General features: G+C 35.4%; 2 protein-coding genes, 1 long non-coding RNA gene and 1 pseudogene across 5 annotated transcripts; all 4 read left to right on the forward strand.

The window, feature by feature from the left end:
* The first annotated feature begins 474 nt into the window (after positions 1-474).
* Positions 475-1,110, forward strand: LOC118042750 (uncharacterized). The gene has a single exon (XM_035050471.1). It carries the CDS (start codon positions 475-477, stop codon positions 1,108-1,110), a length of 636 nt encoding a protein of 211 aa, XP_034906362.1.
* Positions 1,111-4,559: 3,449 nt separating this feature from the next.
* Positions 4,560-12,603, forward strand: LOC118042759 (TMV resistance protein N-like). Of its 2 annotated transcripts, XM_073405827.1 has the most exons (7): positions 4,560-4,918; positions 5,051-5,640; positions 8,963-10,055; positions 10,168-10,443; positions 10,545-11,582; positions 11,668-12,036; positions 12,114-12,289. In XM_073405827.1, the coding sequence occupies exons 2-7, from the start codon at positions 5,153-5,155 to the stop codon at positions 12,138-12,140; spliced, it is 3,291 nt and encodes a 1,096-aa protein (XP_073261928.1). In that variant the 5' UTR covers positions 4,560-4,918; positions 5,051-5,152; the 3' UTR covers positions 12,141-12,289. The 2 variants fall into 2 exon arrangements, with proteins under 2 accessions (XP_073261928.1, XP_034906368.1); XM_035050477.2 differs by having other exon boundaries at positions 11,668-12,603.
* A 1,246-nt stretch (positions 12,604-13,849) lies between these two features.
* Positions 13,850-26,381, forward strand: LOC118042760 (uncharacterized; annotated as a pseudogene).
* Positions 26,382-37,318: 10,937 nt separating this feature from the next.
* LOC118042761 (uncharacterized) lies at positions 37,319-43,841 on the forward strand. Of its 2 annotated transcripts, XR_004686503.2 has the most exons (6): positions 37,319-39,438; positions 41,243-41,308; positions 41,586-42,112; positions 42,229-42,352; positions 42,668-43,139; positions 43,230-43,841. It is a non-coding gene; the product is annotated as an uncharacterized lncRNA (long non-coding RNA). The 2 variants fall into 2 exon arrangements; XR_012168499.1 differs by having other exon boundaries at positions 42,229-43,139.
* The last annotated feature ends 28,248 nt before the right edge of the window (positions 43,842-72,089 follow it).

The following is a 72,089-nucleotide window of genomic DNA, read 5'->3' on the forward strand; positions in this document are numbered from 1 at the left end:
ATCAGAAATCTTAAAACCCCTTATATCAGAAGGAATCGTGTAGAACTGGATAGTTTTAGTTAATTAGACTCGACAAGTTTAGGGTTTTGGGAGGTTAAATTCTAAATTAAAGGGGTAGATTTAGAAAATAAAAAAGAGAAAAAATCAATCTAATTACACTTTCACTGATTGGGGTGACATTTGAGATTCAAATTAATTATTTTTTATTTCTTTTCTTGTTTAAATAAGAAACCCGGCAAGATAATATATACATGTAGGAAAACTAGACCCTAGAAAACGGTTAAAACGGTTGCTAATATACCAACGGCTATTTAGGACAGCTTGCTTCTGCAAGTCCGAATCCAAAACAGACACGGATTTCCATAAACCGCCTTCAATTAATCCTGTCTATATAAATACAACCTTAACCTAAAAGTCTCTCTCACTACCTCCTCTACTAAACAACAACTCGAGCAACATCACAAGCATAAAACCATGAAGCTCTTAGCAGCACCTTGTGTCGATCCATTCGAATTCGATGCCAAGGGAATCACAATAGAATTCATCGTCGTCAAAGCATCACAAGATGGGTCGCCTGTCAAATCCAGACAATCATTCCGGGTAAAACGAGGGGAACTCTTCTTGGATCCTTTGAAAGAATGCACATACAGGAACCTGCTTTGGAGCATAGGCATCCGGTTACCTTCGACAGCAAGAGCTCAACTTATTGAATCCATATCTCGCAGTGCTTCTTCATTGCCCTGTGAAGCTGACCATATATTTGTGTGCGTCGTTGCTCTTGAACCATGGTATGAAATCCACTTCAATGTCATGACTGGAATTCATGTTGATGAAGATAAGGAGATCTCGTGGGATTTTGTGGAGAACCCTTTTAATCATGTCTTACAAGCTTGCAAACCACCAATTCCATGCCTCAAGAAAGTTAAGATTGAGGACAACATGGCTTCGAATGATGCCTTGTGTTGTCCAATTTGCTTACAAGATTTCTCTGTTGGATCTGAAGCTGCTGCCACTACTTGCTCTCACGTGTATCATTCTCATTGCATTGTCAAGTGGTTGCTGAGGAGTGCTTCGTGCCCTATGTGTCGTTCTAAGTTGCCTACGGGTTGATTCTTCGTTCAATATCGTTAGGGACCCAGATTTGAATTTTATTTTTTATTTGATCTAAATTGCCAAAGGATGAATATCAAAGTAACTGAGGTGGATTATCTTTATGTAACATCCTCGGAAATATTGTCTTGGATAGTCTTGATATCTTTTTTTTTTTCCTGGTTTCTACAAGTTATCATAATGTTGGTAAGAGTTTATTCATTTTCTGTAATTGAAAAACTTGAAAAAAAGTACTTTATTGGCTTTTCTGTTAAAAGAGAAAAAGAAAAAAAAAAGTGAAGCTATTCATGAATTGAAGTCATGGCAGGAAGCACCGTTTCTCTGTTGTATTACTATTAACAGCAACATGCGGTTGTTAACTGTTAAGCTTGAGCAATCATTTATGATTAGGGAGTTAATTATGATTATATTATGGGTGGGCCCATTTTCTACAGAGGAGTTGTCTTTGTTCCTATATACCTTTTCTATACTACCCATCCATGGGAGAAGGGGCCAACCTAATCAATCTTTAAAGTCAAACCCGATTGATCACAATTGATAAATCGAGGCAATAACTAACTGTGAGACACGCATATGTAAAAAAGACAACAGAGAGTAGTTCCTCAAAAAAAAAAAAAAAAAAAAAAAAATCTACATCAAGAATTAGCATAAACTAGATTAATTTTCTTAAAACATAAAACATAATATTAGATATTATTAATGTACCTTCAAATAAAAAAAAATTAAACCATTTAAGGATTAACTTAATGTGACCTGATTAACTTGACATGTTCAAAGATTGCCAGAATAATTGTAAAAAATATAGTTTAACTTAATAAAATTTCAAGATGACATTTTATTTTAAATATGGAAAAGATAACATATTATATCAACCTGTGTTAATTTAGGTTAACATATCAAAACCATGACCTAGATCATGTATGAAACTGTAATAACCTCGTAAAAACAGATAAAAAATATTGAAGGATGAAATTAAAAAAAAATATCAATTAAAAAAAAAAAATATAGTTAACCTAGGTTAACCCGATAAACTCAGATGATGAGACTGACATAACCTTATAGAAAGCAAATAAAAAATAATTATAAAGCTCAATTCTCAATTAACTAATATTGAATGATGAAATTGAAAAAAAATATTAATTAAAAAAACAACACAAAAAACAACCCGAGTCAACCTAGGTTAACATGCCAAAGCTATGACCTGGATCATAAGATCATGATAACCTGATATAATGAAAATAAAAAAAATATATTATGAAGTTTAATTCTCAACTAACTCCATGTTGACTTATAAAATTAAAAACAAATCAATTAAAAAAAAGATAAAAAATACAACTGGAGTCAACCCGGGTTAACCTAACAAATCTAAGTCATGAGATCGAGATAATCCTATAAAAATGAAATCAAAACAAATTATGAAACTCAATTCTTAATCAATCCAATGTTGAGAGATAAAACAAAAAAATAATAATTAGAAAAAGGACATAAAAAACTAATAAGTCAACCTAAGTTAACTTACCAAACCTGTCTATTTACCTGATTATGTTCATTGACTCTATTTATTAAAATTATTTTTTATTTAATATAATGATAGTAGAAAAGACATATACATAGAATTGATTGAATAAATCAAAGGGAAAAAAATATTTCGCAAGGTTGTTATTATTAGAAATACTATGTAACAATAAATATTTTTTATTTTAAAAAAATATATTTCAATTACATAAAAACATAAAAAATTATAGATGAATTAGAAAAAGTTTTTTAAAAATTAAATACAAACAAAATACTCAAAAGAACAACCACCATTAAAAAAGGCAAAGTAAAAATAAGAAAAAATAGATATTAATTTAAATATAAATCAAAAAATTATTTTAAAATATACATATAAAAAAAAAATTGTTTTTTTTTAATAAAAAAAGACATGGTGCCGCTAGACTTGACCCATTTAGAAGGGCTCGTGAGCCCTTTTTAAATAAAAATATAAATGAGATAGACAATATATCATTTACTCCAATTTTTTTTGAAAAAAAAAAAGCTAGACTACATATCGTTTAACTTTTCCCAGATTCCAGCCATTGTAGTGGGTGGAAAATCAGGGCTGAAGGGTTCTTGACCCAAAAATATATTTTTCAAACCAATTTTTGTTTATTTAAAACACATGGAAAACACTCCAGGCATCTTAATAAATCCATCAATGACTCAAAAAAACCATCTCAAAACCTAAAATCAACTTGAAATAAAAAATCTTCCCAAACTCAGATAAGTTTTTTAGAACTTTGTCGGCCCAGATTCTGATCAGTAGTGGCTGGAAATTCATATTTGAAGGGTTTTTTTTTTACCCAAAAACATATTTTTCAACCCATTTTTTTTTAATCTAAAATACCTAGAAAACTATCTCAAAACTCCGTATGCACCTTGATAAATCCATCCATGGCCTCAAAAAACTATCTCAAAATCCAAAATCAACCCGAAATAAAAAATCTTCCTGAATTTTATATATATTTGTTTAGTCATGTTCAAGGTATAAAAAATACATAACTTGAACTCCTCTCATCAAATGAAATTATTTGACAAAAAAATCAATCGTTTTAATGGTCAAAATCAGTATTAACAATATTTTTCTTACTCTAACTTTTAGCCATAACTTTCATTAATTTCATTAATTGTATTTAAGAATGGAGTTATAGTTTGGCTCATGATGATGAGGGATGAATGTTTTTTATAGCATACTTAAGGCAATTTAGAAAACATGACCTTTGAGCTTTAGAAACATACACTAGGCAAGGACCCACGCTATATTACAGGTCTATATTTATTTATGATTTATCTTTTTATTAGTTTCTTCAATTGATATCTATGTTTCTCTTATATAAATTTATTATATAAATTTTGGTGTATTTCTTTTAAAATATTTTTGAAAACATCTTAGAAACCTATATAAAGTCGTATCTAATGTTAATTAGTTTAAAAATTATAAATCAAATCTAACTAAAACAAAATTTATTAGTTTCATTCCACCTTTTTCAACATATTTTAATGGGAAAACTATTTTCATGACACTCCTTTCTCTGAGACAAACTCATTAAACTCTCAATCTATTTTTGCCGAGATTCGTCTCAGGAAATATTTCTAAGGGACTCCAAGGGATCATAATTCTCTCTATCCAGGCTCCAAGGAGATCTAAGGACATTGCCTAAACTAGCCCACGAGAGCTTTTCTAAGTAACACATTCAACTCATATTTTCATTACCCATCTTGGATACGTGTCTTGGGGACATCCGAAGAATCCACATTCTTCCCTTACTCTTGAGGCTTCCAAAGTTAAAACTCTAGATCTAATAGCATGAAAAAGCTATTTAGAAAAGTTAAATTGATAATATAACTTTTTTAATAGTATAAATATAATATTTTTTTTAGCATATGCACTCCAATGAAAAAAAAAACCATTTAGAAAAAGTCAATTGCGATGTGTGTGCCTAAGCCCTGCTCTTGACAGGAAGTTACCTCTGCTGCCCAACGCGCGTTCGATATCCCTTCCATTTCTTTTGACTTTTTCTCCACCAAAAGTCCATCTTCTTTACAGTGTAAGAAAAAGATCCGTAAGAAATCCAGGAAACTTACCAGTACGAGTTCTTGATATAAAGAAACCGGAAGAAATTCGAAGTCATTGGAAAAAAGAAAGAAAGAAAAGGGCTTTGGAAGTTGGTTACTAAGATACCAGAAGGAGAAACAAATATTGGGCTTGGCTGGATCTTGTGTCTCTTTAGTCAACACTTACCACACGGTTTTTTTCATCTAGATTCGTGTAATACTTGTAGAAATTTGGTGTTTTCTGATTTCTAAATAGAATTGTACATGTTCCAGCTTGAAATTTCCAATTGGTAGATTTAATTTCCGAATTTCTTGATCTTACCTTCTGTCTCATGTTTGACCACAGGAGCAGGCCTTATACCAAATAGCGTGGAAAGCAATTGCTGAACCAAGCTAGCTAGTTGAGGCTAGAAGGGATCGGTACTAGTTTATCGCTATAGGGATTTTCATGGCTTCCACCAGCGTCAAAGGAATAACCTCATCTTCATCTTCTCCTCCTCCACTATATATGTATGATGTGTTCCTTAGTTTTAGAGGCAAAGACACCCGGAACAACTTTACTAGTCATCTATATTCTAATCTGGCACAGAGAGGCATCGATGTGTACATGGATGATAGGGAGCTCGAGAGAGGAAAGACCATCGAACCTGCTCTCTGGAAGGCCATCGAAGAATCAAGGTTTTCAGTCATTATATTTTCAGGAGATTACGCTTCTTCACCATGGTGTTTGGATGAACTTGTCAAGATTGTTCAGTGCATGAAAGAGATGGGCCACACTGTTCTGCCAGTTTTTTATGATGTGGATCCCTCAGAGACATATGAGAAAGCCTTCGTTGAGCATGAACAAAATTTCAAGGAAAATTTGGAGAAGGTCCAGATCTGGAAAGATTGTCTCTCTGCGGTGACCAATCTATCAGGCTGGGACGTCCGGAATAGGTAAATCATCTATCTACTTATTCTTATTCTCAAATCCAACCTGTATTGTTTCAATGATGAACATAGCCTCTTCTTTAAAAAAAAAAAATGATTAAATACAACAAGATTATCAAACCATTTCTTGAATAAAGAATTGTTAGTATATATTTTTGATCCATTAAATAGCTATTTGTCTATGATCAGACTAGTTTTTCTTTAATTTTGACTTTTAAAATAAAAGAGGAGCACGTCTCAAATCTCAATGGTCACAGTTTTTTAGAATAAAAATTGAATACAAATTAAAAAAATTCTCAAATTTCTTGCTAATTTTTCATTTATTTACCAATGAAAATCGTTTGTTTGTTTTCTTTTTAATCCTTTTTGAATGTTTTGTTCACACTAGAAAAATTATTTTTCAATTTATTATATATATCTTCATGGTAAATCAATTAGCAAATGCTTTAGTGTTCTTTGAGTTTTGTTAATCAAAAGATGGTAAATAGTATTCAATGAATGATAAAATTATGGATTTTTTGATGAAACACTTAGCAGTAAATGTATATTTTTTCATATGCATGATTTCTTTAATTTAATTTTTATGAAATCTTGATCTTATGTGATCAAGCATTTCTAATCTTTATGTAATTGTTTTATATTTGCTTCGGTTTTTTTATTTTAAAATAAAATAAATATTAGATAGAAAAATGAAAATTTTAAAAATATTATTTAATTGAATTTATTGGGGCATCTTTATAAAAATATCAATATTACAAAGACATTTTTAGTATGATTTGAATATTTTTTTTTCTTATTCTATTTTAGAATAATAGAGGATAACTATATCAATTGTATTAACAAAAACTTAAAGCCATGGGAAAATTACAGTAAAAATATCTTGATTTATCATGGATTGGAAAAATGAATTTACTATTTTTTCATTCTAAAAAAACATTTATCCATTAGGGATAATAGTATCTTTTATGGACATTATAGAATTGATAGGGGAAATTAGGTATTTTTAAATTTTTTAATGGTGTAATTACATAGTTGCCCTAAAAAGCAAAAAAAAATATATTAGATTGGGTCTAGGGGCTTTTTTGAAAGTTTACTTTTCACAGAAAAATATAATGACTGTAGCCTTTACAATAAAAAATTCCTTACATTGCCTTCAGGGGCTAATTCATACTTTTGTTTTTTGTTTTTTTGTAATAATACAATTTGGTATTTTCATATATATATATATATATATATATATATATATATATATATATATAAAAGTGGTTGGCGTGTTTGTAGAACACGCAAGCGAGTAATTCGTCATGTCTTATTTAAGTGTTATTTAAGTGGAATGTGCAATGGCTTACAGCGCACCTAAAAGGCCTTCATCGCTGTTTTCTAATTTGCGATGGCATGCCCTAGTAATTCTCTGCGGTTTTACGTCAAATAACTTTTTTTTCCTTGAATTCCACACCAATCCTTCTAAAATAAATTTTGAGGATAGCTCTTTAATTTTTTTTAATATATTTAATTTATGTTCTTTCCATTGATATTTTTTTATTTGAATTATTTTATAGAATTAATTTTTTTTTTAATTTTATATCTTATGATTTTTTAATCTATTAGATTTAATTATTATTCTTTTAATTACTATTTATTTGAAGTAAGATTATCTATTATTTTTTTTTATTATTCTATTAGATTTATTATGCTTTTTTACCTTAGCAAGTTTTTAAAATTATTATACATGTATAACTTTTAATTTCATAATTTAACGTTGAATTAGATTTTTTGGTTGACCTGAGTCTAGGATTTAATAGCTTTAGAATTTGAGACATTAACCTAGGTTTAGAAGATTTTTCTGGGTTTTTTTTTAAGCTCGTGTTTTTTTTTTTTTATATAATTTTATCTTCCAACATTTAATTTAATTAAATATTCAGCTCTATTTAATACTTTCTATATAGGATTTTTAAATAATTTTAAAAAAATAATTGGGGTTATTTCAGGTCTTTTTATTTCTCATTCTTTATTAAATCTAGTTGTTTTTTTTAAGAAAATATTTTTCATAATTGAATAATATTTTTTATTTTCAGCTTTCAATATTTGATTGATTGAAATTGGCTCTCTATTTTATTTAGATATGGGTTCCATGGGGTTTTCACGGTCTTGTGTTCTATATCGCAAGTTTCATAAGTTAACCATAGTTAATTCAAATCGATTTATTGTGTTGTCCTGTCAATTATTTTTTAAATAAATATATCATTCGATTTATTATTATCTCAATATTTTAAAAGTATTTTTCTTATTGAATTTGTTGCTTTCAAATATTATTATATTTTTTAAAGATTAGAAGAAATTAAATAATCCAACAGTACATAATGGGAGCGAAAAATCATTATATTTCTTACTTTATTCCAGAACTACACAATGAAGTGAAATTTTCAACAAGTGGAAACTTATCGCATAGGTCTCACTTACGTAACTTTTTTTTTTTTTTGTTGGATTGATCCCTCAATTTTTATATTTCGTTAACTTTAGTTACATTATTATGATCATTTCATCTATTATTTTTCACACAAAAAATATATGAATTAAAGTTAATATTTATTTCAAATTAGATCGCTTAAAACGAGTTAATTTTTGCTTAAAATATTGTTATGTTTTTCCCTAACTTAAATAAAAAATAAGTTTATATTAATGAAATGATCATTATATTGAAACTAATTTTAAGATTGTATAAAAATTGAAAGACAAAATAAAAGATTAAATAGAGAAGAAAGATGAAGAAATGGATTGTGAAAATTTGAGTCGCGAGAAGCATATGTGATATCAGTGCATATCAAGGTGTGTGGATTGGATTTGCACAACCACTTAAACTATGTTAGTTTGAGAAATTTTCTTTGGGCTATGTTAATATGGGAAAAAACTCAAAAATTAATAAATTTAAAGTTGTTTTTTTAAAAGTTAATTATGCAAGGTAATTGAATTTTTTGTTAAAAATAATTATAAAATTATCTTAGTTGTCGACAAAAAATATGATAGAACTCCTTTTGCCTTTTAGTCTGTTAAAACCAAACTTAATGGATATTTCCTAGCTTTTGTTCTTGTATGCATGCTTTTGTAGTAACTGTGTGATTTTATAGGCAATAAGATAGGTATTGTACGGATCATTCTTAGCATCAATACAATCAGTTTATTCTGATTATCAGGGCCCTATCTTTCTCTGTATTAATTTCCGGCTAACGTCCATACATTTTCAAGCTAAAATATGTTTATTTTCCCTTTATCACTATCTGATTTGATTTCTCAACACTGCATGATTAATGTTTTACACCCTCCTATGCAGGAATGAATCGGAATCAATTAAAATAATTGTTGAATACATATCGTACAAACTAAGCGTCACTCTGCCAACAATTAGCAAAAAATTAGTTGGAATAGATTCTCGTGTAGAGGTATTAAATGGCTATATAGGTGAAGAAGTAGGCAAAGCAATCTTCATAGGGATTTGCGGAATGGGTGGCATAGGTAAGACGACTGTTGCAAGGGTTCTATATGATAAGATTCGTTGGCAATTTGAAGGCAGCTGCTTCTTAGCAAATGTCAGAGAAGTTTTTGCTGAGAAAGATGGACCACGCCGTTTACAGGAACAACTTCTTTCTGAAATCTTAATGGAACATGCTTATGTCTGGGATTCTTATAGAGGGGTTGAGATGATAAAGCGGAGGTTACGACTTAAAAAGATTCTTCTTATCCTTGATGATGTAGATGACAAAAATCAACTAGAATTCTTGGCTGTGGAGCCTGGATGGTTTGGTCCAGGGAGCAGAATTATCATAACAAGCAGAGATACAAATGTGTTAACTGGAAATGATGATACTAAAATTTATGAGGCTGAAAAATTGAATGATGATGATGCTCTTATGTTATTTATCCAGAAAGCTTTCAAAAATGACCAACCTGCTGAAGATTTCGTGGAACTATCAAAGCAAGTTGTGGGTTATGCTAATGGCCTTCCACTAGCTATTGAAGTTATAGGTTCGTTTTTGTATGCAAGAAGTATCCCTGAATGGAGAGGTGCAATTAATAGAATGAATGAGATTCCTGACGGAAAAATTATTGATGTGCTTCGTATTAGTTTTGATGGTCTCCATGAATCAGATAAGAAAATATTTTTAGACATTGCATGTTTCTTGATGGGGTTTAAAATTGATCGAATAACAAGGATACTTGAAAGCCGTGGATTCCATGCAAGTATTGGAATACCAGTTCTTATCGAGAAATCACTCATAAGTGTCTCTCGGGATCAAGTCTGGATGCATAATTTACTACAGATAATGGGTAAGGAAATTGTTCGTTGTGAATCCCCTGAAGAGCCTGGAAGGCGCAGTAGATTGTGGACATACGAGGATGTCTGCTTTGCACTAATGGACAACACAGTGAGTAGCTGATAGAGAACATTATCCATAAGATTTCATGAAGTTTATTTTAATTTACGCTCCATCTCTACTTTGTATTTGTTTTTCACTTGTATTCCTTTTTGGTTGACAGGGAAAAGAAAAAATAGAAGCCATTTTCTTAGACATGCCTGGAATAAAAGAGGCACAATGGAGCATGAAAGCCTTCTCTGAAATGAGCAAACTAAGATTGCTCAAAATCGACAACGTGCAGCTTTCTGAAGGACCTGAAGATCTTTCCAATGAGTTACGATTTCTTGAATGGAATTATTACCCTTCAAAATCATTGCCAGCTGGTTTACAGGTGGATAAGCTAGTTGAACTTCACATGGCTAACAGTAGTATTGAACAATTATGGTATGGGTATAAGGTGAGATCAACTAATTTAAGGGCCTTTGTATTTCTTTTTAACGTGTTCCTATATATGTATGATAGCAGTGCCTATATTCCTTCTCCCCTGCTTGATTGCAGAGTGCAGTCAATTTGAAGATCATTAATCTCAGCAACTCATTATACCTGACCAAGACTCCAGATCTTACTGGAACTTCGAATCTTGAGAGGCTGATTCTTGAAGGTTGTATAAGTCTGTCTAAGGTCCATCCATCACTTGGACGTCACAAGAAGCTTCAATATGTGAATCTTGTGAATTGCAAAAGTATTAGGATTCTCCCAAACAACCTTGAAATGGAATCACTTAATGTTTTCACTCTTGATGGCTGCTCAAAACTTGAGAAGTTTCCAGATATAGTAGGCAACATGAACTGTTTGATGGTGCTTTGTTTGGATGGGACAGGTATTAAAGAACTATCTTCATCAATTCATCATTTCATTGGCTTAGAAGTACTGAGCATGAAAACCTGTAAGAACCTTAAAAGCATTCCGAGTAGCATAGGTTGCTTAAAATCCCTTAAAAAACTTGATTTGTGTGGCTGCTCTGAACTTCAAAATATACCAGAGAATTTGGGAAAAGTTGAAAGTTTGGAAGAGTTTGATGTAAGTGGAACTTTAATAAGACAACCACCAGCATCCATTTTTCTTTTAAAGAATCTTAAAGTATTATCTTTTGATGGATGCAAAAGCATAACTATGAGTCTCACAGATCAAAGGTTGCCTTCTTTTTCGGGTTTGTGTTCTTTAAAAGTACTGGATTTATGCGCTTGCAATCTAAGAGAAGGGGTACTTCCTGAAGATATCGGCTGCTTATCTTCATTGAAGTCCTTAGATCTGAGCCGGAATAACTTTGTTAGCCTGCCTAGGAGCATAAATCAGCTTTCTAGACTTGAAATGCTTATCTTGGAGGATTGCACGATGCTTGAATCTTTGCTTGAGGTTCCATCTAAAGTTCAAACGGTAAATTTGAATGGTTGTATAAGCCTAAAAAAAATTCCAGATCCGATAAAGTTAAGCAGTTCCAAAAGATCAGACTTCATATGTCTTAACTGCTGGGAATTGTACAATCATAATGGCCAAGATAACATGGGGTTGACCATGCTTGAAAGATACCTTCAGGTCTTCTCTTAATCAAACCCCAACCTTTTTCTATCTCTCTCCCTCTCCCTCTATCTATCTAACATTTTGGTTCTTCATGGTACAGGGTTTGTCTAATCCAAGACCTGGATTTGGTATCGTCGTTCCAGGAAATGAAATTCCAAGCTGGTTTAGCCATCAAAGTAAGGGATCTTCAATTAGTGTGCAAGTGCCTAGCTGGAGCATGGGGTTTGTTGCATGTGTTGCATTCAGTACTGCATATGGAGAAATACCTCTTCGTTGTGATTTCAAAATCAATGGAAGAGAGAATTATCCTTCACTGATGTGTATTGGTTTAAACTCTATCCAGGTTCTGTCAGATCATATTTGGCTATTCTATCTATCTTTTGATCACCTTAAAGAGCTTCAAGAATGGCAGCATGAATCCTTTAGCAACATTGAGATGTCATTTCATTCCTACGAGCAACAAGTAAAGGTGAAGAATTGTGGTGTCCGTTTGTTATCTTATGTTTATAGCAACATTGAGCAATCATCTGCCCATTTTATTGTTAGATGCGAAACAACAGCTTCTTCATATAAAGCTTCTTTAGCCTTTTCTTCATCTTACCATCAATGGAAGGCCAATGTTTTCCCTGGCATCAGAGTCGCAGACACTAGTGATACTGTCACCTATCTAAAGTCAAATCGAGTCCGGAGATTCATTATCCCAGTCGAGAAGGAACCAGAGAAAGTAATGGCAATTAGATATAGACTCTTTGAGGCCATTGAAAAATCAGAGCTGTCTATTCTTATATTTGCAAGAGATTTTGCTTCTTTACCTCGGTGCTTTGAAGAACTTGTCAAGATTGTCGGATTCATAGATGAGATGAGATCGGACATTGTGTTTCCAGTTGTTGAACAATCAAAGATAGATGATCAAACAAAGAGTTACACAATTGTCTTTGATAAGAATGAAGGAAATTTCAGGGAAAACGAGGAGAAGGTACAAAGATGGATGAATATTCTCAGTGAAGTTGAGATTTCATCTGGACCGAAAAGGTAATAATTACTTCTTTTTTGTGTGTAGAAACTGGGAATGCTGAAATATGGTGTTGCTTTCAGAACTTAATGTTAAAAACTCTATGCTCTTTATAACATCGATTCCATGTACAGTTTGACTATGCGGTGGGGGTAGAAAAAGGAATGTTTCTTTTTTGTGTGTTCTTTTTATCTAATCTATTTATTTTATCCATTTGGTTTGGGATACACACACAACACTTCTGACTTCTCCTTCTCCCTCTTAGTAGCAAAGGAGCTCCAGCAACGCCGCAGCCGCAGCAGCAGCAGATCCAGTGGATCCAGCAGTGGATCCAGTTCTAGCTCCATCTCCACCAGCAGCAGCGGATCCAGCAGCCCCAGCTGATCGAGCAGCGGCGGCGGAAGTCCCAGCCGCGGAGGCGTCAGCCCCAGATGATCGATCGGTGGCGGAGGCAGTCCCAGCTGCTCCGGAGGAGGGGGCGGCAGACCCAGCTGCTCCGGCGGCGGTTGCCCCAGTTGCTCCAGCAGCAGATCCATTGAATCCAGAAGCGCGAGCACTTGTCTGAGCAGCAGCAGGCTGAGTTTTGGTTAGGAATCTAACTTGAAGATCTTCGTCAGTTTTTCATGGATCTAATTTCTTATTAGCTCTTGATTTTTTTTTCCTTGTTAATTACCATCAAAGTACAGTGAGCAGTGATTGCAAGACATCCTGTGATCTTCCTTCTTGTTTGCATATTCATCAAAGAAGCCAACAAGAGGGAAAAAACATAGCAAAGATTTTCATCATGCTAGGACGGGTCCTTGTTTTTGCTCATGGTTTTGCTTTGGGATCGTTAGTTGCAATCTTGGTTATCGGTATATATTTTCGTTTGGCGTCCCGGTTTTTCTGTGGCCGTAGATTCCAAGAGGTTTTTCCAACTAATTCTATATTTGTAGATTAATATAAATACATGTGATGAAGTATTATATTCAAGTGAGAGAAAATAATATCGATGGACGATACATACATATATATATATATATATATATATATATATATATATATATATACAAAAGCCGCATGCCATTTTTAAGAGAAGCGTCGCAATTGCACAGCAAAACAGCAATAGTGGCAGTGATTCAACTGCAAGATTACAAATACAAAGCTAATCCTAAAGATAAAGTCCAAGAGGTTTTTCCAGCAACTAATTCTATATTATGTGATGAAGTATTATATTCAAGTCTCAGGAGAGGAAAATAATATCGATGGAAATACATACATACATATATATATATATATATATATATATATATATATATATATATGTGAAAATCAAAAGCCGCATGCCATTTTTAAGAGAAGCGTCGCAATTGCACAGCAAAACAGCAATAGTGGCAGTGATTCAACTGCAAGATTACAAATACAAAGCTAATCCTAAAGATAAAGTGATTGCCAACAGAATAAAACTAAACATGAAATACTTGTTAAGATTGTTAGGAAGTCTTGAAACAAAATGTGGAGTGGTGTGTACGAATTGCATTGAAGCTTAGAATGCTAGATATCCTGCAATTTTTTTTTTTGTTAGACATTAAACGATATAAAAACTGGGATAAGTTGTCCATGTTAAACTGATTAGAGGAGTAGGGATAAGTTGTCCATGTTTAACTGATCATAGGATTAAGGATAAGCTCAATAAGTGCAGGCATAAATGTCGTTAGTAGAAGGTAGGGGTGTTTAAAAAAACCAAGTAACCGAGAAAAAATTAACCGAGAAAACTGAACCAAGATAGAAAACCGATTAAACTGATTTTAAAACCAGAAATCTTACCGGTTCGATTCGGTTTCGGTTTTACCACTAAAACCGGTGAACCGAACCGGTCCACCCATAAAATAAAGTAAAAAATGACCTGGTATAAATAGTATAGTAAAACCTAACCCTAAATGACATTACATGTGAAGCCGCCGCCCACACCAAACACTACTAAAAACAGGTGCCATTAGCATCTGAATTTAGCAACGGATAATTCCGTTGCTAAATTCAGTAACGGATTTGCAACGGATTACATATATATTTTTTAATATTAGCAATGGACTTTAGCAACGGATTTTCCGTTGCTAATTGAAAAAAAAATTTTAATATAAAACTAAAATTATGTAGACCGTTGATTACATAAAATCTCAACCGTTCATTTTCACTCTCTCCCCCCACACCGAAATACAGATCCAACAAAACCAAAATGTTAATTTACTTCACTCTTCCACTCTTCCCCTCTCCCAACAGATCCTTCGTCCCTAAAAATATCTATCCAAAACTGTTCAAAAATCACCCTCATCAAAAATCACCATAACTGTTCAACATATCCAAAACTGTTCATCATCTTCGCATTTGTGTTCAGCATCCCTAATTTCTTTTCTTCATCTTCATCTCCTTCGTGTTCATCATCTTCTTCTCCTTCATTTTAAACCAACAAAAACAGAGACCCATGGTAACATCGCACCAGACCCATCATCATCACCATCGAACATCCTGTTTTGCCCCTTCTCTGTAAACGGGTTAGGTATTGCACTGTTCATCTTCAATAGCTCAGGTAATTAATTTATGGTTTTTTTTTTTCTTTGTTGCAATTTAAGTTACACTAAACCGTTCTAACCTAACTTTCCCAATCTCAGGTGTGATTCTGTCGTGTTGATCCATCTCCCTCACCTGTAACTGAAGAACACAGGTAATAATTTTTTTTCCCGATACTTTGAATAATGGTTTTAGGCTATTAATTCGATAATATAAGGTTAATGATATGTTTTTACCATGATTTATAACATAATTATGCACGTTTAAATTTAAATTTATGAAAACCCCCAAATTAAGTTTTAGGGTTACGGTTCATAAATTGAATGCTTTTATTCAACCTGACCAATGCTGGCAATTCTTGTGTCTGGAAGAGAGTGATTGATGGAAATTATGCATGTTTAATTGAAAATTTATCAAAACCCCCAATTTAATTTTTAACAATTAGTATTATTGATGAAGGGTGTTCTTTGATGTCTGCAAGTCTTTTTGTCCTCCTGTGCACCGACACCTAGGTGTTTTGAATGTATTCATATGCTTATATATATATATATATATATATAAGGAAACTTGTTTGTTGATGTTGTGTTTTGTTAATAAGATTGTTGTTTTATTTTTGTTTCTTCATTCATTATTTTTTTTCTTGCTGTTTTACTTGTTATATATTAAGTAGCAGAATTGTGTAATGAAAGAGGTTAGAATTTATGGTTGCCTCCTCCTTGAATGGTGTTAAGTTAATTTCCCACATTAGCTATATATTTTGTTTGTTTTCATTTGATTGTCCTGTCTTGAGGTCAGCATGCATGATTTGAAAATGTTATTGATCACCAAATGGTTTAGGTGGCAGGCTTTTAATTCAATTCAGCTAAAAATGTTAGATGGTATCTAATTTTTCTTTTTAATCCGTCCCTCCCCCTAATTAATGTTCATTATTCTCACCTTGGCTAGCTAGACCAGCAACCCACCCGTAAGGATGCAGGATCCCAAACCCAACTGTTTTTTTTAATCTAAAATGCTCTCAATTATATTTTAATATGATAGTCACATTGAGAATTTAAAAAAGTTAGAGAAACAATGTAAGAAATGGGACATGATTTTTTAGTACATGAAATATAGTAATTTCACTATTTAATTTCATTTATTTTTTTTTAATATTCTTTCTCTGTTTTTAAAAATTTCCTTAATTTAACTATTTTTTTATTTTATTTTTTTCAACTCAAAGGCATTCTAGATATAATAGGGAGTTTGGAACTAGCTATATAACTCATCTATATGTATGCTTCAGCTATTCAATTTTGGAAAAAAAATCTGTAATATTTACTCATTTTCTTACAGTACCTAATGCTTGCTTTGTTATTTGGCTTTTTTTTTTTTTTTTTTTTTTTTTTTTAATTTCTGGGTCCTGACATGACTTTGTTCAATATGATGGCTTAGGTTTTTAAGCGTGGCATCAAGTTATCTTCCTCAATAATTAATCAGCCTTTGGGTTCTTCTTGGCACGAAAGCGGTGTGTTGCGTTCTTACTATTATTTAATATGGTCTCCTTACTGCTTTGTTCTTTTGAGGTCTTGTGCTCTTATACTACATGTCATTTACATGGAATATCATTTAATGCATCCAGCTTCCTTTGTTCATGCAATTTTTCTACATGTCATTTACTGTTTTTATACAAACTGTTACCATTTTCTGCATCTGCTACCATTGTTAATTAGAGTTAATTATAATTTAGTCTATGCATTTTTTATGATTTTATAAGTTAGTCATTATGTTTTTGAAAACCATAAGTTAGTTCCTTGTTATAAATTAAATGCTAGTTATTTTAAAATTTCAAAATGAATCATGTTTAAGATTGAAATTTTTCAGGTTAGATCTTAGAAGAAAAAATTGTTATGAGAAGACAAGTGCCAAAAAAATATTAAAAATTAATAGTTTAACTTGGATATCCTTTCTGTTTTTCATAGTTTAATTTGGATTTGCTTTAAAGACTGGCAAGTGTTATAACTGGATGGGTTTAAGATGTTATGCACAATTCCTTTACCTAAGATGTACACTAGTAGATTTATCAATGAATGTCTACTGGAATTTTGTTTGTTGAAGCTTATTTTAGAGTTATTTGTTATGACATTCCATTTCTGCAACTGACCTCATGTGTCAGTTATTAACTAAGAGGTGGACTTGTGTATTGTAGCTTCTTGGCAGGAGTAGTGGATTTCAAGTAGCATCCACTCATCGGCCATGTACAAAAGAAACTGCCACATTAGAGAACTGCCCTTGATGGGACTCCGTGCAATCTCTTACTGTTAGACAATGAAGGAATAGATGCCTATGATCAAACAGTAAGCGCATTTACCTTATCAAGATGAACTGATGATTGTTGTGCTGATTTTATGTTTCAACAGTTCAAGAATTGATGAAATGGCTAGTAATCAATTTTATTAATTGAAGAATTTATTTTCTGTGATTCCTTCTTATTTATAATTTACACCATATCCTTTTTATATTCCCACACAGCTGCTGTTTTGGATTATGCAGTAATTGTTGTTTTGGTTACCTAGGTTTATTTACAGCTAAGTTGTTTGTGCTATGCTTTTTGTACTTTGTTGTTTTCACTAGCTAGATGAGGATGAGAATAGGAGGGACCAGCACACAATTTAATCAATGGCACCGAAGTCAAAACTCAAAACCTAACTTGAACATACCCTTTCTCTAGTAGCAACTGGCCTGTAGAAAAAATAGAAGAAACCCCAAAAATAACCGTAATGATGCATGTGACTTGAAAGTAAAAAAAGGGAGGAAAAAAAGTCATCTTAAGCTGATTGCTCACTCCCTAGTATATAGAGAAAACCCAAGAATGAATTGGGAAGCAGAAACCGTACCTAACATAGATACCTCTCTAAGTTTCCCCATCAAAACCAAATACGTAGCGCTTCGTTTTATTTCGTTTACCTTCAGGCAATTATACGTATTGTCTAAAAGGAGCTGGAATTGAGAACTTGCATTAGACTACAAAACTTCTATTTTCCTCTATCTATTTAATAAGCTTACTGAATACATGTACTAGAATAGTGTTATGAACCTACCAAGCAGCTTAGCACATTAATTACATGATATAATTTCATTTAGATATTGAAATCCTAGGCTAACAATGGCAAGTCTCGGTGTGGACAATCTAGAAAGGAAGCTATATGTCAGGATTTTCCTTCTCGAAATTAAAAATATTTGTCTTGGAAGTCAGTAGTTATACTAAGGATATTTACAATAAGCTGGGGGGGGGGGGGGGGACATTACAAGAGTAAATATCAGAGCAATAATTAAAAAAAAGAAAAGAGTATTACAAGAGTGGTTAATTACAATGATTAAAACTAATTAAAAGTGAAAAGTAACAGAATATATGGCTAACAGATTATACAAGTGAGGTGAAGCAGTTTGCCAAGCATCTAGGTTACATATTATTCTTGCACCTGAAAGAAAAAGTAGGAGTTTGAATGCTTGTGATGGAAGAAATAAGACCAAACAAGATTCTTGATTTATTGATGCACATGCAACAATTAATAGCACCAGTCTCTTTTGCTTTATTTGTCGATCCATCAAAGGACACTAGCTGTTAGTTCCTTGTTATTAAATTAAATGAAATTTTTCAGGTTAGATCTTAAATGAAAAAATATTTGTTATGAGAAGACAAGTGCCAAAAAAATATTAAAATTTCATACTTTAACTTGGATATGCTTTCTGTTTTTCATAGTTTAACTTGGATTTATATCTAAACATGTAAATTAACTATTAGTCTCTTGGATGAGGATTTGTTTTTGTATTAAAGAGTTCTACAGCTCTTTTGGCTTTTTTTATAGTTACTATGTTGCATGAACTAAGTTGCAAATTGTTTGGAGCCAACTTGTGTCATTGCAGAAACAGTCGCATGTTTTTTAGCAGGTTTGTCTGTAATGATACATGTAAAATGCACCAGCATTGTGCAATGGTTTATTTTTTAGTCAGTTAGCTGAGTTTCTCTGTGTGAATGAAGCAAACTGATGGTGAAAATCTTTGCTTGCTTAGCCATTATCAGTGGATATAGGATCAGTTAACAAACTACAAGCAATCACATGGGCTTGTTAGAATTATTCGTGGAAAAGGCTAGGGTCAAGTGCTGTGAGGTCACTAGACTTGACGTTTAAATTGTGAAATTGGAAATATTACACAGACTCTTGCTGTTTTCGATTCACAAGGTCATGATCTTGTTTGGAATTAATATAAAAGATGGTAGCTTGATGTTTACACTGTGAAGTCAGTTCTAGCAAAGCATTAATTAGTATGGATCCATTTCCAATCACACAAAGGATAAAGGATTAGAGAGCAAAGCACTAATTTGTTTTAAAGACTAGCAATTGTTATAACTTGATGGTTGTAACATACTGTTTCTGTTTTTTTTTATTTTTCCAGCAATATGAATGGCTTATTAGATCACAATATAATCCAGTGGAGTTGGCTAAATCTGATGTGGTTGCAATAAGAAAACCTCCACCTTGTGCCATTGATTCTTGGGGCTTAGGTAAGTCTATTTTGCTCCATTTTTACATGGTTGCTTAATTATATCGTGCAAATTTTTCTGTTGGGCATGCCTATTGTAATCTTTTCAAGTAGTTGGAACTCTTCCTTTCATTGGGATAATATTGACAGTTTGTATAAGAAAACTAATTGAATGATTTTCTTTCATTAAATCTGATTTTGAGTACAATCAAACTCTCAGAAACACGATTACACATTTAGGTGTGTAGTAAATAACAATACTTACATTGCAATGATGGAAAAGTTGATTCCTTTTACTATATGCACAACAGAACTAATAAAATAAGAAAAAAGAAACCCCAGCAGTTAAAACAGCTTGAAATCTGTTGAATTTTATATTGAATTATGTTGATCGGATTTCAAGGGAGAGATGAGAGAAATGGGTGAGAGATATTGATGTTTGAAAGAAATGTTTAAATTGTTATTCAACACTTTGGAAAATGCAAAACCACTTTTAGGAGTTTTACGGAAAAGTAAGTATTCTTTAAATTTGGTGATTGCAATTATAATTACGTGTGGAAAACATGTATACCCACGCAAATTAAATAATGTTGTGTGATTTTTAATTGAAATTATATTAAAATAAATTTTTATAATTGTTTTTAACATTGTTATATTAAAATTATTTAAAAATATAAAAATATTAATTTGATATTTTTTTTAAAAATATGTCATAATACAAAAACAAATCCTCATCCAAGAGGCTAATAGTTAATTTACATGTTTAACTATAAACTTTTGATTACACAACAAAATATAAATAATAAGTATTTCATATAAAGAGGTTTAACATAAATATATTGACACCTCCATTACCTTAACCATAAATATTAACAATAATTATTGCTCGTCCGTGTAGAACTTGTAAACAACTAAATTGGATTGTGCCTAAAGAATTTATAAAACAAATGTATTTATATTTTCTTCCACCAGTATTATAATTATTATTTCACTACGACATAAAAGATAGATACAATATATATAATAAGAGACAAAGATACAAATGTGATTAACTATTGTAACCCATAATAAATTATGTTTTTTTTTATATTGCATTTTCATCTTTTAAAAAAAAATTCTTTAATCTTGTATTACCTTAAATAAAAATATCCAAATAAAAATAAAAAGTTTGATGGATCCAATAAAAATAAAAGGATCCAAATAAAAAAAAAACTATTTGAGGTGGTAACAAAAGTTAGAAGGACCAATAAAAAAAATGAACTCCAAAACTATTATAAAGATAAATTTATTTAATATTTGTTCAACTAAATATCATTTTTCTTTATCCATTTATTCTGTATAAAATACTAACCGAACATAATCTAAAAGTCTACTTTGTCACTAGTTAGAAAATATAAATGAAAATATATAATACTAACCAAACATATTTTATTTTAAAGGATTGTTTAAGTATTAGTAGTTAAAGAAGTATGCTTATTTCAAAAAATTCTTATTGTTGTTATGTTAATTAGATTAACATGGATGATCGATCGTGGATGTATCGTCGTCTTATGGATGGTCGCCTTCTTCCTGAATACATTACTGGTGTTAGAAGATTTATCAATTTTGCATTTTCAATTGATAAAAATATATCTGGGGGAAAAATTAGATGTCCTTGTGTGAGGTGCAAAAATCAAAAGTTTTTAAAGGAAGATGATGTTTGTAAACATCTATTGACAAAAGGTTTTTTACCTTGTTATGAAAATTGGACTGTACATGGGGAGCCTTATGTCGCAGAACCAATATTGGCTGGACCTTCATCGATTATTAGTCATGTTGTGAATGATGTTTGTCTAGAGAATCAATATAGGAATCTGGTTATGGATGCAATGAGGGTTGGTGATGCATTCTATAATGATAATGTGTCTAGTCCTGTGGTAGTTGGGGAAATTCCAAATCCGGAGGCAACCAAATTTTTTAACCTTTTGAAAGCTGCGGAGGAGCTGTTGTGGGATGGGTGTACCAAACAATCCAAATTATCTGCTTGTGTACAATTGCTTAATATGAAGTCAACTTTAAATTTGACTCAGAATGCCTTCAACAATTTTATTGACTTCATAAAAAGTTGCATGCCTAATGATGAAAATTTGGTTTCAAAATTTTATGATGCCAAGAAATTTATGCGGCCACTTGGACTTGGTTATGAGAAATATGATGTGTGTCATAATTACTGTATGTTGTACTATGGGGCAGATGCAATGAAAATAAATTGTGATTTTTGTGGAAGTTCAGGATACAAACCTAGAAATCCAACTAGTAAAGGTTCCAATAAGGCGGAGAAGCAACTCCGATACTTTCCCTTAACACCAAGGCTTCAGAGACTGTTCATGTCTCCATATCATGCCAAAGATATGACATGGCATCATTTTCATAATTCTGATAATGGGGTTATGGTGCACCCATCTGATGGGGAGGCATGAAAGGAGTTTAATCGTGTCAACTTAAGCTTTGCATCAGATCCGAGAAATATTTGGTGAGGGTTGTGCACTGATGGGTTTTGTCCATTTGACATGTCTTCAAATACATACTCTTGTTGGCCAGTAATTGTGACTGTTTATAATTTGCCTCCGTGGAAGTGCATGACTAGACCATTCATGTTTTTGACAATGATGATTCCTGGGCCAAAGAATCCGGGTAAAAAGCTTGATGTTTTCCTAAGACCTTTGATTGATGAGTTAAAGAATTTGTGGTATGTTGGTGTTGAAACATATAATGTATACAGAAAGAAAAATTTTCAATTAAGGGCAGCTTTGATGTGGACCATTAGTGACTTTCCAGCATATGGCATGTTATCGGGGTGGAGTACTCATGGAAATCTGTCTTGTCCTTATTGTATGGAGCATAGCAAGGCTTTTAGATTAAAAAATGGAGGGAAAACTACATTTTTTGATTGTCATCGACGATTCTTACCCATGAACCACCCATATAGATTTCAATCTGATAAGTTTTTGAAAGGAGTAATTGAAATGCTCCCTCCTTTACCTCATCCATCTGGTTTGGAAATGTTAAACGAAGTGTCCAAGTATACTGAGGGACATAATGGAGGTTCATCATATAATGATAAAATTCCTGGCTTTGGTGTTAAGCACAATTGGGTGAAGAAGAGCATTTTCTGGGAGCTTCCATATTGGCATACAAATTTGATTCGTCATAATCAACAACAAGAAGTCTTGTCATGGATGAAGGAATTATCATTTCCTGATGGTTATGCTTCAAGCATTTCACGATGTGTGAAAGAGGCACAATGTAAGGTTTCGGGGATGAAGAGCCATGATTGTCATGTCTTCATTCAAAGACTTCTTCCAACCGCTTTCCGACCTTACTTACCTAGGCCACTGTGGGAGGCATTAACTGAACTGTCCGTATTTTTTCGAGATATTTGTTCAACAAATTTAAATGCCCAGCACATGGAGTTAATGCAGATGAATATAATTGAAATAATTTGCAAACTTGAAATGATTTTTCCTCCATCCTTCTTTGACTCCATGGAACACTTGACGATACATCTACCTTACAAGGCAAAAGTTGGTGGACCAGTTCAATATCGATGGATGTATCCATTTGAGCGGTATGTTTTCATACTATGCTAATTTTATTAACTTTTTATTTTTAAAAAATAAACTAATTGACAGAAATGAAATAGGTATATGTTTTATTTGAAGAAGAAAGTGACCAATAAAGCTAAAGTTGAGGGTTCCATATGTGAAGCATACTTGATTGATGAAATTACCAATTTTGCATCTCATTATTTTGGTGATGACGTGCAAACAATTTGGAATCGAGTTCCATGGAATGATGATGGTGGCCTTAGAAGTGTAGATGGATGTCTCTCTATTTTTTCCTATCCAGGGAAAAAATTATCCAAAAGATTTTATAAAAGGTAGTTGTCACATGCTGAAATGCAAATTATGCATAACTATGTGATATTCAATTGTCAAGAACTGAAGCCTTATTTAGAGTAAGTATGAAATATTATTTTGTACTAAATTTATAATAATTTATTATTAACTTTAACATTTTAAAATTTTAGGCAATGTCGACAAGAGCTAAAGTCACAACAACCACATGCGAGTGATGGTGAAATTGAAAAATTATGCGAAGCGATCTTTCCAAATTGGTTAAAAAATAATGTAAGTATTTTAATAAAATTAATTTATATTTTATGTCAATTAGCTACTTTAAAAATATTATTAATCTCTTTTAAATCATTATTTCTTATGGAGTTAACTATTATGTTAGGTGGATTACCAATCTAACGGAATTGAAAATCAGCTCTTTGGACTTGCTATGGGCCCTTGAACTTCAGTGAAATGTTATAATGGGTATTATGTGAATGGTTTTAAATTTCATACTCAACGTTATGGCCGTTTTAAAAAGACAATGAATAGTGGAGTTTGTGTGAAAGGAAGTTGCTATGATGATGATGAACGTGATTATTATGGAATGCTTAAAGAAGTTGTTCGGCTAAAATATTTGGGGAGTAAGTGCAAGTTATTTATGTTTAAATGTAATTGGTATGATACAAAACGAGGGATTAGAGTGCATCCTTCGAATGGTTTGGTTGAAATCAAGTATACATCTCGATTACACGGAAATGAAGATTTTGTGTTAGCACAACAATGTCAACAAGTCTACTATACATATCCACCTGGTAATAAATCATTTGAATGGTGGACGGTTATTAAGACAACTGCTAGAAGTCATTATAATGTTGACATGGGTGAATTTATTGAAGATGCTAACAATGTGAGATCATTTGATGTTGATCAATCAGATGAGATTTCTCAACCATCTCTTGTCCTTCCTACTCAAACACTTGATGATCCAAATATACTTGTTGAATCATCTTGTTGTAACCCATTTTTGGGTCCCCACAAAAAAATAAAAAGCCAAAGGAGGTTAGAAAAATAACAGGAGGTAGAAGCGCTCAGAAAATGGTCGGAAAATTGGTCAAAGAGGTTAAAAATACAAAAATTAGATTTTTGACAGTATATTCTTGAAGGATGGGAGCCCTGTTGAGAAGGAAAATTTGAATTTTGAGGAGAAAAGCCCAAATTTGGATGTTTATGGACTTAATTGGATTTTTAATTGAATTTATAGAGGATTTGAGTGCAAGAAAAATTGATTTTTAAGTCAATTTGGGCTTTAATTAGAAGAAATTTAAGTTCTGGGGCCAAAATATATTTTTTAGGTCAAATCAGGGGCTTAATTGCATAAATATTGAAGTTTAATGGCCAATTAGGGGCTTAATTGTGAAAATCCGAAACTAGGGACCAATTTGGAAAAAACAGGTAAATAGAGGGGGCAGTTTTGAATTGATTCAGGGGCCTAATTGAAGAAATGGAAAGTTTATTGATTAATTGAGGGCTCAATTGCATAAATCAGAGGCCAAGGACCAAATTGAAAAACGCGGCCAACTATGGGGGCGAGGACCGAAATTGGCAGGGACGCAATTGAAATAAACAAAAGATAATTGAGGGCTGATTTGAAATTTTGCGCGTTCTGGCGCCATTTTTAATTGAAACGGCGTGTTTTATCCAAAACGACGCCGTTTCATACGTAAAAAAAAAGAGGACCGAACGGTGCCGTTTTGAACGGCACTGTTCCCCTTTCTTCTTCCTCCCTGACGCGATGCAGCAGAAGGAAGAAAATTGGTTTTTTCTTCTTTAAACCGGCCTCTCTCTCCTCGAGGCCACCAACCCGAACCCCTACACCGTGGGACCACCGACCGAAGCAACTGGCCGACCGGCCGCTCACCCTGCCGAAAGCAAGGGAGCGGCGCTTTGCTGTCGCGGGTGGTGGCCGACCAACCGCCGCAAAACCCGCTCCCCATGCGCACTAATGAAGGGCCAAACGCCCTTTCACTCCTATAAATAGAGAATAAAAAGAAAACGAAGGAGCCCGAAGGGAAGTGAGAGAGACGACCCGAAAACAAAAAAAAAAACCGAGGAGAGAGGAAGAAGAGAGAGAACGAACATGATAGAGGGGGAAGAGAAGGAGCAAACGAAAAATAACAAAAGAAAAAGAAAACCAAGAAGCCAAGAGAAAGGAAGGGACAAAGAACTACAGAAAACGAAGAAGAAGAGAGGGGAAGGGGAAGAAATCTCTCTCTCTACCGGTTGAGCAGCAGCGCCACCACTTGGAGCCGCCGTCCGTGAGCCAAAACACCGCCACCGGCCTCCACCCGCGACCTCCTCCTCCACACCAGGTGCACTTTCTTCCCCCCGACATTTTTTTTCTTTCTTCGTTGCAGGCATCTGCCTCCTGCATGCTGCATGCAGGAGGCGGGGGGGAGAAAAATAATTCTCCCCCCGCTGGGCTGCTGCCACTGGGCCAGCCCGATGCTGGCCCAGCCTTGCACGTCTGGGCCGGGCCGGGCCCATACTAAAGAGGAATTTTCGATTGGGCCGAGATCGGCCCAACCCCTTTTTTGGGCTGAGTCCGGCCCATTTACTTGGGCCGACCCAGCCCACTTAATATATTATATAATATATTATAATATATATGTGTGCATATTATATATTATATATTATATATAAAAAAAATATTTTGAAAAATCTTTGAAAAATATTACTGATTTTCCCCGCATAGTTTTTTGTCAAAATGGTTTGTATTTCTATACCGTAGAGATACAAATTCAGCATTAAAATACCCGGTTTTCGTCAAAACATCAAAGATTTTGAAAAATAAAAAATGTTTTTGCTTCCAAAAATATCCTAAAAAATATGGTTGATTTTCCTACATATTTTTGTTAAAGTGGATTAATATTGGGTTGTATTTTTATACCGTAAAGATACAAATCCAGTATTAAAATACCTGGTTTTCGGCAAGTTATCAAAAACAAAAACCAAAAAAATAAAAAACATTTTGTTTTCATGCATACGACCTAGTCTCTCAAAAATAAAGAAAAATCATCGCATCATAGTTTCATACAACAAAAGGAATTTTGAAAACAATATATGTATTAACATGCATTTTGGCTTTAATAACCAGTTTATTGAAGTCACGAGAACTAGGCCAATATTTCAAAAACAACAAAAAAAATTATTTTGTTTTCTTGTAATTTTGGGATTATGAATTTATACGTGAAATGTATTCCTAATTTTAAAAATAAAGTTTTTGTATAGACGTTAGAACGGTTAGGATTTTACCCGTTAAGATAAAGACCTCCTTACTGAAGATGATTTTTTTTCTTGAACCATGTCTAGACCAACAACTAGAAGTACAATAACACCTTAGTTTTTATCAGACAATAAAACAATGCAGCTTACCTTAGGTAAGGCGTATTTGGGGTGCTAATACCTTCCCTTTACGCAAACAGTCCCCGTACCCGATCTTTGAGACCAATTAGGGTTCCTAGTGACCAAAATAGTAGGTGGCGACTCCCATTCCATTTTTTCCACCAACAAAGACAAGAATTTCTTGTCTTCCCAATATCTGCCACATAGAAATAGATATAGATAGATTCACCTTGTAGATTAAAAAATGGAAAAACAAAACTTGTAATTTTCGCCGCGACGCCGCACACGTGCGACAGAATGGCGACTCCACTGGGGACCTTGTAGACTAAGCTTTGTTTTTGTCTGATTTATTTGTGTTTTCCTGTGCTTATTTTTAATATATGCCTTTCCTTTTTTTTTTATTTGCATATTTGTTTTTATTTTACGCGCACTTATTCATGCATTGTATACAATTGTCTCATGCATCACTTGCTTTAATTTTGAAAAGCACACACAAGCTTTAAGTTAAGTGGGGAATTAGCGATTTACCCTAAGACTATTGGTCAGGGTTTAAATGCGTGAAACACCCAGCTCATATCTAAGTGCCCGCTTGGTAATGGTGGGCATACGTGTCTTAACTGTTCCTTGCAACGCCCCCATACTGTCTTTACGAAGAACGTCACTGGGCAGATATGACTTCAAGACCAGATAGAAAAACTACCCATTCTCACTTAATAAATAGAGCTTATCTTTAGGTTATGTATCTTACTTTCATTTGCATCACGATTAATAATGTTAAATTCATCAACCCAGGTTTTGAGCTGAAATCATGACTAAGTACCTCTCTTTCCAAGAATTTGGACAAGAGTCTAAGTTGGCTCAGATAGCCGAAGGAAAATGCCCAAGAATCGATGCTAGTGGATTACCATGCATTACCAAGGTAAATCACATGGTAAACGACTTAGGGAAGTTATTGTCTATCATGGAATATGTTGACGAGACTCTGTTTGAAAGGCGATATGGGAGAATTGCACAAATAATGAGGTTGCCTGTACAAGCAGCGGCGATCAAAGCCCTTCTGAATTTTTGGGATCCCAGTTATCGGTGTTTTACCTTTGGAAGCATCGATATGACACCAACCTTGGAAGAATATGAGAGAATTCTGGATTTTCCAAACGACAGCCACAAAATCTACCACCGATGCAGATTTGAGGACACGGCTTCGGAGGTAGTCAGTTTATTAGGCTTAGGAAAGATCAGCTAATGTAGAGTCGCCGAAGGGGGTTTTAAATGGAAGGTCATTGAAGCCCGAATGAAGAAAAATGCCGAAGAAGACAAGTTGGGAGATGAACGATATAGGTTGGTGGCCTTCGCCATCTTTGGACTAGTATTGTTCCCTTCTGAATCTGGGGTCATCAGTTTAGAAGCCGCAAGTGTCTTCGTCGAATATGAGCATGACCATATCAATCCTTCCTCAGCCATCTTGGGGGAAACCATGTTATCTCTCAATCACTGCCGAACGCATGGGAAAGGAGCTATGAGATGCTGCATCCCTATGTTGTACTTATAGATAATCAGTCATATCGAAACACCAAGAGACATCTTCAACAACTTTTGGTGGTTTGACTTGCGACCGTTAAAGATTACCATAGATGAGACTTGGAAGAATTGGGATGAGAAGACATGGAGAGATAAGTATGCAACATTGCCAAGGAGCAACTTCAAGTGGAAAGTGTCGTGGATGAACAACGCTATTTGCACAATGAGCTGTGGAAGCAAGATATGGGTTCCTTTGATTGGTGTAACCGGTTACATTAGCTATGCGCCCGCCCTTGTAACAAGGTAGTTAGGCGGAATGCAATATACACCAAGAACCTTGGGTTTAGCTGATTTCATCGGTTTATTCAAGCACCAACCATTCATCGAAGAAATGGAGCTTATCCGATAGGATTGGGAAAGACCCTTAAAGGTGAAAAGTGAAGAAGGAAGCAGTTTTGAAACCTCATTCAGCCAGAATTATACAATTTGGAGGAATGAAGATTTTTCTGAAATGAAGGGTCTCTCTACACAAGAATAGTCAGAAGCAACGATAGAACCATAGAAAAGAAAAAGAATGGATGATGAGGAAGATCTAAGAAAGCAGCTAGAGCAATGTAGAATAGATCTCAGCAAAAGTAAGGGGCAACAACAACTATTAGAGAACCAGCTAGAGGAAGAAAATACGATGAGGGTTTTCTTGAATCAGCGGTTAGAAAAACAAGAGAAGCAGTTAATGTCTCTAAAGGAATGGCAGAAAAGGGCCAAGGTAGCTGAAGAGATAACAACAGGAGTCCAGGCTGAGTTAAGGAATCGAATAGCTGATTATGATGAGTTGGTCAAGAAGAATAAGATAGCAGAAAAAGAGTTGGCTAAGGTTAAGAGATCAACAAAAGGCGTGAATGTTGATAAGGAGATGATGGATTCTTTGAAGAAGGGAAGGAACCTTCTGTTAAAGAAAGTAGAAGTTGAAAAGGAGAAGAATCGGCTAGCCAAGCTCGACATAGAAGAAGAAAGGAAGGTTAGAGCTCAATACATGGTGCAACTGGAGGAGGAGAGAAGTGCAAGAAGGGCCGCCGAGTATGACATAAGGGATTACCAGAAGAGAGCTGAATCTTTAAAAGGAAGGATGATGGCTTTACAATCAGAGATCGAGGTACAAGAAGAAGAATTGAGGGAGTTGAGAAGCCATTACTTCGAGATGGAGGAGGAGCTGAGAAAGGCTAAGCAAGAGCGTCGAGAATGCCAAGACTACATGGATAGCTTTGCCGTTCAAATTAATTCCAAAATAGCCGAGCTGGATATTGAAAGGGAAGAACTGCAGAGGATAAGAGATAAGCTGGCACGGTCAGAGGATATGGTTTGAGTGTTGGAAAGAAGTAATGAAGCCTTAGGAGCCAGTAATGAAGCAATAATCGGAGATAACACCGTATTCCATGACAGAATAAGACATATGTCAAAACAAGTTGAGCAAGTAGCCCGTTATGCGGAAAGGTTGCAACAACAAGCCACCCAAGTTGGAAAGGATGCTTCAAAATATCGAGAATACATGGGGGCCATGGCCTGTTTTATTGGGGATTTAGCTAATAGGGGAAATGCTTTTTAGAGTTAGCAATGTATAAGACTCTCTTTCCGTTATCGTTTGGTATGAGCAACTTTTTTATTTATAAGAAGTCCATGACGTATTTCTCTTCTTAATGTGTTTTGATAAGCCACTATGATAAGAACTTGGCAAACCCTCCTTTACGGTAGTCGGGTCAACACAGAAATCTTGCCCAAAGGACTACAAACGTCATGAATCAGCTCATAAAAAAATACACATTACATGTGCATCACATTTTCATCACGCATTTTGTTTTTAACTTATCACATGCATTCCAGATTAAGAAACATAGGTCCCCCTTCTAGAATCCACAACACTCGACAAAGAAAAAGAATGGAAAACGAAGAAAGGTCACAACCAGAAGCTCAGTACCAAAGAGAACTTGAAGGAGTTCGGAATGATGTAGCGCGCCTAGCCGGTATGTTAGAGCAAATGTTGAGAGCCAGAGATGGAGAGGGAACGTCTACTCAACATGATGAAGCACCAGCAGCAGCTCAAATTCCTGCCGCACCTAGAAACATGGGGGCAAATACACCAAATAAGCAGAATCCTAATCCCACTTAGCCCATCCAAATCCCTATTACAATGGATTTAACAAATGAGGATCCACATGACTTCAGATTCTCTAATCATGAAGGGTATGATAAGTGGACTGCACTAGAAGAGAGGCTAAGGGCAGTTGAAGGAAATGATTTATTTGACCCAATTAGGGCTGCTGAAGTTTGTTTGGTGCCTAACATTGTTACTCCAAAGAATTTCAGAGTGCCAGAGTTTGTTAAGTATACCGGGATGGAATGCCCAAAGACCCATCTTTGTTCCTACTATAACAAAATGGCAGAAGTTATCCACGATGATAAAATGTTAATTTACTTCTTCCAGGATAGCCTGACAGGATCGGCCCTCAGTTGGTATATGAGGTTAGACAACATTAGGATCAAGAAGTGGACGGACCTGGCAAATGCTTTCTTAAAGCAATACAAGTTTAATCTTGAGATTGCTTCTGATAGGACCAGTCTGATTACCATGGAGAAAGGAACCCAAGAGTCCGTGAGGATTTATGCTCAAAGGTGGCGTGACCAAGTTATCAACGTACAACCTCCACTAATAGAGACAAAGATGGTGACACTGTTTGCTAATACTTTTAGGGCTCCATACTATGAACACCTTATAGGTAGTTCAGTACAACATTTCTATGATGTTGTGCGGATTGCTGAGAGGATTGAACAAGGAATCCGAAGTGGGAGAATTGCAGAACCTATAGAGAAGAGAGGTTTCATTGGGAAAAAGAAAGAAAATAAGGTGAATAACCTAGAAGGGAGAAGAAAAAACTACCAAATACCTACCACCCAAGTCACCAGTATTAATTTTTGCCAAACCCCTCATTCCAAACCAACCCAATCAAACAAAATTCCTAGCAAATAACCAAAGCAATTACCAAAGAAGAGATAACCAACCATCATGACATTAATACTCAGCTCCGAGCCACATCGTAATGCTTTGCAAAAAGTACTGAATGAGGCCTACGTACCCCAAGATATTGAACAAAAGACTATGAAGCATCTAGTAGGGAGGATCCATGGTGCCAATTACTTATATTTCACGGAAGATGAACTTGACGCTGAAGGAACTGGACATAACAAACCTTTGTATGTCACGGTCCGATGCAAAGATTGTCTCATCGGTAAGGTTCTCATCGATAACGGCTCGGCCCTTAATGTGTTACCAAGGCATATGCTGGATGAAATGCCGGTAGATCCCTCACATATGCAACCCAGTGTGATGACAGCGAGAGTGTACGATGGCTCACCAAGGCAAGTGATAGGGTCAATTGAGATTGAACTAGCTGTGGGTCCACAAGTCTTTCTAGTAACCCTTCAAGTGATGGATATCCACCCTTCCTATAGCATGTTGTTAGGAAGGCTATGGATACATTCCACGGGAGCTGTCACCTCCTCGCTACATCAATGTTTGAAGTACATTGCCAATGGTGTCCTGGTTACTGTTAAGGCTAAGGAGACTATATCAATGGTAAGAAATGTGGCGGTTCCATTCATTGAAGCAAAAGATTGTAAGGATGGAAACCTTCATGCATTTGAGGTTGTGAATACCGAGTGGGTTCCCGAGAACACTGTGGTGAGGAAGCTAGAAATCTCGGAGGCCACCAAAATGGCCGCTAAAAGCTTTTTTAAAAACAAGATTCCTTTCCCATATGACATTGAGCAAGGAAGGCTTGAATGGATGGATATAATCAAATTGAAAGCTGCAGAACAGAGGTTTGGGCTTGGATATAACCCCAAGAAAGAGGATTACAAGTGAGCTGCTGGTGCAAGAAGGGAGAAGAGAATGGTTAGGATTGAAGGAAGGAGGCCTGAAGAAGAAAACTTAGCCATCCCTCCAATCAGGATTTCGTTTCCAAAGGCCGCATATGTGATGCAACCTGATAGGGGACATGGAAACCTCCTTCAGAAGCTTTCTTTAATGAACATAAACACTCTGGAGGAAAATTAAGTCAAGGACATTGCTGAGAAAATTGAATCCGAAAGAAAGGATGAAGAGCTGCCATAATTAACCATCCACACTTTGGAAGAAGTCACCATCAAGACTTTTGTTCGAAAGCTAGTCGAAGGAGAGAAGTTCTAGAATTGGGAGACCCAAGAAGCTCCATTGGTTTTTAAAATGTAATCAACAATGATTGTTGGATTATAATTTTATCTATGTTGTTTGCCTTTTTATGTTTTGTTTTTATTCATTGACAATCGAGGCTCAAGATGTCAATTGGATTTTATTTTGTTTTTGAGCCAATCTTTTGTTTTTAATGAGATCATGCATTCTCAAAATTCATCTTGATATCTTACTATGCATTTACACATCACTTTCCGCTTTTAGGAACCCTGAAAGTGGATCCTCCACAACAACACCTGCACTTTACATTGAGAATGAATGGCCAAAATTTAAAGAATACATAGTGGCTGTAGAAGATGAGGAATGGGAGGAGAAAAATATATGGGAATTCACAAAATTAATAGAACAACATGAACAGGCTTGGAGGCCCGCTAAAGAGGAACTTGAAACCATAAATGTAGGCAATGAAGAAATCAAGCGAGAGCTGAAGATAGGGACTTTGATCACCCCTGAAGCAAAGGAAGAGTTGATTGCACTGCTCCAAGATTATGTAGATGTCTTTGCCTGGTCCTACGAGGATATGTCTGGTTTGGATACGAACATTGTAGTACATAGGATACCACTGATGGAAGGATGCAAGCCGATTAAGCAGAGGTTAAGGAGAACTCCTCCGGAGATCTTAATCAAAGTAAAAGCAGAAATTGAAAAACAATGGAACGCTGGTTTTTTGGAAGTAGTGAAGTATCCATAATGGGTGTCAAACATAGTGGTGGTACCCAAAAAGGAAGGTAAGATCAGAGTTTGCGTGGACTTTAGGGACTTAAACCGGGCTAGCCCTAAAGATAGTTTCCCTTTACCACACATAGATATGTTAGTTGATAATGCAGCACGCAGCTCCACATATTCCTTCATAGATGGGTTTTCAGGCTACAATCAGATAAAAATGGCGCAAGAGGATAAAGAGAAGACAACCTTTGTAACACCATGGGGAACCTTTCGCTACAAAGTCATGCCATTTGGTTTAAAGAATGTCGGGGCCACTTACCAAAGGGCAATGGTGATTTTGTTTCACGACATGATGCACAAAGAGATTGAAGTATACATGGATGACATGATCGCTAAATCTAAAGAGGGAGAGAATCATGTCCAAATATTGAAGAAATTATTTGAAAGGCTAAGGAAATATAAGTTGAGGCTTAACCCAGCAAAGTGTTCATTCGGGGTGAAATCCAGAAAGTTGTTGGGCTTTGTGGTGAGTGACAAAGGGATAGAAGTGGATCCTGAAAAAGAAAAGGTTATTTAATCTATGCCACCCCCCAAGACTGAGAAGGAGGTGAGAGGCTTCTTAGGAAGGTTGAATTACATCGCTCGGTTTATATCCCAATTAACCGCGACTTGTGACCCGATCTTTCGATTGTTAAGGAAGAAGAACCCTGGAATATGGAATGAAGAGTGTGATGAGGCTTTTGAGAAAATCAAGCAGTACTTGCTAAATCCACCTCTGCTTATTCCTCCTGTACCAGAAAGGCCATTGATATTATACCTAACAGTAACGAAACAACAATGGGATGTGTGCTTGGGCAACATGATGAAACTGGAAGGAAGGAAAGGGCCATTTATTACCTAAGCAAGAAGTTCACGGAATGTGAGTCTAGGTATACTGTGATTGAGAAGCTGTGTTGCACACTAACATAGGCTACAAAGAGATTACGTTAGTATATGTTGTATCACACTACATGGTTAATTTCTAAATTAGACCCATTGAGGTACATTTGTGAAAAGCCTTATCTATCTAGCCAAATTGCAAGATGGCAAGTTCTTTTGGCTGAGTATGACATAGTATATATGACAAGGAAAGCCGTGAAAGGGAGTGTTATTGCCGATCACCTGGCTGACCATGCTATGGAAGATTATGAATCGTTAAACTTTGACTTTCCCGATGAAGATGTGTTTGCAATCGAGGAAGAGAAATCAGATTGGTGGGTTATGTATTTTGATGGTGCTGTAAATGTATGTGGTAACAGAGCGGGTGCAGTGATAATCTCTCCTGATAAGAGGCAGTATCCGGTTTCAATTAAGCTGCAGTTTGGGTGCACCAACAACACGGCTGAGTATGAAGCTTGCATTCTTGGTTTAGAGGCTGCATTAGAGATGAACATCAAAAAGATAAATATGTATGGAGACTCAATGTTGATCATTTGCCAAGTAAAAGGAGAATGGCAAACCAAAGAAGAGAAGTTAAGGCCTTACCAAGAATACTTGTCTAAGCTGGCTAGAGAATTTGAGGAAATAAAGTTCACCCATCTGGGAAGGGAAGGAAACCGGTTTGCAGATGCTTTGGCCACACTAACATCTATGGCCAAGATAGACTTTGGGCACAAGGTACAACCAGTACACATCAATATCAGAAAATAACCCCGCTCATTACTGCTCAGTCGAAAGAGAAGTGGATGGAAACCCGTGGTACTATGATATCAAGAATTTCATCCAAAACCAGGCATATCCCATTGGGGCATCCAAAATCGACAAGAAGACCTTGAGGAGGTTGGCAATGGATTTTTATCTTGATGGGGAGATTTTGTATAAGAAATCATCTGACGGGACTTTGTTGAGATGTTTGGATGAATTTGAGGCAAAAAGTATGGTACGGGAAGTCCATGAAGGGATTTGCTCAACTCATGCTAGTGGATATGTGATGGCCAGGAAGATATAAAGAGCCGGGTACTTCTGGATGACATTAGAGAAGGATTGCATCGATTATGTCCGAAAATGTCATAAGTGCCAAGTATACGGTGACAAAATCAATGCCCCTCCAGCTCCTCTGTTTAACTTGACATCTCCATGGCCCTTCGCGATGTGGGGAATTGATGTGATTGGACCTATAAACCCAAAAGCCAGCAATGGTCATAGGTTTATTCTCGTGGCTATCGACTACTTCACAAAATGGGTAGAAGCTGGGTCATTTGCTTATGTGACGCAAAAAGTGGTGAAGAAATTTATTGAGAGAGATTTGATATGTCGGTATGGTCCACCAGAAAAGATTATAACTGATAATGCCCAGAATTTCAATGGCAAGATGATAATAGAGCTCTACACTAAATGGAAAATCAAGCATTCCAATTCTTTGCCATATAAACCAAAGATGAATGGTGCGGTAGAAGCTGCTAACAAGAATGTCAACAAGATTATTCAGAAGATGGTAGTCACCTATAAGGATTGGCATGAGATGTTGCCATTTTTCCTTCATGCATATCACACCGCAGTTCGAACCTCAACAGGAGCCACCCCGTACATGTTGGTATATGGAATGGAGGCAGTGATGCCTTTAGAAGTGGAAATCCCATCATTAAGAGTGTTGTTAGACTCTAAGCTGGAAGAGGTAGAATGGGAAAAAGTTAGATACGAACAGTTGAATCTGATCAGTGAAAAGAGGATAGCCGCAATCTATCATCATCAACTCTACCAGAGAAGGATGGCTAAATTATATGACAAGAAGGTTCGACCTCGAGGAGATCTTGTACTAAAGAAAATATTGCCTTTACCTGGAGAAGATCATAGTAAATGGGCGCCTAACTATGAGGGGCCTTACGTGGTGAAGAAAGCATTCTCAGGAGGAGCTTTGTTATTGTCTAGAATTGACGGAGAAGATCTAGTTAGGCTAGTGAATTCTGACTCTGTAAGGAAATATTACGCTTGATGTATTTTGTAATTTCCCAGTCAATAAAATAAAAGTCTGGCCATGAATTCTCTTTGTAAAAAACCTTTTTTTCTTTCTTTCTCATAAAGCGCATGATCTCATAGCATTTGAAATATTTTACTTAAACAAACTCTTTTCTTATGCATAACCAAGGAAATGACTCCATCAATTGGAGAGAACCAAACAAATTTTAAACCTAACAGGTATTGTACACCATACTGGGGGCAAAGAAAATGCACATAGAGGTCCATAGTGAACCATAGCCCAAAAGGGTATCATCATAAAAACTTCTGATTTTTTTTTTTAGTATTGCTAATTGCATTAAAGGTTACAGTTTTCACGAACAAAACCAAAACTTTTGAGTTTTCCTTTTAAAAATAATAATAAAGTACAATACTCAATGGAGCAAGAAAGGGCCCCATAAGGAACCAGAGATCTCTTCACTAAGAGGATATGAAGTATATTTCGGTTCATGAGAAAGGTTGGACAAACAAATGGAAATAAGAGCTCGAAGAAGTTTACAAGAAAGGGGGACCTATGTTTCCAAGATAGGTAACAAAAACATCCATGCTATATTGTCATAACACTAACCTGGCAGGAAAGGTGGGATGAAAGCCCAAATTAGTTCCAAGTTTTTGGGAACCACTAAGAGATAGAATCTTAAATCAACGGAGCTACGAAAAGAATATGAATTATGAACCAGCACTATTTCATTTCCTCGAGGTAAGATGTTTTTTTTTGAAGTTTAAGCTGGGTAGGTCACCCGTTAGAATGAGACCATTCTCCATTTTTTATACTTGGGTAGGTCACCCATAATAATGAGGCCATTCTTCCCCTTGGGTAGGTCACCCAAAAGAATGAGATCACTCTTCCATTTTCCACTTAGGTAGGTCACCCATCACAATGAGATCATTATTTTTTCTGGGTAGGTCACCCGTTAGAATGAGACCATTCTCCATTTTTTTTTACCGGGTAGGTCACCCATAATAATGAGGCCATTCTTCCCCCTGGGTAGGTCACCCATAAGAATGAGACCACTCTTCCATTTTCCACTTGGGTAGGTCACCCATCACAATGAGACCATTATTTTTTTTTTATGGGTAGGTCACCCGTTAGAATGAGACCATTCTCCATTTTTTTTTACCTGGGTAGGTCACCCATAATAATGAGGCCATTCTTCCCCCTGGGTAGGTCACCCATAAGAATGAGACCACTTTTTCCCTTTTCCACTCGGGCAGGTCACCCATCATAATGAGACCACACACGCATTTTTGTATTGGTTGTGGTTAAAGGAGATCGCTAGCTGGGATCTCATGTTAACCCAACCACACACAGAGTTTAGTTTTGGTTAAAAGGAATCGCCAGATGGGATTCCAAGTTGATGGAAATCACCAGAAGGGATCTCGTATTTCGATATTGATCAAAGGAGGTCGCAAGAAGGGACCCCATGTTTTAGCCTTGGTTAAAAGGAATCGCCAGTGGGGTTTCCAAGTTTTTTTTGGTTAGAGGAGATGGCCAGAAGGGATCTCAAGATGACTAAATTTTGATCATAGTTTTTTGGGGCTGAGGAGGATTGCTGTAAAAGACAAGTTTCAGATTAATCAAGCTTCGACCAGATCAGTTTCGGGAGTTCCGTTTTGGGTTTATCTTTATAAAACTTATTGCGCAAAACCCTTGCTCCGTAAGCATTATAAAGAGGGGGTATCTGTTCTAACCCATTTTTGGGTCCCCACAAAAAAATAAAAAGCCAAAGGAGGTTAGAAAAATAACAGGAGGTAGAAGCACTCAAAAAATGGTCGGAAAATTGGTCAAGGAGGTTAAAAATATAAAAATTGGATTTTTGACAATATATTCTTGAAGGATGAGAGCCCTGTTGAGAAGGAAAATTTGAATTTTTAGGAGAAAAGCCCAAATTTGGATGTTTATGGACTTAATTGGATTTTTAATTGAATTTATAGAGGATTTGAGTGCAAGAAAAATTGATTTTTAAGTCAATTTGGGCTTTAATTAGAAGAAATTTAAGTTCTGGGGCCAAAATATATTTTTTAGGAATTATTTAGGTCAAATCAAGGGCTTAATTGCATAAATATTGAAGTTTAATGGCCAATTAGGGGCTTAATTGTGAAAATTTGAAACCAGGGACCAATTTGAAAAAAGCGGGTAAATAGAGGGGGCTGTTTTGAATTGATTCAGGGGCCTAATTGAAGAAATTGGAAGTTTATTGATCAATTAAGGGCTCAATTGCATAAATCAGAGGCCAAGGACCAAAGTGAAAAACACGGCCAACTATGGGGTGAGGACCGAAATTGGCAGGGACGCAATTGAAATAAACAAAAGATAATTGAGGGCTGATTTGAAATTTGACGCGTTCTGGTGCCCTTTTTAATTGAAACGGCGCGTTTTATCCAAAACGACGCCGTTTCATACATAAAAAAAAAGAGGACCGAACGGTGCCGTTTTGAACGGCACTGTTCCCCTTTCTTCTTCCTCCCTGACGCGATGCAAAAGAAGGAAGAAAAATGGTTTTTTCTTCTTTAAACCGGCCTCTCTCTCCTCAAGGCCACCGACCCGAACCCCCACACCGTGGGACCACCGACCGAAGCCACTGGCCGACCGGCCACTCACCCTGCCGAAAGCAAGGGAGCGGCGCTTTGCTGTCGCGGGTGGTGGCCGACCAACCGCCGCAAAACCCGCTCTCCATGCGCACTAATGAAGGGCCCAACGCCTTTTCGCTCCTATAAATAGAGAATAAAAAGAAAAAGAGGGAGCCCGAAGGGAAGTGAGAGAGACGACCCGAAAACAAAAAAAAAACGAGGAGAGAGGAAGAAGAGAGAGAACGAATGGGATAGAGGGGGAAGAAAAGGAGCAAACAAAAAATAACAAAAGAAAAAGAAAACCAAGAAGCCAAGAGAAAGGAAGGGACAGAGAACTACAGAAAACGAAGAAGAAGAGAGGGGAAGGGGAAGAAATCTCTCTCTCCGTTGGTTGAGCAGCAGCGCCACCGCTTGGAGCCGCCGTCCATGAGCCACAACACCGCCACCGGCCTCCACCCGCGACCTCCTCCTCCACACCAGGTGCACTTTCTTCCCCCGGCATTTTTTTTCTTTCTTCGTTGCAGGCATTTGCCTCCTGCATGCTGCATGCAGGAGGCGGGGGGGAGAATAATAATTCTCCCCCTGCTGGGCTGCTGCCGCTGGGCCAGCCCGATGCTGGGCCAGCCTTGCACGTCTGGGTCGGGCCTGGCCCTGACTAAAGAGGAATTTTCGATTGGGCCGAGATCGGCCCAACCCCTTTTTTGGGCTGAGTCCGGCCTATTTACTTGGGCCGGCCCAACCCAATTAATATATTATATAATATATTATAATATATATGTGTGCATATTATATATTATATATAAAAAAAATATTTTGAAAAATCTTTGAAAAATATTGTTGATTTTCCCCGCATAGTTTTTTGTCAAAATTGGTTTGTATTTCTATACCGTAGAGATACAAATTCAGCATTAAAATACCCGGTTTTCGTCAAAACATCAAAGATTTTGAAAAATAAAAAATGTTTTTGCTTCCAAAAATATCCTGAAAAATCCTAAAAAATATGGTTGATTTTCCTACATATTTTTGTTAAAGTGGATTAATATTGGGTTGTATTTTTATATCATAAAGATACAAATCCAGTATTAAAATACCAGGTTTTCGGCAAGTTATGAAAAAAAAAACCAAAAAAATAAAAAAAAACGTTTTGTTTTAATGCATATGGCCTAGTCTCTCAAAAATAAAGAAAAATCATCGCATCATAGTTTCATACAACAAAAGGAATTTCAAAAACAATATATGTATTAACATGCATTTTGGCTTTAATAACTAGTTTATTGAAGTCACGAGAACTAGGCCAATATTTCAAAAACAACAAAAAAAATTATTTTGTTTTCTTTTAATTTTGGGATTACGAATTTATACGTGAAACGTATTCCTAATATTAAAAATAAAGTTTTTGTATAGACGTTAGAACGGTTAGGATTTTACCCGTTAAGATAAAAACCTCCTTACCGAGGAGGATTTTTTTTCTTGAACCATGTCTAGACCAACAACTAGAAGTACAATAACACCTTAGTTTTTATCAGACAATAAAACAATGCAGCTTACCTTAGGTAAGGCGTATTTGAGGTGCTAATACCTTCCCTTTACGCAAACAGTCCCCGTACCCGATCTTTGAGACTAGTTGGGTTCCTAGTGACCAAAATACTAGGTGGCGACTCCCATTCCATTTTTTCCACCAAAAAAGACAAGAATTTCTTGTCTTCCCAATATCTTCCACATAGAAATAGAAATAGATAGATTCACCTTGTAGATTAAAAAATGGAAAAACAAAACTTGTAATTTTCGCCGCGACGCCGCACACGTGCGACACATCTTATTATGAAGAAATCGGGCAACATGAATTGATTCAACTTGACATAAATTGGGGAAACAAAGATGATGAAGCAGAAGAAGAAGAAGAAGATGGTGATGGTGATGGTGATGGTGATAGTGAAGTAGAAGAAGAAGAAGAAGAAGATGATGATGATGATGATAATGAGGATGATTGTTATGGTGGTGATGGTTAGGAGTGATGATAATAATGAGTAGCACAAGTTAATTATATTTCGTAGTATATGTAATGAATTATCTTTATTATATGTATGGATGATTTCATATTATTTGACAATATTTAGGCTTTCAATGTTTTTTTTTATTATTTTATTCAAGTGTGTGTTATGCATCACATTACATAAATCAATTTCATTGACCTTTTAAACCATTTATAACCTTTCAAGTATCAATCTTTAAATTGTGATTCTGATGTTATATTTTATTTTGTGATTCATTTTCTTGCTTATAGGTGCTGAAGCGTGAAAGAAAGGGTTTTTCCTACTTAATGTTTTGATTTATAGGACCAAACATTAAGGTAAGCATACTCATAAATTTTGATTTCTGCTTAATTAATTATTTAAATTTTTATTTTTATTATTGTTTGTGTTAATTGGCTTTTGACAATTTAAACTTCATGGCTTATTTTTTTTCATTGCAAGGAATGCTTAATGAAATTGTCTTGATGTTATTTACATATTTGGTTTTGTTACAGTAATTATTTTATTTGAAGTATAATATTTTTCGGAGTGATGGCTATTATTGTTATGTTGTATATGAATTATGATAATGTATATATTTTTTCTGGTTTTTAGCATGCCTCGACGAGGATCCATATTAGATTCTAGGAGTGACAGGTCCACATCAAGGAGTGACAGGTCCACTTCATCCAAATCATTTCAAACTACATCAAGGCATAATAACAAAGGATCCACAGTTCATCAACCTGTGTATCAGAATGCAAATGAGTATTATATACGTACTTTGGGGAGTACACATCCTCCTCAACATGATTATGGGAGGGATTTCATTTTCAGGATTTGCTTCAAACTCAAGGAGGTTTCTCTCGAGATAACCAACTTGTTTATGGAGGACATAGTTTATATGGGAGTCATGGGAGAGTTGATGGTGATGATGATGATGTGAACATTGGAGATGAAGATGAGAGAGCCGGTAGTAATGAGAGAGGTGTATGTGATGAGGATCAAGATGGTGTTCCATAATATCACGGTTCAACATCTTTTCCATACAATTATGATCAAATTGTTAGAAGGAAGGGTTTTGACATGCCAATAGATCCAATAACAAGAAAAAAAGAGCTTTGTTTGTATGGAACAACATAGTAAGTTCAACTTTTTAATAACTAACTGATTAAGGTTATATTTTCAGGTATGAAAAAAATTACTTATTATTGTATAATTATTTGCTTAATATAAGTTTGTTATTATATATTTTCAGGTTCAATAACGCATCATGTGGACGTGCAATTGGAGATATTTTGAGGTCCAAGTTTAAGGGACCATGGCACTCTTGCGAAAAAGTAGATTCAATGTGCAGGGATGAACTCTTTAAAGAGTTTAAGGTAAGAACCAACACTAATTGCCATAATATTCTTTTCAATTTTGATCACTTTAATGTAGCATTATGAAAATTATCAATTGAATAGCTATGACTGATTTGTGTTATAATTTATTCTTATTTCTTGTTTACTCTTTAATATCATTTAATTTCTTTAGTTATTACACCATCTTGCAAATTCTGAACAAGATAACACAATATGATTAATTATTTATATAATTTGAAATTTTGTGCGCTCTTTTTACTTGGTATATATATTGTTTGGCATAAAAAATATTCCTTTCCTGAGGAAGATGAGTCGATTGTTCATAATATTTAGGAAGATAAGGCTAGGATAGCTTTGAATCAACAATTGACACGAGCTCGCAAGAAAGCCATGTCAAAAGAAAACACTACAAATATTATAGATTGCCTCGATAAAGGTCCTGCTTGGATAAACAATGATGATTGGAATCAAATGATCAAAGATGTTTGGTCCACCCCTGAATTTCAAAGGAGGTCTGAATCTGCTATGAGGAATCGATTAACCAAAACAGATGGCAAAATAAGCACTCATTCTGGAGGAACAATGTCATTTGCATCATATCGAGCTAACATGGCAAGGATTTTTTTTTTTATGCTTAAGATAATGAATTAAAATTTGTATATTTATCTTTTATAAAATTTATTAATCTTGAAAGCAAGAGGAAGCTGGTGGAAAAGAACCTCCATGGGATGATGTCTTTTCAGCTTTGCATCAAAGTACTAAGCAGTCTGGTAGCTTCATTGACAACAAGTCTAAAAAAGTGGTTGTATGTATTTTGATTTGATTATTTATTAATATAACTTAAGTATTATTTAACATTCAAATTAATTTATTGTTGCGTGTATTTTATTTGTAGGAAAATTATAAAATGGAGATGATTTCAAAGTATGGAACTGATCTGGAAAATCATCCTTCATTTGATGGAGCAGCTTGGTGTGTGGCTTCAGGAGGAGTTACAAAGGGTAGGGTATATGGTGCACCTCGTATGCCAAAATCTATAGTTAGTACAAGCTCTTCATCACATTCCTACTTGGTGGAGTCATCATATCCCAGTTCATCGTATCGAGCATTACAAAAGGAGATAAAGGATAAAGAAGAAGAGATAAAGAAAAAAGATGATTTTATTCTTGAAATGAAACGGCAAATGGATTCCATGAAAGAATATCTTGTGAACAATCTTGGATACCATGGTGGGACATCAAATATTGATCAAGGTATGCCACCACCTTTGACTCCATCAATACTGCCATATATGGCTCCTAAGATAATGACACCTATGGGTCCCACATCTCAACCAATTTATCAACCTACACCTCGACCTTTATATCCTGATCAATCTTGTGTCGATCCACAATATCATGGTTTGTCTTCGCAACCAGCACCATGATTGTATCTTTTGTTGTTTTGTTTTTTATTGTATTTGAACTTTGTTGTAACTCAATTTTGACCCACCTATTTTTAAATTAATTTTGAGGATAAATCTTGAAAATTAAAAGACTAAGGGTTTGAATGCAAGGATTTAGAAACTTCAAGGACTAGATTGGAAATAATCATTCTCAGCCCCAAAACAACACCGTTTCAAGCAGGTGTTGTCCGTCATCTTCATCTCCAAAGCACCGAACGCCCGCCTGCAAAGTAGGAAATGGAAGTGTGAAACACCAGCATCCTAGTCCTTTCAAAACACAGAAAAGCAGTATTTATCTTCATGATAATTACAACCCGACGAGATAAGGATGACACTTCGCGTCTGAATCCTAATAGAAACCGTCTCCTTCAGCCATGCTTATCAGGAGGAGAGATGTAAGGTTGAGGGAGAGGAGGATTGGTCCCTATAAATACCCGACAATTAACAGTCCAAAAAAAAAGGAGGAAAAAACCCAGAAAACAACGAAAGAAAAACCCAGAAAACAATGAAAGAGAAACCCAGAAAGCAAAGCAATCCCAGAAAAAAGAGCAAACAAAACACAAAAAAAGAAGAGAAAATACAAAGAAAAACAACAACATCAATCCAGATTTTGTCCCTGCAAGAAACCAGTTTTCGTCCAAACTATTTTCGCCCCTGCAGAAACCCAACTGATCACCGAACCGTGGGTTATTGACAGAGAGCAGTCGAGCCACACCGTTGTTCCAACTTGCCTCAGCATCGCCAGAAACAGAAGGCAGCCGACTCAAAGCAGCTACACCAGCGTTGCAGTCTTCTTCAATCGCCAGAAACAGGTGAGCCTTTTCATTTTTCTCTGTTCTTCGGTGTTCAAAAAATTGTTTGAACAGTGCGAAGGTAATTTAATTACCTTCGCATTGTTGATGCACGCGTGATTTGTTTCACGCGTGCATCTTTTTTTTAGCCGGGTCACTGGCTGGGTTCAGAATTATACAACACAAATCTAGATTAACCATTTAACAAGCAAGGTATTAAGAATTAGTAAGATAAAAAGATAAGACATGTTAATATTAAACATTAAGGTCCATGTTGAGTTTACACCATACTTATTCTTACACCATTAGTGTTACCTTTTCACTTTGACATAATAAACTTAGTTAAACATAATGAAGAAGAGAAACATAAATAAACAAAACAAGAACATAAATAAGATACAAGTTAACTAAGAAAAGGAAAGGAAATGAAAAACATAAACAAGATATTAATGAAAGCAAAACTTAAGAATTATAAAAAAAAAATATAAAGAGAGAAATAAAGAGCATGAACTTGATCTGAACAACCAAGCCCCCAAATACATGGCAAATACCTCCTTTTATAGGCCAAAATTCAGAATTATTGATTTGATGACTAATTGTTGAGTGGGTGACCAACTCTTGACTTTGTGAAAATCCTTATCTTTTTGTCTGAATAAAATGAAAATGCTAGCATCAAAACTAGGTCCATTTGAAAACATGAAAGTTTGGACTGCACCAATATCTCTTTTTTAAGTTTGGCCCTTTCTTTGTCCTTTCAATTTCCATACTTGAACTCATCAATCAATCCTTTGATTTATGTGATAGGCCTGCATTTAAGATGAACATTTACCATATATTAAGGCATTTTATAGTATTAGACTTGTTATTATAAAACATGCTTTAGTTAAGAAGTTATTGATACTTTAAGTGCAAAATGATGATATAAAACCTTGATAAATATGCACTCTTAAGTACTAATCACACCCCCCCAACCAGCTTATTACTAGTCCCTAGTAATCAAAGCGTTAAAATAGAAAAACAATTTGCAAATTCCATAAAGCAAGGCATTCATCATTCAACTTACTTTAATTTATCCAGATAAACAAACTCTCATTAAATTCATATTTCTGCTCAATACCTCTTAAACAAGATATTACTAAACCTTTCTTTTGTGCTCAAAATATCAACATATAGTTATGGGGCTTTACTTGGAAGAAAAACAAATTTTTGTTGTAATGTTTAAGGTTAACTTCCTTAGGTTGGGATTATTATTTATTTATATACACATACAACTTGAAACACAATGTATCTTTAACCCATGTAATGAGTTTTAGGCTAATGACTCCCAGACCAGTTGGTCTTAAGGCATTAGGTGTTGAGACACCCCTACGAGCTTAGCAACTCGGGTTGCAGATACTAATACGTAGATAGTGCAATGTTTGATTCCCTTAAACTTTTCTCCTCAACCCATGTAACAAGCGTTGGGCCAATAGCTCCCAAGTCAGTTGACTTTAGGGTATTATGTGTTAAAACACCCCTTCGGGCTTAATTGCTTAGGTTAAGGAGGCTACAAAACCAAACTTATCTACCTTTTTATTATCATTATTTTTTTTTTTTTTGTTTTTTTTTTTTTGCAAATTATGAACTATCCCTTTCCCTTAGTTGTTACCTTTAACAAAAGAACATAAATAATGTAATAATCCAATGTGCAACCCACATTCATATGTTAAAGTGTGTGTGTGAAAATGAAGATTTAAAAATACTTGTTAAATGAGCATATGAGCAGAATCAAGTGCTACCAATACGAGAGTTTGTAAACCTGAATATTTCAAGAAGTATTCTGATAGACCTTGTTAAGAATGTTTACTAAGATGCGTCTCAAGAGTCACTTTAACAAAAGAACTCCTTTTACTATGCCATCCTAGTAACAACAGTTTTGTAAATAGTTTATGAAATAGAAAACACATTTTTTTTTTTAAAAAAATATCAACTACTACCCTTTCCCCTCAACCAAAATGAGACATTGTCCTCAATGTCTTAAGGTAGAAAGATAGAGTATAGAAGACATCACCTGAAATAACGAACACTGACAAAACTGAAACACACTTAAACAAATATAAGAAACAACAAAACACAATAATAAAACCAAAAGACACAAAGTTTTTACAAACGAAGGCTCAAATCCAATCTAAGCTTTTTATGGCTTTCCTTAGTTGACCAATTTATGCGACTCATGGAAGGATTAATTACAAGGATGAAAAATTGTAGTTGGTCAATCAATTGTTCAACAGTAGCAGTAGAGATTATGATTTATCGTGCCGAAGATGTTAGAAATTCCTGTTCCACAGCATGATCAAGAAAAGACAACAACTTATCATAAAAACCATTAACATTTAACAGACCTATGGGTTTATGGTGAATGTGCAATCGGGCCCAAGAGGAAATATGAAAGATCTCTTCCAATGTGCCCATACCACCTGGTAAGGCAATGAAGGCATCAACATGGTTAAACATCGCATTCAGTCGATCAGACATTGTGGGGACCTGTAATTCCTCTCCAATTGTTTTTCCAATGATGTCCCCAAGGCTGCCTCCTCCATACACTAAATGAATCTTTCGCTCAGCTAGTACCTAACCAAGATGATTTGCTGATTCTAAAAACTCTTTTTCTTTCCCAGGACTGGATCCACCGAAAACACAAATGTTGTTTATGTGATGACTTGAGGAACCTGTCATTTCTACACACTTCTATATTTGATGAATGTATGGGTTGAGTAGAAATGAAGAGAAGAAGAAGAAGGTTTTATAGATGAGAAAAAGAAAATGCAATCATATCACGTATATGGAAGCCAGTTAGAGTCTCTCTCTCTTTCTCCCTTTTTTTTTTGAAAAAAAACATGTGGATGTACAGGTAGTTGTGATTGTGGCTCACATCTTTCCTTGGTTTTACATCCAAGAACGACTTAAACACCCTCTATGGGTCGGGGATAGGCTTCCCATCCAGTTTTCTTTAAAACTGGCAAACAAGGTCTTTTTTTTTATATATATATATAGTCAGATTCCCAAGACTATGATGAGCTTGTTCTTTATGAAAATGGGGTCATAAATCATGAATTGCCCGATGCACATCTCCACTATGATGAGACTTAAGAGTCAATAAAAGATTATCTAAAGACTCTCAATGTTTTGAAATAAATTCTACCTTTTGACAATTTTCACAAGTTTTGCAGAATGCATATGAGTCCTTGAACATGGTGGGCCAGTAAAATCCACTTTGTAAGATTTTTGCAATCGTCTTTTTTGACGAGAAATGATCCCTACATGTTTTAGAGTGATAAAATTTAATGACACTACTTACCTCATTGTCGGGAATGCATATTTGAAATATTTGATTAGAACAATATTTGAATAAGTAAGGGTCATCCCAATAAAGGTTTTGCACGTCGCTCAAAAACTTTCTTTTATCTTTGTTATCCAAATAAGCTGGCAAAAATCCTGAAGCAAGAAAATTATTATTTTTAGCAAACCAAGGCATTGAACTAAGAGAAAGTAAAGATTCATCAGGAAAGTAATCATTGATTGGTGTGATGTCAGATGTCGACTCTATTGTCAACTTTGACAAATGATCCGCGACAACATTTTCGATGCCTTTTTCATCATCGATTGCTTCCTGTTTGGTCATGGCATGAGGAAATGGAAGTGCTGGTGGGGAATTAGTCTTTTCTTTGCAATGTTCAGATTCAACCCCTTCCTTACCCTCAGAGATTGACTCATCATCTTTCTCACAAGGTTCAAGAATGGGTTTTTCAATAACCTTATCACTGCGAAGAGTGATGTCTGATTTGACTTGATCCATGTGTTGACTTCTGGAACTACTTGCATTTACATTGTATTTCTCCTTTGGATTTTATTGTGGTTGAGATGGAAACTTACTGTTCTCTTGAAAACTAAGAGCATATATGAATTTTGCAAGAGCATATTTAAAATCTGTCATGCTTTGAGCAAGTTGAGTGTTGATTGTCTCTTGCTTTTCGATGAATGCATGCAATGTTTCTTCATGATTTCTTCTAGGAGGAGGAGCATAAAGAGGTGCATATCCATGAGAATTTTGAAAATTATGGTGTGCTTGAAACAGTGGCTGTGAAGTTTGTGCATTATTGTTATCACTCTTCCAACTGAAATTTGGGTGATTTCTCCAACCAGGATTGTATGTTTGCGAGTATGGGTTATGATTGGGCCTTTGGAAACTGTTTAAAGCATGAGATTGTTCATGGAAGCATTCCTTGAAAGAAGGCAAAGTTGGACACTCATTGGTTGCATGTTCATTTGTTTCACAGATTTGACACACAATGTCTTGAACAGATTTTAATTGACCACTCTTTTTCAATTCTATTGCCTCAACTTTTCTAGTTAAAGATGCAAACTTGGATTGGAGGTCATGATCTTTCCTAAGGTTATACATACCTCCATTAGATGTATGAGGTTGGGTTTTAATTGGTGCCTCATAAGTGCGTGTAATGTCCCAATTTTGCGCATTTTCAGCTAGCAAGTCTAGGTACTCCATTTCTTCATTAAGGTCTTTATCTTCAAAAGTTCCATTGCACATCAATTCAACCATTTTCCTATCTTTAGGTGTTAACCCTTCATAAAATTGTGAAACCAATCTCCATGTTTAAAAACCATGATGAGGGCAAGTATTAAGCAAGTCTCGATACCTATCCCAACATTGGTAAAATGTTTCACCTGGTTTTTTAGTGAAAGTGGTGATTTGTCTTTTGAAAGAGTTGGTTCTGTGAGATGAAAAAAACTTGTTTAAAAATTATTGTTGCAATCCATCCCAAGCATGAATGGATCCTGGTCTCAAATTTTGTAGCCAAGTTTTAGCTTTATCTTTTAAAGAAAAAGGAAAAAGCTTTAATCTGATGGTGTTCATGCTACAATTTGAGTCATTATAAGTGTTACAAACTTTCTCAAATTCTCTCAAATGCAAGTATGGATTTTCTAGATCAAAGCCATGAAAAGAAGGTAAAAGTTGAATAATGTCTGGCTTAAAATTAAAATGAGATGCATCAGGAGGAAAAAATATACATGATCGCGCAATTGTTCTTATTGGATTCATGTAGTCTCTAAGTGTTCTAACCCGATTATTCTCATTATTCTCATTATAAAGTGATTGATTATCCTCTTCGGCCATGTTTTCTAAAGAAGATGAGGATACCTTACAAAATTTATCATTTAATGTACGTGACCAAACTCTCATGCACGTGTAGAAAGAGAAGAAAAGGAAGAAGAAAAGAAAAGAAACAAAACAAAACAAAAGAAATAAAGTTAGATACAAGAAAAGTGAAAAGAAAAAAAAATAAAAACTATAATTTATACAAGAATTTACCTCCCAGGCAACGGCGCCAAAAACTTGACACGACCAAAAGATTGATGTCTTCTCCCAAGTGCAGGAGTGTCGAAGTAATAAATAACCCGGCAAGACCGGGGTCGAACCACAGAGAGGTTAATTGTATAAATTATAAATAACAAAACAACAATAATAACAACAACAATAATAACAACAATAATAACAATAATAGTAATAGTAATAATAATAGTAATAGTAATAATAATAATAATAATAACAATAATAATAATACTCAGTACGTGGCGTTGTTATACCTGAGAATGATCTAAAAGATCGGGTCACAGGTTTCCAGCCTATATACTGATTTTATGAAAAGATCAGAGATATATTATATAATATAAACAGATTTCTGATGCGAATGAACAAGGCAAGACCAACAATATCAGGATCCTTGATCAAACACAGAGCATACTTAACGTACATAAAATATAACAAGAATGTAAATAATAATAATAATAATAATAATAATACAATAATAGTAATAATATTAATAGTAATAATAATAATAATAATAATACTAGTAGTAGTAGTAGTAGTAGTAGTAGTAGTAGTAGTAGTAATAAAGAAGAAGAAGAAGAAGAAGAAGAAGAAGAAGAAGAAGAGGAATAAATTAATGAGAACTTTGAGATGGAAGATTAATGTAAGGATTAAACAATGATAAAAACAAATGTCAAGGTTAAAGGATCCACTAATGGTATTTCAAACAAGTATAGTATAAACTCTTATTACTCAACTGGAAACCACACACGAAGGAGGTTCCAATCGGATGATTTGTCATTAATAGCTCATTATAAATTATTAACATGATCATATTAATTATCTTATTTACATAACACCAAACTTTTAAATATTGTCAGGAATTCATGATGTTAACTGATGTTAACAACAAATCAAGTTCCTTTAATAGCCCAGGTGTAGGTAATACCATACGGTTGGGCTATGAGAGTGCCACACATTTGTTGTACCAAGTGTTATACAACACAAATCTAGATTAACCATTTAACAAGCAAGGTATTAAGAATTAGTAAGATAAAAAGATAAGACATGTTAATATTAAACATTAAGGTCCATGTTGAGTTTACACCATACTTATTCTTACAGCATTAGTGTTACCTTTTCACCTTGATATAATAAACTTAGCTAAACATAATGAAGAAGAGAAACATAAATAAACAAAACAAGAACATAAATAATATACAAGTTAACTAAGAAAAGGAAAGGAAATGAAAAACATAAACAAGATATTAATGAAAGCAAAACTTAAGAATTACAAACAAAATATAAAGAGAGAAATAAAGAGCATGAACTTGATTTGAACAACCAAGCCCCCAAATACATGGCAAATGCCTCCTTTTATAGGCCAAAATTCAGAATTATTGATTTGATGACTAATTGTTGAGTGGGTGGCCAACTCTTGACTTTGTGAAAATCCTTATCTTCTTGTCTGAATAAAACGAAAATGCTAGCATCAGAACTGGGTTCATTTGAAAACATGAAAGTTTGGACTACACCAACATCTCTTTTCTAAGTTTGGCCCTCTCTTTGTCCTTTCAATTTCCATACTTGAACTCATCAATCAATCCTTTGATTTATGTGATAGGCCTGCATTTAAGATGAACATTTACCATATATTAAGGCATTTTATAGTATTAGACTTGTTATTATAAAACATGCTTTAGTTAAGGAGTTATTGATACTTTAAGTGCAAAATGATGATATAAAACCTTGATAAATATGCACTTTTAAGTACCAATCAATATTCGTTTGAAGCCTCTCAATCTGCTCACCATTCAACTTGCTGGAGCATATATCTCTGAAGAAATGACTGATCTCCGTCAGTGCATCCCATATTCCCTTTGGCAACAAATCACGAAAAGCTAATGGGATGAGTGTTTGCATAAACACGTGGCAGTCATGACTCTTCATTCCATACAATCTGCAGTCCTCTATATTAACCAGCCTTGATATGTTCGATGCATGTCCATCTAGAAAACACAGACTCTTAAGCCATTTGTAGACTAGCAGTTGTGTGTTTTTCTCTAACACAAAGCTTGCCCTTGGTTTTACGACCCGTGACTCATCATAAACCAACTCCATATTTTTACGGTTACAGTATAAAGCTATATTCAATCTAGCCTTGATGTTGTCCTTTTTCTTCCCTTTCACATCCATGACGGTGTTGAAAATGTTCTCAAACACGTTTTTTTCGATATGCATGACGTCAAGGTTATGGCGAAGCAGATTGGTCTTCGAATAAGGAAGCTCCTAAAAAATACTTCGTTTTACCCAATTATGGGTCAAACCAAAACCAGGAAACTTTTGCTTACCTGATTGAAGGCCAAACACAATGTCACCATACTCTGATACAACATTATGCAATTCTTCATCAGAAAGACGCGGGGATGCAACATCTTTTTCAACTCTGCCAACAAGGAAATATTTTCTGTTCTTTCTATACCTGTGATTAAGTGGCAAGAAGTGATGGTGGCAGTTAAAAAAAGAAGCTTTACCTCTGTTTGCTAGCGTGAATGCCTTGTTGTTTTCCATGCAGTATGGACATGCGAGTTTCCCATGCGTGCTCTAACCAGAAATAATTCCATAAGCTGGAAAATCATTGATAGTCTACATCAAAGCCGCCCTCATAAGAAAATTTTGTTTCCTCAATATATCATAAGTCAGAGCTCCGGAGGACCACAACTGCGCCAACTCATCAATCAACGGTCAAAGACAAACATCTATATTCCGCCCGGGCTGCTTGGACCGGGTATGACAGTAGATAAAAACATTAACTCCGGCCTCATACACATTCCCGGTGGCAAGTTATAAACTGTGAGTATGACCGACCGACAAGAATAGGGAGCAGCAAATGACCCAAATGGGTTGAATCCGTTTGTACACAAACCAAGACGCATATTCCTTTATTCAACTGAAAAGTCAGGATGAACAGTGTTAAAGCATTTCCACGCTTCGCCATCAGAAGGATGCACCATCACACCATCAACCGCATCATGTGCTTGGTGTCATGTCATGTGCTCAGCAGTCCTTGGTGACATGAATAACCTCTACAGTCTAGGTGTGATCGGGAAGTATCTAAGTTTTTTATATGCCAGGGAGTCTTTCCCATGCCAGTTCTGGGTTTGTAACGGGAATACCCGCATGTCATGCACTCGATCATCTCAGCCTTTTCAAGGTAGTATAACATGCAGAAGTTAGGGCACATGTCAATTTTCTGGTATCCTAAACCGAGGGGTTTCATCATGGACTTTGTAGCATAAAAGTTCTCTTTCAGCCTGTTCCCTTCAGGTAAAATGCTTCTCGTCCATTCAATAATTTTGTTATACCCGGCCTCACTCAGCCCGTGATTTGACTTGATGGTGAACACCTGTGCCACGGCCGATAATTTACTGTGGTTTGTGCAGCCATCCCATAATGGTTCATCAGAATCTTTCAACAAATCAAAAAACCTAGTTGCATCTGCATTAGGTTCTTCTTCTATGATTGGACATTGACTGACATTACCATATTTATGTAAGGATTAGTGTTGTCATTTGCCGTTCCATGCACATTGCTAGCACTAGATACGTTTTATTTTGACACTTCCTGCATGGACACCTAATACCGCCTCTAGTAAAATTTCTAGGAGTAGATGTTGCGAAATTAATAAAACCCTGAACCCCATTACAATAATTCATCCTCTGCAATCCTTGGGGTGAATATCGATACATCCATGAACGATCATCCATGACTTGTATATATCGAACCTCTACAAAATTATGATGACATCATGTATTAATTAACTAAGTTAGGTAAATAAACTTGCAAAAATATTACTTTACCTCGAGATTATCCAACAAACCAATCACAACTTCTCATAAATATTAAATATTCATTATGATCATTTATTTAATGTCCATACGTACAAATTAATATATATAAATTTATGGAAATTACCACACCGCAATACCATTGATAAAACATAAAACGGAACCATTAAGCAAGCTATTAATTATTTCAAAACAGCACATATAATTCGGTAATTCCATAAAGTTTTAACGATTTACAAACAAATACAATCTTACAAAATCTAAAACAAACCATAACAGGTATAAAATTATACATTCATATGCTACAAGTTTGTTTGAGAAATAACAATAAAACATGTACATCTACTAACAAAATACATATACTAAAAAAAAAAACAAAATTAACATTTAAATGTTAAAATTTAAAAAGATAGAATTACTTACAAAAATTAAAAAAATCTGTCAGAAAATCAAAACACGGATGCTATGACCATAAAACTTCAAGAAATATAACTTGTTGTGCTGAGATGAAGGAGATTTTTGTTTGGGTGTTGGCTGTTTGCAGATGGGGAGAGTTGAGATTAGGAAGAAGAAGGAGAAATAGGGGACCCGTTGGCTGTTTGGGTGTTGGCTGTCGTTTTGAATCCGTTGGTGATTCCGTCGGAAAAAACCTCCCAGCCAAAACTTCCACATCAGCGACCCGCTTTTTTTTTAATTGTGAACTTTTTGTCTATAATGCAGTCGGTAACTACCGATGGACAGTATCCGTCGGTAGTTACCGACCGAATTATGGACTGAAAAATTTCATCGGTAATTTCGACCTCAAATTACATACAGAAATATTCCGTCGGTAAATTCGTTGCTATTAAGCGGATTTCTGGTAGTGTATCTGGCATCTGGTTCTTTTAAGGGAAAATGTCTTGTTTGAGGAGTCGCCACCTAGTATTAAGGTCACTAGGAACCCTAACTGGTCAACAGAGATTCTATGGTTCGGGACTGGTTACATAAAAGGGAAGATATTATCAACCCTTAAACGTTCTGCCTAAGGCAAACTGCATTGATGTTTTTGTCTTAAATTCCTAAATGTTTATTAATTTACGTTCAGTGAATATTCAACTACGGATAATTCCAACTCTGGCATTGGTAACTATTACATAGCTATAAAATAAATTTAGATCAATATTTTTCTATTCCTAACTCTAACGCTAGTGAAAAAACAAATAAACTAAATTCATTTTATTACGCGTTCACATATTTTTTATTTCTTATGTAGTTAAATAAAAAAACAAACAAAAAAAAAACAATTAAATCAGTGTTTTTATTCCCGACTCTAGCGTTAGTGAATAAACCAAAAAAAAATAAATTTTATTTTTCATACATGCACACATATTTTTTTTTATTTTTTTCTTCCTAAATAAAATAAAATATAAAGAATACAAATAATATCAATTTAAACCAGTATTTTATTCCCGACTCTAGCGTTGGTGAATAAACCAGTAAATTTATATTATTTTTATTCATGCATACACACACACACACACACACACATATATATATATATATATATTTATCTTTTTATCTTCTTTTTTTTCTATTTTTGTATTTATTTTTTCTATTTTTTTATTTTTCCTAGTTTTTTATTTATGTTTTTGGGGCTGGGCTAGACCCAACCAGACCAGTCCGGTCACTGGCCCAAGCCAATGACCCAGCTGGGCCTCAGCACGCATGAACTGATTTCATGCGTGCATGGTACTGTGTGAAGGTAATTAATTACCTTCACATAGTGCTAAAATGCACTGAACTTAAGAATTGAAAATGACGAGACAGAGGGCTTACTTGCTGCAAGTTACTTCGCCGGAGTGAGTGGTGGCGCCCGTTGATATGAAACCAGAAACCCTCCTCCTACCTCTGCTTTCCTGCCCTCTACTTCTTCTTTGCTCTTCTGTGAAATTCTCCCATGCTCAGTTTTTTCAAACACCCTCTATTCTCTCTTGGTTCGTTTCGATTTTTGTTTTTTTAGGCCGGTACTGGTAAGGGAAAGGTTCACTTCTAGTATGGGATTAAAAAAAAAACTTGGGAGTCCCTATGGTTTATTTGGGTCAGTCTCGTTTCAGGTTTTGTTCATCCCTCTCTCTCTCTAACCAACCCCTGTTCTTCGGTGCTGCTCGGTTTATATAGAGCTTGGTGGGTTGGTAACGGGCGGTAGGCTGAGGGTCGGCCACCATTAAGGCGCCCATAACTGAAGCCAACGGACGACGATTACTGTTGCACTGTTTCTCTCTCCATTACTGCAACAACAATCACTGGCTTAAAGGAGAAGAAGATGAACAGCGTCTTCAAAACGACGCCGTTTGGAGATAAACAGTGGCCATTTACAAGTTTGACCCATGAAATTTCGAAAACTTTATAATTAAGCCCCTGGTTTAAACCGTAATTTTCCTTGCATTTCAGCGCCTTTTACAAGTTAGTCCTTGGACTTTAATCTGCTACAATCGTGTCCCTAATTAACCCCAAACTTTGCCATTTCTTCAATTAAGTCCCTGATTTCATTAATTTAATTAAATCTGAAGTCCAATTAAGTCTAAAACTTATCAATTCTCCAATTAAGCCCCTGATTGGATTAATTAAATTAATTACAAGCTTAATTAAGTCTCAAAACTTATCAATTCTCCAATTAAACCCTTGATTGGATGAATTAAATTAATTTCAAGCTTAATTAAGTCTGGAAATTTATCAATTCTCCAATTAAACCCTAATTGGATTAATTAAATTAATTCCAAGCTTAATTAAGTCTCAAAGCTTAATTAAGTCTCAAAACTTATCAATTCTCCAATTAAACCCTTGATTGGATGAATTAAATTAATTTCAAGCTTAATTAAGTCTAAAAATTTATCAATTCTCCAATTAAACCCTTAATTGGATTAATTAAATTAATTCCAAGCTTAATTAGATTAATTCCAAAGTTTAATAAAACCCCAAAACTTCCAAGTGCTGGAAAAATAAAAAACATAAACAGTATGTTAAACCCATCAAGTTATAACAATTGCTAGTCTTTAAAACAAATCCAAGTTAAAGTATGAATTTTTAATTTTTTTTTGGCACTTGTTTCCTCATAACAAATATTTTTTCATTTTAGATCTAACCTGAAATTTTCATTTAATTTAATAACAAGGAACTAACTTATAGTTTTAAAAAATTAAATTATAATTTACTCTAATTATTATCTCTTAAAACCTATAACTTAATAGGAATTTTTATGGTTAGGACATAATTTTTCTACAAAACCAAGCGTTTGCATAAAAGGAAATTCCAATGAGATGCTTTTAGTTCAAAGAGCAAAACAACAAGGTACAAAAAGCATAGCACAAACAACTTAGTTGTAAATAAACCTAGCTAACCAAAACAACAATTGCTGCATAATCCAAAAGAGCAGCTGTGTGGGAATATAAAAAGGATATGGTGAAATTATAAATAAGAAGGAATCACAGGAAAAAAATTATTCAATTAATAAAATTGATCACTAGCCATTTCATCAATTCTTGAACTGCTAAAACATAAAACCAGCACAACAATCATTAGTTCATCTTGATAAGGTAAATGCACTTACTGTTTGATCATAAGTGTCGCACGTCACTAGCGCGGTGATATTTCATTGTCTTTGCTTGATTTGGTTCTTGGGATTCGCCACCTAGTATTTTATTAAGGGTTACTAGGAAACCCGAATGTACTTGTCATTATCAGAGATTCGGGGGTAAGGGACTGGTTGTGGCTAGGAAAGGTATTAGCACCCCTAGTACACCTTACCTGAGGTAAGCTGCTTCGCGGTTTGATGTGATTTGAAAATTTAAAATATTAGTCAAATTCTAAGGTTTTAATAAATCAGTTATTAAATCCCAGAATATATGTAGAAACATGTTACATTTTCATGGAAAATATAACATAATTTTATTTTTCCTTCAGATATTTAACCACATTCAAATTAAATACTTAATTCTTTTTTCTTCTTTTCATTATATGTCTCTTTTTTCTTTACATTAAAAAGAAACTACATAAAAGAAAATACAAACACAAACAGTAACACCACTTTTTTTTCTATGCAGTTTTACATATTACAAAATAACATAAATTAAACAAAAAAACTAACAGTAATTTTACACACATTTTCCATCATGTAAAATTACAAAACAGGCCCCTAAACACCTAGGAATTGCAGAGGACTTCTGGAAGCTACCGGAACAGTGGCGGCGCGTCTCTTCCACGCACCCCCGCCACTGGAGGCGCGTGGGTTCACGCGCCGCTGTGAAACCAAGAACAGGAACACAGGGGGTCTGGCTCGACCTCTTCTTCCCTTCATTTCCTTGCCGGCGGTGGATCTTTCAGTCACCTGCAAAGCATAAAATCACAACTAGTCGATTTTATTTTGTTTTTTAGATCTGTCCAGTTCCTCCGACTTCTCCCTTCTCGTCGGTGTTTCTTCTGCCGATGGCCGATCTGGTGGCTGGGAGGACTTCTTCTTCTTCTCCTCCACTTCAGTGGTTGGCGGTCACTTTGGCTCACTCTGGTTTTGGCCAAAAACAGAGGCGGCTGGGGAAGAAGAGAGAAGGACTTGGGTCTGTCGGGTTGTTGGTCCAAGGAGAGGAAGATGGGGCTGCTGGCGGCATTGAGGCGGAGACACCGTCGTTGGGGAGCTGTGGTTGGTTCTGGAGAGAGTCTGTTGGATGCGCACTGCTGAATCTCCGGTGAGGCAGCTGGTTCGGGTGGTCCTTCTTTGGCAAAGGAAGGGGGTAGTGCCTTTGGTTCTCCTTCTGTCGAGAAAATGGAGAGACCCAAGGGGATGGGAGCGACGTCCTATCTCTATTTGGGAGGAAACAGAATCAAAGAAGATGGGGGCGGCGGTTGAGAGGTTTTTAGGTTTCTTTCAAAGGCCAGGCCGATGGCTTGCCAAGAAGAAAATCAAAATGGAGGGGGGGCAGGTTTTTTTTCAAAGGAGAAGGGGCAGCTGCCTTGGTTTCCAAGGATGGTGGCTGCTAGAGCCAGGGTTTTAGGTTTAGGTTTTTTTTTTACTCTTAATTTTTCTTTCACCCCTCTCAATCGTTTCTCCCCGGGTCCCTAAATTTTTCTCCCCGTGTCAAAATTTTCTCCTCCGGTTTATTACTGTAGCTTAGTACTTATAGGAAAAGTTTTGCTAGGTTTTCAAACTAGTCCCTCAACTTTTCCTTTCCTTTTCTTTTCCTCTTTTGTTTTTGTAAATTTTGATTTTTTATATTTTTTTTATTTTTTAAAGCGAGTAATATCAACGTCAACTCAACAAGGAAAATCAGTGATCATAAAATTTACGCGTTAAAAATTGAATGCGTTCTAAATACCTTTGAAAATTTAAATTCTTTTGAGATGATGTTGAAAATGCTAAAAACGATGCAAATAAATCAAAAATACATTTTTTGGGTTTTTCCTTGTTTTTTTTGCTATTTTTTATTTTTCTGAAAATTTATCAAAAATATGGGTTAAAAATTAGGTAGCAACAGATGCCCCCTCTTTACAATGCTTACGAAGCAAAAATTCCTCAATGTTTTGTATAGTAAGCTTGTAAAGAAAACAAAAGGTCTTCCTAGATTACTGAGTGATCCACTCAGCCAAGGACTTCGCTTTTCAAAAGAAAACGGTCTCATTATCTTGGGTGACCTGCCCATTTTGAAGAAAAGTGGTCTATTTTCAAGGGCAACTTGCCCACACACTCACGCTGGTCTATTTTTAGGGGCGACCTGCCCACACATACCCACGCTAGTCTATTTTCACGGGCAACTTGCCCACACATACTCCTTGTGGTCTATTTTCAGGGGCGACATGCCCACACATACTCACGCTGGTCTATTTTCAGGGGCGACATGCCCACACATACTCACGCTGGTCTATTTTCACGGGCGACCTACCCACACATACTCATTGTGATCTATTTTCACGGGTGACCTGCTCACACGTACTCATGCTGGTCTATTTTCACGGGTGACCTGCTCTTTTGATTGGGTTAACCTGAGCTCTCATATGGCGATCTCCTTTAACCGAAACCAAAATTGGTGTGTAGCTTGGTCAATGTGAAATCCCATGTGGCGATTCCCTTTAACCAAAGCTAAATTATGTGTGTGGTTGGGTTAACCTGAAATCCCATCTAGCGATCTTCTTTAACTAGAACCGATACAAAGATGTGTGTGTGGTCTCATTGTAATGGGTGACCTACCCAAAAAACATGATGATGGTCTCATTATGACGAGTGACCTACCCAAAAAGCATGATGGTCTCATTATGACAGGTGACCTACCCAAATGGAAGAAATGATGGTCTCATTATGATAGGTGACTTACCCAAATGGAAGATGATGATCTCATTATGAAGGGTGACCTACCCAGATGAAATGATGATCAAAATGTGAATTGGTCGCATTGTTATGGGTGACCTACCCAAATGGAAGATGATGAAAATATGAAGTGGTCTCATTGTTATGGGTGACCTACCCAAATGGAAGATGACGAAAATATGAAGTGGTCTCATTGTTATGGGTGACCTACCCAAATGGAAGTGATGATCTCATTATGATGGGTAACCTACCCAGATGAAATTTGATGAAAAACGGTCTTATTATAATGGGTGACCTACCCAAGAAAATGCAAAGATTTTTTCAAAACAATGGTCTCATTATTATGGGTGACCTACCCAGATGACAAGAAAAGTGGTCTCATTGTTATGGGTGACCTACCCAGATGGAAAGTGGAAAGTGGTCTCATTGTCATGGGTGACCCACCCAAAAAAATGCAAAGATTTTTTTCAAAAGAAATGGTCTCATTGTTATGGGTGACCTACCCAGATGAAAAGAAAAGTGGTTTCATTGTTATGGGTGACCTACCCAAAGGGAAGATGATAGTCTCATTATGATGGGTGGCCTACCCAAATGCAAGATGATCAAAATGTGAATTAGTCTCATTGTTATGGGTGACCTACCTAAATGGAAGAAATGATGGTCTCATTATAATGGGTGACCTACTCAGATGAAAGATGATAAGCGGTCTCATTATAACGGGTGACCTACCCAAGTAAAAACATGGTGAATGGTCTCATTGTAACAAATTAAAAATATGTGCAATTCTTTGAGGTTAGATGACATGCATGCATCCTTACCTGATTTGAAATATAGGTCCCCTCCTCTTTGCTAATCCATCGTCATAAGACGCCTTTGTTTGCATTCCAAAGCTTTCTTTGTTCTTTCGATGCATTGGCTCATTTATGTGCTAGCCATCACTCCTGTAAATGCAGTGCCCATCCCAGGTTGTCTTCGACAATTACTACTCTCATCGTTCATCAAGCTTGACAATGCCCCCAAGTGTGGTGTTGCTTGATTCATCATAAAGGATTTTCTCTCTTGGATTCTTCTAAGAATTATCTTTTGATTGATTGTGTGCAAGATGCCAACACCCATCAAGATTGTCAACCAGTCATGAACATGCCTCCAGTTGAAACAGTACTCTTCAAGTACATGTTATCATCAGCCTTCTTCGAAGTCATCTAGTCGTCCAGACATACATTTCATAGCTTGAAGTGAAAGACTCATTGTTGTATGCTCAATGTTCTTTCTCATGGATTCCTCTCAGCTTGTCAAATCAGATTGTGAAAAGAAATGCATTGGCATCATTAATGATGTTCATTCTATCACCCATACTCATGCGGTGAAATGTGCATTAGAGCTTCAAAACAGATGGTCCCACAGTCAGTCTCGGTGGGTGCATGCTTCAGACATTAATTCAAATGCAACTACATAATAGCATTTGTCGAGAATCATAGCTATGTTTCAAAGGATAACCCAAGATGAATATGTCCTTCAGATGCAATGCTGCTCATCAATTACTGTTGGGATTGTCTTTGAACAACATTGCCCCCAATATGATCTGAATGTGCTCGTTCATTGCATGTATTTCTTTGAACACCATTGTCCTGGGCTCACTGATTCATCCTTTAATCATCTTTTTTTCCCCCAGCTGATCTGAATACTGCTTGTTTTCCTTCTCAGGGTCCACTATATTTCCCTTAGGTGGTCAACTTTTCAAGGAGTGTTGAGAAATGTTGATGTCATTTTTGTCAAGGATTTTGCCAATTTGATCGATATTCTTCTTGTTTGGCAATCTTTCTTATTCTTGAATCAAATCTCATATTTCAAAGATTATGTCTACTCAAAGTCTAGTTGTTGAAATGAAATAAGAGAGATGTTTGTTTTGGAAAAGATTTTGAAAATCAAACCTCTTTAATCAAAGACCCAACACGCCATTCAATGTAGTCCTTTGATTGTCTTGTGTTTTGAAAATAGAAATTGACCCGTTGTAAGATTAAAATGACTTTTTCAGGGTTCCTTGTGTCAGTTTTAATCTTTGATATTGGGTATATATTTTAATGGTAAGCGATGAGGTGACCTTCTATGAATTTCCAGGAAAACAAAAGGCTCAAGTCAAAACTTGAGGATTCATCAAGAAAGATTGTTTTCTTTTTTAGCACCAATTTTATCAGCATGCATAATAACCAGTAGCTTAATTCATGAAGCCACGACTCTTATGGAAAAACTCTTCAAGTTTTGAGATCGCCATTTATCGGTTCAGATTGCTTACTTGATTAAAAAGGGCTTTTTAAAGCACGTAATGCAGGCTATGGTTCGTGGCTATGAAAAAAAGGAAATTCATAGGCTCAAAAGGTGTTTGAGGGTTTTAATGACCTAGGACCAACATTAACTATTCATCAACTCTCTTTCTCTTGTTGTCATTGTAGACAAAGTGACATATAACCTTGTTAATCTCAAATATCATAATTCTCTTAACATAGGTCATAATGTAAATCCAACTTTTTCTTTGATGAATAACCAATCTAATTTTTTTTTAAGACATTAGAGGCTTTATCCTAGACACACCAAAAGATATGAAGCATCGATTTTTCTAGTGTTGACTTTTGGTATTTGCTATGTCTTTTTTCAATTGAAACTTCTTTTGCCCTTCTTAGAATTGATAGGCATTCTCCTTCCCTTTTTTGTTACTCTTTTTTTTTTTTTTACATATCCCTCCTCAAAGTTTTATTGGATGCCCCTCAATCGAGGGCTTTTCTTCTTCTGGCCCTTTCTTAATCATTCGACTTTTTCTATGTCTTTCTTTTATCCATTAATCCTATCAGTGTCTTTAAAATATCTCTCATTTGCCCCCAGTGTGGGGTGTGATCCTAGTCAGGTTTTTTTTTGAAAGAAAATATTTTACTAGGCTTGAAATGGGACTGCAAGGGATAATATTTCAAGAAATGTGAAAGGATAACAAAAATGGCCTTTTCTCATTTCAAGCAAGGTCGGTTAGAACCGATAACTTTTGATCTCATCCAGTGTAATGATTTGAACTTTTAAGAATCATGATTCACGAGTCCATAACTACTAAATCCACTACAAGTCATTATGCATACTGCTAAAAATTAGTTATATGATGTGTGGTTCAATTTTAGAAGGTATGAGTTCAAAATTGTTTGGTCACCTAATGTCATTTTCAAGCATCGGGTCATTTCTGCAATCAAAACACTTTTATCTTTTAGGATTGACTAGCCTGAATTTTGCATGTTGGAGTTTGATCAAAATTTTTGTTAAAATAACCTTTGAAAAAAGGTATCTCTTGATTTCAAAACAATAGGAAGACCAAGGAAAGACATGTGTCGTTCAAGGATGAGATGTGACCCCGAAACAAAAATGCAAAATGGCAAAAATCACAAAGATGATTGACAGTTTAACCCCTTCTTAGATCAGCTACTCTGGCCATATCTGTATTTTGCCAAGCAATTTCGATCACTCGTTATTCTGAAAATGATCGATGACATCATCTTTCACAAGCTGAGCTTAATTTTTCAAACTCTTGCATCTGTTCAACTAAAATGGTCGAGGGTTGAACCACCTAAAAAACGGTGGTTGCATAGGGTTGTCAGAGTCAGGCAAAATGCTGGAATCTGGCAGATGCTGGTCGACAAACTTAAGTGGCAAAGGAATGTCGATCTTGGCAAAGACATTTGATGTTACAATGAGACTTGGCTAGACCACATAATTAAGGTTTCACACCGTCAGAGTCATCTACTGATTCATCTTCAGATTCATCTCTCTTCTTTGGTTTGGCATCCATAGTAGAACCTTCAATCTTTCCCATCTTCATAGCTTGCTCAATTCTTTCGGCAAATCCTCACAACATCATGTAAATCTTCCAATGTTGTTGTGGTTGGTTGAGGGTTGTTGGAAAAACCTTCCAATAGCTAGGTAATCCTGACAGTGCCCAAAACATGCAGCACCGCCACTGCCGATGTGTGAAATGACATGTTTCCTTTATTAGAGGAGACACTGACAAGTCTAAAATTACTCTATTCCTCTTTGATTTCTCACTGACAGTGGAGCAAACAGACACTTGTAGAGGAAGCTCTGCTCTGTTGAAGTTTTAGTCTTATTCCTATTTTTTCAATCCAAGTATGTCTCTTCTTCCTACTTTTGTGTTTTCAAGCTAACATTGATGGGAGGAAATTATAGATGATCTGAAACTGCTGCATCCCTTCTTAGGTTCCCCACTTGCAGAGCCACAAACAGATTTATGTAGAGAGAGCTCTGCCACGTTGAAGTTCAATGTCTGCTTCTGTTTTTTTTTTTCCTCTTTTCAGATCAGCATTGGAAGATGGTTGGAAACAAGGCCAATGCATCAAGCATAGAAAGCTAGCAGCTATTGGGTGCTTTTGGAAGATATGAAGGCTTTGAATGACTATCAGTACAGTCGAACAAGAAAAAAAGGTCGTCATTAGTTGATGACTGAAGGCAGTACTGTCGTTCTTGACTGAAAAAGAGAGGTGCAACTTCAATGGGACATGGACACAAAGTGTTCCCACAGAAGATTGTGCAGACATTTCCTTTTTATTTCTTAAAGCTCACCGTTTGCTCAAACAGATGTGCGTCTAGCCACTTCACCTTTGATGATCTCCACTTTCTTTTGACAATGAGCCTCGCTCTGACCCCCTTTTTTATTATCCGTCTTTTCCAGTCTAGTGTGGTAGACCTTGGATAGGGGAACCTATTTTTCATCCCGGTACATGCATGGTAAATGTATGACATGTAATCTAAATTATGAATTTGCCCTTCAAGGGGTGATATATGGTTGTAACTCTTGTATGATGAAACAAGAATTTTTATTCTTGCTCAAGCTCTACAATAGAAATTTCTTGAGTGATGACCATTATATCTCCCGTAAGTCCTGAATACAAGATACTTCAAGAAGGGTTTGCCCAGATGCAAAATAAATATTTACGGAGCATACATACTAAAGGCAAGTTCTAATCTTTTTATGTGAGACAAAGGGTAGGTTTACTACTTGGTCTCTAAAAAGGGTCTCTTGTTGTCCTAGTGATCACCCTCGTAAAGGCAATATAAGGGCCCAGTAGGTAATGATCGACACGTGTGCCAATATTTACTAGTCTAAACACTCAACAAAGAGTTGGGGTTTACACAAATTTAAACCTGGACTGAAGTCATAAGGTAAGCTGTTAGTCCCCCACCTAACCTAAAGCTTGTGTGTGCTTTCTAAAATTAAAACATGTGATGCATGAGAAAATTATATACAATGCATGAATAAAACATAAATAAAATAACACAAAAAATCTTAAACACATCAAAACACAAAGCTTAGTCCGATAAAGTTGAAAACAATACCTTTCCCCAGTGGAGTCGCCATTATGTCGCGCGTCACCCGCGCGGCGATTTTGCTTTTGGCAATTTTTTGTTGTCTTTGCTTGATTTGGTTCTTGGGAGTCGCCATCTAGTATTTTATTAAGGGTTACTAGGAAACCCGAATGTACTGGTCATTGTCAAAGATTCGGGGGTAAGAGACTGATTGTGGCTAGAGAAGGTATTATCACCCCTAGCACACCCTACTAAGGTAAGCTGCTTCGTAGTTTGATGTGATTTGAAATTTTAAAATATTAGTCAAATTCTAAGGTTTTAATAAATCAGTTATTAAATCCAATAATATATGTAGAAACATGTTACATTTTCATGGAAAATATAACATAATTTTATTTTTCCTTCAGATATTTAACCACATTCAAATTAAATACTTAATTCTTTTTTCTTCTTTTCATTATATGTCTCTTTTTTCTTTACATTAAAAAGAAACTACATAAAAGAAAATACAAACACACACAGTAACACCACTTTTTTTCTATGCAGTTTTACATATTAAAAAATAACATAAATTAAACAAAAATACTAACAGTAATTTTACACACATTTTCCATCATGTAAAAATTACAAAACAGGCCCCTAAACACCCAGGAATTGCAGAGGACTTCTGGAAGCTACCGGAACAGTGGCGGCGCGTCTCCTCCACGCACCCCCGCCACTGGCGGCATGTGGGTTCACGCGCCGCTGCGAAACCAAGAACGGGAACACAGGGGGTCTGGCTCGGCCTCTTCTTCCCTTCATTTCCTTGCCGGCGGTGGATCTTTCATTCACTTGCAAAGCATAAAATCACAACCAATCAATTTTATTTTGTTTTTTAGATCTGTCCAGTTCCTCCCGCTTCTCCCTTCTCGTCAGTGTTTCTTCTGCCGATGGCCGATCTGGTGGCTGGGAGGACTTCTTCTTCTTCTCCTCCGCTTCAGTGGCTGGCGGTAACTTTGGCTCACTCTAGTTTTGGCCAAAAACAGAGGCAACTGGGGAAGAAGAGAGAAGGACTTAGGTATGTCGGGTTTTTGGTTCAAGGAGAGGAAGATGGGGCTGCTGACGGCATTAAGGCGGAGACACCGTCGTTGGGGTGCTGTGGTTGGTTCTGGAGAGAGTCTATTGGATGCGCGCTGCTAAATCTCAAGCGAGGCAGCTGGTTCAGGTGGTCCTTCTTTGGCAAAGGAAGGGGGCAGCGGCTTTGGTTCTCCTTCTGCCCCGAAAATGGAGAGACCCCAAGGGATGGGAGCGGCGGCCTGTCTCTGTTTGGGAGGAAACAGAATCAAAGAAGATGGAGGCGGCAGCTGAGAGGTTTCTAGGTTTCTTTCAAAGGCCAGGCTGGCGGCTTGCCAAGAAGAAAATCAAAATGGAGGGGGGGGGGCAGGTTTTTTTTCAAAGGAGAAGGGGCGGCTGCCTTGGTTTCAAAGGATGGTGGCTGCCAGAGCCAGGGTTTTAGGTTTAGGTTTTATTTTTACTCTTAATTTTTCTTTCACCCCTCTCAATTGTTTCTCCCCGGGTCCCCAAATTTTTCTCCCCGTGTCTAAATTTTCTCCTCCGGTTTATTATTGTAGCTTAGTACTTATAGGGAAAGTTTTGCTAGGTTTTCAAACTAGTCCCTCAACTTTTCCTTTCCTTTTCTTTTCCTTTTTTTTTTGTAAATTTTGATTTTTCATATTTTTTTTGTATTTTTTAAAGCGAGCAATATCAACGTCAACTCAACAAGGAAAATCAGTGATTATAAAATTTACACGTTAAAAATTGAACGTGTTCCAAATACCTTTGAAAATTTAAATTCTTTTGAGATGACATTGAAAATGCTAAAAACGATGCAAATACATCAAAAATATATTTTTTTGGGTTTTTCCTTGTTTTTTTTGCTATTTTTGATTTTTCTGAAAATTTATAAAAAATATAGGTCAAAAATTTGGTAGCAACAATAAGCATCTATTCCTTCACTGTCTAACAGTAAGAGATTGTACTGAGTGCCATCAAGGGCAGTTCTCTCATGTGTCAGTTCCTTTTGTACATGGCCGATGAGTGGATGCTACTTGAAATCCACTACTCCTGCCAAGAAGCTACAATACAGAAGTCCACCTCTTAGTTAATAACTGACACATGAGGTTAGTTAAAGAAATGAAATGTCATAACAAATAACTCTAAAATAAGCTTCAACAAACAAAATTCCAGTAGACATTCATTGATAAATCTACTAGTGTACATCTTAGGTAAAGGAATTGTGCATAACATCTTAAACCCATCCAGTTATAACACTTGCTAGTCTTTAAAACAAATCCAAGTTAAACTATGAAAAACAGAAAGTATATCCAAGTTAAACTATTAATTTTTAATATTTTTTTGGCACTTGTCTTCTCATAACAATTTTTTTCTTCTAAGATCTAACCTGAAAAATTTCAATCTTGAACATGATTCATTTTGAAATTTTAAAATAACTAACATTTAATTTATAACAAGGAATAACTTATGGTTTTCAAAAACATAATGACTAACTTATAAAATCATAAAAATGCATAGACTAAATTATAATTAACTCTAATTAACAATGGTAGCAGATGCAGAAAATGGTAACAGTTTGTATAAAAACAGTAAATGACATGTAGAAAAATTGCATGAACAAAGGAAGCTGGATGCATTAAATGATATTCCATGTAAATGACATGTAGTATAAGAGCACAAGACCTCAAAAGGACAAATCATTAAGGAGACCATATTAAATAATAATAAGAACGCAATACACTGCTTTCGTGCCAAGAAGAACCCAAAGGCTGATTAATTATTGAGGAAGATAACTTGATGCCACTCTTAAAAACCTAAGCTATCATATTGAACAAAGTCATGTCAGGACCCAGAAATTAAAAAAAAAAAAAAAGCCAAATAACAAAGCAAGCATTAGGTACTGTAACAAAAAGAGTAAATATTATAGATTTTTATCCAAAATTCAATAGCTGAAGCATACATGTAGATGAATTATATAGCAAGTTCCAAACTCCCTATTATATCTAGAATGCCTTTGAGTTGAAAAAAATAAAATAAAATAATAGTTAAATTAAGGAAATTTTTAAAAACAGAGAAAGAATATTAAAAAAAATAATAAATGAAATTAAATAGTGAAATTACTATATTTCATGTACTAAAAAATTATGTCCCATTTCTTACATTATTTCTCTAACTTTTTTAAATTCTCAATGTGACTATCATATTAAAATATAATTAAGAGCATTTTAGATTAAAAAAAAAATAGTTAGGGTTTGGGATCTTGCATCCTTACGGGTGGGTTGCTGGTCTAGCTAGGCAAGGTGAGAATAATGGACATTAATTAGGGGGAAGGAAGGATTAAAAAGAAAAATTAGATACCATCTAACATTTTTAGTTAAACTGAATTAAAATCCTGCCACCTAAACCATTTGGTGACCAATAACGTTTCCAAATCATGCATGCTGACCTCAAGATAGGACAATCTAGTGAAAACAGACAACATATATAGCTAATGTGGGAAATTAACTGATCACCAAGCAAGGAGGAGGCAACCATGAATTCTAACCTCTTTCACTACACAATTCTGCTACTTATATATATAACAAGTAAAACAACAAGAAAAAAAAAAAGAATGAATGAAGATACAAAAATAAAACAACAATCTTATTAACGAAACACAACATCAACAAGCAAGTTTCCTTATATATATAAGCATATGAATACATGCAAAACACCTAGGTGTCAGCGCACAGGAGGACAAAAAGACTTGCAGACATCCAAGAACACCCAGCATCAATAAGACTACTTGTTAAAAATTAAATTGGGGGTTTTGATAAATTTTCAACTAAACATGCATAATTTCCATCAATCACTCTCTTCCAGACACATGAATTGCCAGCATTGGTCCAGTTGCATAAAATCATTCAATTTATGAACCGTAACCTTAAAAATTAATTTGGGGGTTTTCATAAATTTTCAATTAAACATGCATAATTAGGTTATAAATCATGGTAAAAACATTTCATAAACCTTATATTATCGAATTAATAGCCTAAAACCATTATTCAAAGTATCGAGAAAAAAATTGTTACCTGTGTTCTTCAGTTACAGGTGAGGGAGATGGATCAACACGGCATAATAACACCTAAGATTGTGAAAGTTAGGTTAGAAATGTTTAGTGTAACTTCAATTACAACAAAGAAAACAAAAACCCTAAATTAATTACCTGAGCTATTGAAGAAAAGAGTGCAAAACCCAATCCATTTACAAGGAGAAGGGGTAAATCATGATGTTCGATGGTGATGATGATGGGTCTGGTGCGATGTTGCCATGGGTCTGTGTTTTTGGTAGTTTACAAAGAAATATTGAAACTGTTAAGATGAAGGAGAAGAAAATGAAGAAACAAAATTACGAATGCTGAAGACGAATGCGAAGATGATGAACAGTTTGGGATAAAGGAAAATCAAATCGATGAAGAGAGGGTATTTTTCAACAGTTATGGGTCGATGTTATTAGGGACGAAGGATATACTGGAAGAGTGGAAGTTAATTAATTTTCAACTGTAATTGGTTTTGTTGGTCTCTGTATTTCGGTGTGGGGAGAGAGTACTAGTGGAGAGTACTGGTGACCAAAAATAAACAGTTCAGATTTTATCATAATAAGTGTAATCAACAATCTACATAATTTTGGCTTTATATTAAGATTTAAATATTTATTTTTTCAATTAGCAACGGAAAATCCGTTGCTAAATTCAATGTAAAGTTTGCAATGGATTTTCCGTTGCTAAAGCCTGTTGCTAATATTAAAAAAATAATATATGTGTAATCCGTTGCAAATCTGTTACTGAATTTAGCAACGGAATTATCGGTTGCTAAATTCAGATGCTAATAGCCCCTGTTTTTAGTAATGTGGTATTTGCAAGGATCATTCCTTCCTTAAGATAAAAATATTTTAGTTAAGCAACTTTGAGTTATTGCTTGTCCTCCAACTTTACCGGTAAGAACTTTGGCGTTGCCTGTCAAATAAATCAATAAACAAAAGTGATATTTTAATTAGCAAATCGATCGGTAATTCAATGTTCATCTAAACAATGATTCCCAAAAATAGGTTAAAGGGAAAAAAAAAAAACTAACGGAACTAACACAATAAAGGATTCATTTACATACTTATAAAGTTGGCATCAACAATGTAGAAATCTATGGCATAACCAACTCATATTTCATATTAAAGATCACTTATCTCTGCCTTCAATATTTTTAAGCAACAATTTCATAAGAACATAATCCTTCAGGATCTTGGGTTTCCCTTTGCTAGTTTCTATTTACGATATTGTTTGCTTTCACAACCATGTATAAAAATCTTAAGCCCTTGCTTTGATAACCATACTTATTATAATGTCCTAATCTTTAAATTTCTTAAAAACAATAGGAGTGCACCAAAAGCTAACCAACAGGAGCTCATAAAACCTAAAACTAAGGTTGATAAAGATTAGCATGAACATAAGCAAAAACTAAGCTGCCATTTTTATAAATGCAATCCCATCGATTAAAACTACGCGTGAACATATTCATACGCAAAGCAAAAAATCCATTAATGCAATCCCAGCAAGTGCAAAAAACTAAAGCAGCTGGGAAGTTGCACCGGAGCCTCTTTTTGAGTGATTGAAAACAGAATCCCATCGATGAAACTCATTATTTGATTAATAAGCCACCCTCTTAGAATCCACGTATTGATGTTTGGTAAAACACACTTCATAATGGTCAAAACATAATGAGCCACGACACTCTACATCACACATCTATTTCCATACATATTAGAATAAATATCAATGAGAGAATATTTAGTGGAATCTATGAGGGTCCTTAGAACTACATTTGTCCTACTGTAGAGCGCCCTGGTGCGTAGTATATACCGCAACATAGTAGAAAATATCACAAAGGACAGCACTTGAAAAAGACAAAAACCACAGACACTACACACAAAACAGAAGCAAAAAAAAAAGGAAAAAGATAAAACAATGCACCAGTAATCAAACGCTTGCCAAAAAAAAAAAAACCCTGAACGCAAGAAGCACAACAGGAAACCACATAATGCAAAAAACTAAAGGACCCCCATAGTTCTTAACTGCAGTCTTTAACTCATCTGGTAGTTCTGTATATTCTTAAACCACAACACATAGCATGACACGAATCTTCAGACCTAGAATAATTTAAAATCTAGGGAAAAAAGAGAAAAGAAATGAGGAAATATCAGTCTACTGGAAATGGAAGTAAAATTACTCTACCTGTCCAGTTTGCCACCTATGCCTAAGTCTAATGTAGAACTCATCATTCAATCCAGTTGCCCTCCTCTCTCCTTTCTCTCGCATGGCCATGGCAGCCTCAACATCACCCACGATCACCTGCAACAATTAACAAACCCAACGTCTATTTTAGAGCACAAAAATGAAAACCACGTTAATAATCTCTACCTATTTCTCTATATATTTCAAATAAAAAGCAAAAGAAGAAAAAACTCAAATTTGGCTGTCTCTTTCTATTTCTCTATCACACAAAAGTTTGTGTCACAGACAAAAACGCACAGCACTGA

Source organism: Populus alba, chromosome 17 (genome assembly GCF_005239225.2).
Source record: "Populus alba chromosome 17, ASM523922v2, whole genome shotgun sequence".
NCBI lineage: Eukaryota > Viridiplantae > Streptophyta > Magnoliopsida > Malpighiales > Salicaceae > Populus > Populus alba.

Bases quoted from the DNA above. Each gene is read 5' to 3' on its own strand.
- LOC118042750 (XM_035050471.1), top strand. From the start codon at position 475: ATGAAGCTCTTAGCAGCACCTTGTGTCGATCCATTCGAATTCGATGCC.
- LOC118042759 (XM_035050477.2), top strand. From the start codon at position 5,153: ATGGCTTCCACCAGCGTCAAAGGAATAACCTCATCTTCATCTTCTCCT. The intron at 5,641-8,962 runs GTAAATCATCTA...CCTCCTATGCAG, and splicing joins GGCTGGGACGTCCGGAATAG to GAATGAATCGGAATCAATTA. The intron at 10,444-10,544 runs GTGAGATCAACT...GCTTGATTGCAG, and splicing joins AATTATGGTATGGGTATAAG to AGTGCAGTCAATTTGAAGAT.